Genomic DNA, 72089 nt, shown 5'->3' with positions numbered 1-72089 from the left:
CCTGGAGTGCTGAAGTCCATCAGGTCACAATAAGTCAAGAGTCACACACAAATGAAAACTGAACAACAACAACAAATATACAAGCAAACTATTTTCTTAAGTCACCAGAATCATCCCTTCTACCTTTTGTTTTCTCTTCATTTACTCATCTTCATCTGTATTTATAGATACATGTACAATTCCTATGCTTAATTTAAAACATGATCTGTTGAAAGAGTAGTTGAATTCTTACACATAAACTGCCTTTAGAAAAAACATTGCATGTGAATTATGAGACATGGAAAGCAAGACAAATTGGAGATGGGATTGCAATAGCATTTTCTGTTGTAAGAAAGAAAAAAAATATATAGGCTACCTTTGATTTTCTAGTCTAGCAAGAGTAAATAAACACAAATAGTTGATAATTGGGGAAAACAAGAATTTTTATAATTTATTTATTTTTTAATTGATGGATAATTGCTTTACAGAATTTTTCTGCTGTCTGTCAGACATCAACATGAGTAAGCCATAGGTGTATATATGTCTCCTCCCTCTTAACCTCCCTCCCATCTCCCTCCCCATCCTACTCCTCTAGGTTGATACAGAGCCCCTATTTGAGTTCCCTGAGACATAGAGAAAATTTCCATTGGCTGTCTACTTTACATATGGTAATGTAAGTTTCCATGTTACTCTCTCCATACATCTCATCCTCTCCTCCCATCTCCCTGTGTCCATAAGTCTGTTATCTATATCTGTTTCTCTATTGCTGCCCTGCAAATAAATTCATCAGTACCATCTTTCTAGATTCCATATATATATGCATTAGTATATGATATTTATCTTTCTTTCTCTTACTTACTTCACTCTGCATAATAGGCTCTAGGTTAATTCACCTTATTACACCCAAATGCATGCCTTTCTGTGGCTGAGTAATATTCCATTGTGTATATATACCACTACTTCTTTATCCATTCATCTGTTGATGAACATCTAGATTGTTTCCATGTTCTGCCTAGTGCAGATAGTGTTGCAATGAACATTGGGGTACATGTGTCTTTTTCAATTTTGGTTTCCTCAGGGTATATACCTAGGAATGGGATTGCTGGGTCATATGGTGGTTTTATTCCAAGTTTTTTAAGGAATCTCCATACTGTCTTCCATAGTAGCTGTATCAATTTACTTTCCCAACAACAGTGCAAAAGGGTTCCCTTTTCTCCACAACCACTCCAGCATTTATTGTTTGTAGACTTTTTCAGGGTGGCCACTCTGACCAGTGTGAGGTGATATCTCATTATAGTTTTGATTTGCATTTCTCTAATAATGAGCGATGTTGAGCATCTTTTCATGTATTTGTTAGCCATCTGCATGTCTTCTCTGGAGAAATGTCTGTTTAGGTCTTTTTCCCACTTTTTGATTGGGTTGTTTGTTTTTCTGATATTGAGTTGTTTGGGCTGTTTATATATTTTAGAAATTAATCCTTTGTCAACTGTTTGATTTGCCATTATTTTCTCCCATTCTGAGGATTGTCTTTTCACCTTTTTCATAATTTCTTTTGCAGGGAAAAAGCTTTTAAGTTTAATCAGGTCCCAGTTGTTTACTTTTGCTTTTATTTCCATTACTCTAGGAGGTGGGTCATAGAGGATCTTGCTTTGATTTAATGTCATTGAGTGTTCTGCCTATGTTTTCCTCTAAGAGTTTCATAGTTCTGGTCTTACATTTAGGTCTTTAATCCATTTTGAGTTTATCTTTGTGTATGGTGTTAGAAAGTGTTCTAATTTTATTATTTTACAGGTAGCTGTCCAGTTTTCCCAGCTCCAATTATTGAAGAGACTATCTTTGCCCCATTGTATATTCTTGCTTCCTTTGTCAAAAATAAGGTATTCATAGGTGTGTGAGTTTATTTCTGGGTTTTCTATCTTGTTTGATTGGTCTATATTTCTGTTTTTATGCAAGTGCCATATTGTCTTGATAACTGTAACTTTGTAGTAATCTGAAGTCAGGAAGGTTGATTCCACCAGCTCCATTCTTCTTTCTCAAGACTTCTTTGACAATTCAGGGTCTTTTGTGTTTCCATATGTATTGTGAAATTTTTGTTCTAGTTCTGTGAAAAATGCCATTGATAATTTGTTAGGGATTACATTGAATCTGTAGATTGCATTTGGTAGTATATCATTTTAACAATATTGATTCTTCCCACCCAGGAACATGGAATATCTCTCCATCTGTTTATGTCATCTTTGATTTCTTTCATCAGTGTCTTATAATTTTCTGTTTACAGTTCTTTTGTTTCCTTGGGTAGGTTTATTCCTAGATATTTTATTCTTTTTGTTGCAATTGTGAATGGAATTGATTCCTTAATTTCTCTTTCTGACTTTTCATTGTTGTTAGTATATAGAAATGCAAGTGATTTCTGTGTATTGATTTGTATCTTGCAACTTTGCTAAATTCACTGATTAGCTCTAGTAGTTTTCTGATAGTATCTTTATGGTTTTCACAGGTGAAGCCATCTGGTCCTACTGCTACTGCTAAGTCACTTCAGTCGTGTCCAACTCTGTACGACCCCATAGACGGCAACCCAACAGGCTCCACCATCCCTGGGACTCTCCAGGCAAGAACGCTGCAGTGGGCTGCCATTTCCTTCTCCAACGCATGAAAGTGAAAAGCAAAAGTGAAGTTGCTCAGTCCTGTCCAACTCTTAGCAATCCCAGGGACTGCAGCCTAGCAGGCTCCTCCACCCATGGGATTTTCCTGGTAAGAGTACTAGAGTGGGCTGCCATTGCCTTCTCCATCTGGTCCTAGGCTTTTGTTTTTGGGGAGATTTTTTTTTTTTTTAATCACAATTTCAATTTCAGTGCTTGTAATTGGGTTGTTCATAAGTTCTAATTCTTCCTGGTTCAGTATTGGAAGATTGAACTTTTCTGAAAATCTGTCCATTTATTCTAGATTATCCATTTTATTGCCATATAGTTGCTCATAATAGTCTCTTATAATCCTTTGTATTTCTGCATTGTCTGTTGCAACCTCTCCTTTTTTGATTTCTAATTTTGTTGATTTGATTCTTCTCTTTTTCTTGATGAGTCTGGCTAATGGTTCATCAATTTTGTTTATCTTCTCAAAGAACCAGCTTTTTGTTTTATTAATCTTTACTATTATTTCTTTCATTTACTTTTCATTTATTTCTGCTCTGATCACTATGATTTATTTCTTTCTGTTAATTTCAGGGTTTTTTTGGTTCTTTTTCCAGTTTTGTTTTTTGGGGGGTTTTTGGTGTAAAATTAGATTGCCTATTCAATGTTTCTCTTAGACAAGAATATTTTCAGTCATACAGAGTTCCATTAATTAATATTATCTTAAATTACAATTGTTTTTCTTAATCCATACCAACATCCTTCCAAGTTCTAAAATATAGAAACAAAAATCATTTAGAGTCTTTTTTTTTTATTCATTATGCTAACATTCATCAGAGGGAAATCTATTTTTGATCAAGGATTAGTAAAAAATGAAAAAAAAGTGATATAAAACACATTGGAACATAACAGAGTAAACTTAAAGACTTGAAAAAAAATCAAATCATGAATATATTTCCTAAATTTCAGCAAATGACATCTCTAAAACAAAATATGACAAAAGAAAATAACAAAAACAGCCTCAAACAGATGAAAATTCTAGCAACACTAACCAACATTAATTAAGTGTAATAAAACAAAATGGAAAAATACTTTAAAAGAATTATACAGAAAGTGAATTGTAATGCAGATCCTTTATTTATAGTAGTGGAGTCTCTATAAAACAAATTCAATTATTTAAAACTGCTAAGAAATTTTCCCTGAAATAAAATATCTGCATCTATACATTGAAATAATCTGTCATACTTTCACTCTATTCATAGTCATGACAAAAATACTGATCATTAACAATAAAAAGAAAATCATGGAAATCATATTTCTTGGCAGCAATACAAAATGATGATGAAAAAAATGGAGATTGCGAAGAAATTGAAAGAAGGAAGAGTTCAAGGAGGAATTTCTTATACAGCCATGCTAAATTCTTATACTAGAGATTTGGGAATAGTTGTAAACATGATAAACTAACACACACTGCAGGAATCTGAAAACCAGTAACTTTTTTTGATGAAGCCATTAGTTGAAGAGATCCATTCACCATGATATGTCTGGTAGGTCTTTTGGCCAAAAGACTAGTGGTGGACATAGAATACATATACCTAACCATAGATCCGAGCAGTGTGCAAATGATATGTACCTGAAAAATAAAAAGTAACACATTAAAAATTAAGAAAATGAAGAGAGAAACAGTGAAGAAGGTAAAGTTTACTTATTGCTGCATAAATAACATGATATTCAATAATTATCACTTAAAACTGATCAAACAAATAGTGAGTGCCTAAGAAAAAGAGACTAAGATTTAAAATATATATATATATATATATATACTCCCAAAGCAGAATTTAATTCTATGCATTATATAACACATCTGTAACAAAATGATGCAAAAAGCCAAAAAAGTGAAGAAAAGGGAAATTATACCCAGCACAAGCAAATCAGAAAAAGCAAGGATTATGTTCTTGATGTTTGACAGCTTAAAATTAGGACCAAGAACATTAAGTTAACAACAACAAAAACAATGACAAAAGATATTTCCAAAGCTAAAAGTTGCAATTCACAATGAAATCATGATAGATATGAATTTATGTGCCCCCAAACACAGGTGCAAATTTCATAAGGAAGAAATAAGAGATTTACAAGGAGAAACAGATACACTAATAATGGGTACCTTTAATAAACCATTATGATGAAAACAGATCAACAATACATAACTACTGATTTAGGAAATATAAACAGAAAATGTAGTAAAGTATATCTTATAGTTACATATTGAACTTTGTATTATAATAAAAGAATATGTTCTTTTCAAGGCACACAACATACTTATAAAAATTGGCTATTAAGTCAAAAGAAAAATAATGCCAAACAATGTCATAGTACAAACTTACTTCCTAATACTACATTATAAACTATTAATGGATGACAAAGAGTCAGACACGACTGAGCAACTGAACAACAACAAAAACTGATGATAGCAAAATGCCTCCTCCATCTGACAATTTTATACTACTATTAAATAATTGTTGGATCAAAGGAGCAACGGAAAATAAATAAGTTTTATAAAGTAATATCAATTATATTCTATATATTATAAATTTAAAGCACTAATTAGAGAAAAATCCACACTTATATAAAGTAAATTTTAAAAATAAAAGCTTTAAGAAAACCTCAGAAATATTGTAAAGCAAAATATTTTCAAAATATTGATTTTAAAAACTTTATGCTTATTCATCACTGAGGCCATAGATTCAAGTTAGTGTTTAACATCAGCAGTATTAAAATCCAGACAGAGTAGATTAGAGATGAGAGAGATGAAGACCTTGTGAAGAAAGCACTAGATATGGAGTAAAAATAGCACAAATCCACATTCTTATCTCAGCAGCATTTCTTTAAGTAAATAGTTAAATCTTCTTATATCTTAATTTTCTTTTCTGAACTGGGGATAATATGAGGATTAATTGACAGCAATGGTAACCCCCTCCCATGTACCTCCCTTGTAGTTCTTTGCTTTTTGTCCTTTGGGTTGGAGAAAAGAATGGCCTGTGCTTATCCATCCTGCACCCTAGCTTTGGTGTCAATGAAGAGGAGTATGTTTTGAGAAATGACAGAGCAATGGACTGGTATATTACAGCACTTTCTGTACTTGGACACTTGAAAAACTTTCTCTAGCTATCAGAATAGTGTAAAAACAGCTTTGGCAAGAAGAGGCTTAAGCTGACTGTTTATCAATCAATTCATTCAGAAAAAGACATGAAAGCAATGTTCAGTGTGTTTCTACCATAAATTCTGAACCTGAAGAAATTCTCTAGAGAACAAAGCAGTAACTATGGAAATAAATTGAGAAGATTTAAAACAAAGAAACAACATGAGATCCATCTTTGCATTCAGTGAACAGCAAAAGAAGGACGTGACTGTAGGTAACAAAAAAAGTCAGCTGTGTTTCCTTCTCAAGTATGTTTGGGGCAAATAGAGATGCAGTGGTCAGACACGATGGGAAGTTCTACAGAAACAGAAACTCTGAACTTGAAAGCAGCTGCAAACAGAGAAAGAAATAAAGGTACAGAAACAATGATTGGTGATTAACAAAGCTGAAATTTTTGATAGGCATTGATTTCTCAACGAAAACTTGTGCCAAAGAAAGATCAGTATAAAGGGACTAGTTCAGAGACTCAAGAGAGTTTCAGAAATAAACTCCTCAAAATCATTTGCCAGGATTAGAGTTTTATATTTGATATTGAAAAATCTGATATTGGAAATAAGAATGTAGGTTATATGTAATCTTTTCTTCTCTAGATTACTCCATTCTCTTACACAAAGGCAACCTTGCTTCCAGTATAGCCCTGGACTCCCCCTCCTTTTCTCTAATGTGGAAACCACTAACCACTACTCTACACATCTGAGTCTTAGGATTTTTATCTACTATTCAATTAATTATATGATCCACCTATAATCTCAGTAGACTAGATCAGCAAAGCTATTTTGATCTCTTTTATCCATTGATATTAAGAACAAAAATATGATTTAACATCCCAAAGGTCTTCTCTCTCATTTTTCAAAGCTAAAAAGTTTTACTTTGATCTGCATCTTATACAAACTACACAAAACTCTAGTTTTTTGTGTCATAGCTTTATATGATAGCTATAAAGTTCTAGGCAATTTGAACATAAGACCACCAACTTTTCCTGCCACTCGCTGTACACAAAGATATTTTTCGTTTTAATTTTATGGAAACATAGATTTATTTACAGATGAAAGGAGATTGTTTAAATTTTGAGAGTACAAAGATTCAAGACTTGTTCTAGAAACTCCAAGTAAAACCTGGTAGTTCTTAAAGAAGCACTAAAAATTATTATATCCTTATGTTAATTTTACTGATACCTTTAGAGTTGTACACACTGAACATTGAGGAGACTGTGGAAAAGAGGCAAATAATTATTTTCATGTTTTATTCTAATATTTAGATAATTGTAATTTTACTAACATGATATTTTTTATAAAACTTGCAATTATTGAATTACTGAAGTATTCAGTAAAATACAATAAATATATCTACTAAAAAAATATAACAGCAGTGATGTCATAGCTTGTATAGCATAAAACTAAAACAGAATAAGTCATAAGTAAGCAGCTCTTATAGTATCATAATAATCCTGTTTCAAATGAACCTAGAATTCAGTTTGTGAAGTCCAGACAATGAACTAGCTAGGAGCCAGAATTCTTCTTTCTTCTAGCAAAAATGACTGCATTTATATCCTAATTCTTGCGGAATTAGTCTGCAGTTGCCAGATAAATTACAAGATGCCCCAGTAAATTTTAAATTTGAATAAACATAAATAGTGACTTTAAGAGTTCCCAAAATATCATGTGGGATATACCAAAAAATTTATTTGTTGTTTATTGGGAATTTAAATATAATTGTGAATCCAGACATGAATGGTGTTTTCATGCCTGCTGAATCTTCTAATTCTCAATCAAAACGCTTGGTTTACTGCTGTGCTTAGTTACTCAGTAGTGTCCAACTCTTTCCGATCCCATGGGCTGTAGCCCACCAGGCTCCTTGGTCCATGGGGATTCTCCAGGCAAGAATACTGAAGTGGGTTGCCATGCCCTCCTCCAGGAGATTTTCCCAACGCTGGGATCAAACCCAGGTTTCCCTCATTGCAGGCAGATTCTTTACCATCTGAGCTACCAGGGAAATCCCTCTTCATTTACTACCTAAGCATAAAAGTGCTGAAAATTCAAGTTTCCATGAGCTCATTTTTGGGAAGCTTGCTTTCCTATAATTATTGCTATCCAGTCGCTAAGTTGTGTCCTACTCTTTGTGACCCCATGGAATGTAATCCTCTATCCAGAGATTTCCCAGACAAGAATACCAGACTGAGTTGCCATTTCCTTCTCCAGGGGATCTTTCCAACCCAGGGATCAAACCCATGTCTCCTGCAAGGGCAGGCAAATTCTTTACTGCTGAGCCATCAAGGAAGCCCTTTCTATAATTAGTTCTCATCTAACCTCAGATAGTCAAACATTCAAATAGTCTGTGCATTCTACCACCAGTGAGGATGCTGCTATTCATTTCCATTATGATGTGAGTGCATAAGTCAACTAAGGAATCAATTAAACACTGCAAGACTGTGACTCCAATATTAAATTCTGATATGGTTGTATCCATAATATTGTATTAGATGATTGAGGAGAGTACAAATAAATAATTTATGAGAGCTCAACATTAAATTCTATTTCATTAATATTACTGTCACCTCAAATGAAAATATCCCAGCAAATAAACTGTCTAATTCAGACTCTGGTTATGCAGTATGCTGCTATTGCTGTGCTTAGTCACTCAGTCGTGTCCAACTGTTTGTGACCCCATGGACTGTAGCCCACCAGGCTCTTCTGTCCATGGGGGTTCTCCAGGCAAGAATACTGGAGTGGATTGCCATTTCCTCCTCCAGAGGATCTTCCCAACCCAGGTATCAAACACAGGTCTCCCACATTGCAGGATTCTTTACAGTCTGAGCCCATGCATCATGGAGTACAGGTTTAATTCCCTCATGCTATATGTCAGGCCCAATGACCTAAGTTTGCCAGAGTTTATCTGTTGTGTGTGTGTGTGTGTGTGTGTGTGTGTGTGTGTCTGTGTGACCAAATAGGTTTTAGAAAGAAATGACCCTTCTATACTGTTTTAAGGCCGCCTCATCCTCTCAATCACAAGTTCCTTTTCTAAAACTTATTTTCAGAACTCAAAAAATCCCTAGCCGATTCCTATTAGTTGTCCTCTTGGATGGTCAGCCTCCCCTACTTTTAAATATATATACACGTATATATATTTATACACACACACACACACACAGTCATCTTACTTAGTATTAAAACAGGTGTCTCTAACATCCAGGCTACAAATGCCATATGGGTCCATAGCCTCTTAGGAACCAGGCCACACAGCAGGAGGTGAGTGGCAGGCAAGCAAGCAAAGCTTCATCTATATTTATATATGCTCCCTGAAGCTCTGATCACCACCTGAGCTCGACTCCCTGTCAGATCAGTGGTGATGTTAGATTCTCATAGGAGCTTGAACCCTGCTGTGAAGTGTGCATGTGAGGGATCTAGGCACACGAAAACAAGCTCAGGGTTCCCATTGATTCCACATCATGGTAAGTTGTGTATATATTTCATTATATATTACAAAGTAATAATAATAGAAATATTGTGCACAATAAATGCAATGTGCTTTTGAGTCATCCCAAAACCATCCCCACCTCCCTCCTCCAGGTCTGTAGAAAAATTGTCTTCCACAAAACTGTCTGGTGCATAAAAGTTTGTGGACTGCTGTGCTAAAATGTTAAGAAAGTATTATAGATCAGTTGGGCTTCCCATGTGGCTCAGTGGGTAAAAAATCCACCTGCAATTCAGGAGATGCAGGAGACCTGGGTCAGGAAGAGCCCCTGGAGGAAGGCATGGCAACCCATTCCAGTATTCTTGCCTGGAGAATCCCGAGAGCAGAGAAGCCTGGCAGGCTATAGGTTGCAAAGAGTCGGGCACAACTGACGTGATCGAGCAGCAGCAGCAGCAGCGTTATAAATCAGTTACTAAAAAATATATAAATTAATTAAAAATTGAAGAAAAACAATGTTTTCTCCTTTATGTACACACTCCCCTCATGAACTAGTCTACTCATATGGTCATTTTGTGATTAATATCAGAAAAAAAAATAAGATAAAATGTTAAGCGTATTTGTGAATAGTAATAAAATATTTTGCAAATTCAGTTGGTTCTAACTAAAAATTAGTCTGTAGTCAAGTTTCACACATTGGTATCAAATAAATCTTTATACTCAAAAACCATCTAGGATCAAGTTTACTCAAAAAAGAAAAAAATATATCAACTCCTGATCCATAGCCACTGGTATCCTTTTTAAAAAAAAAAAAAAACATGTCTTCACATGGTTTATTACATACATCACAATATAATGAACACATCTGACACTGAAATAGCACAGTCCTGATTCATATGCACAGCTATGACTCTTAGAAGCATCTTTTACACTTGTGTCTCTACATAGTGTATTATACGCACTCCAGTGGGGTGAACACATGCATTCACAGCAGTAACACTACTCTGAAGCAACAAGCAATACATAATTTTAGAGACGTCTTTTATGCATGTGTCTTTTTAAAAAATTTTGATAAGAAATACGTACCATGAAGTCTAACCTTGTGATAGATATTCAAGTGTATTAAGAGTTAAGTGTACAACAGAACCCTGGAAATTTTTTATCTTGTATAACTGAAACTTTTGCCCATTGAACAGAAACTTTCCACTTCAAGTCAGAAGCTCCAGCCCCTGATTGCTTTCTACTTTCTGTTCCTATGAGTTACATTTCTCCCAGCGGTCATTTCCAACACAATAATTTCAGGCAGATTAAGAGAGGTAGCTATTATGTTTTCAGCTTAAGTTGATAGGAAACATCACATGAACTAAAAATTCATTTGGAAGAACGCTCCATATAATTGAAAGATTAATTCAAACACTAAGAATCCATAGAAATAACTCTTCTTTGTCTAGATACAGACTGATTTTTTTCCCCCAATTATGTGTCGTTTAACATCTCACTTAGATTAAATTGTGCAGCTAGGATGAATCTTCTGTCCTTGTTTTAATTCAGTCCTTTCTCAGTTTACATAGTAATCAGGGAAAATGTCTCTTTATTGACCTCTTAAATTCACTGTCTATATTAGACCCAATTATGCCTCGCTAATATGACAATATTATAGCTCACTCCTACCAAAAACTCCTCTCGGTGTCAAAAATAAAACATCCCTAAAGTACGAAATGAGTGAACTGGGTCGTCAGCTTTGTTTACAGATTGGCAAGGGGAAATTCCCTGGCAATGTTGAAAATTAGAGCTTGTGTTCTTTCAGATCTCTGTTTGACACAGTTTTGTGCTTTCATGTTAGTTGTTGAGGAGTGAAAACATGTTATTTCTTTTTTTTTTATGTTATTTCAACTTTAGGCAAAGTTGCACCTCATTTGTTTCGTTTATTTTTTTTTCTTTTGACCTAATGTCTGCACCTGGCATCACAGAGTTTGAATATGAACCTGCTGATATATATTTTTATGGTTCAATGAGGCTACTGTGTATCAGTGGGAAACTCTCTAGAATTTTTACTGGCTTAAAGTCATTTTAGCAATGACATGAATATATTCAAACATTAAGCCCTCACAATCCTTCTATACATTAGGCATTAAATAGACAACTAATTATAAAGCCTTGAATATATGAAACTGATAAAAAAATCAAATAATAGGAAGGCAAATCCTAGAAGAAAACTTAATGGGAGTTTATATGAATAAGGATATGGATTAAAGTAATGCAGATTCAGCTGAGTATATCTGAGAATGTATACAGATAAGGTAGGAGGACTCAGAAAAAGAGAACCAGGCATGGCTTTCTTGATATTCGAGAAAACATTTTTGACCTAAGCTATTTTATGATCTAAGCCTGGCCACAATTCTTGCCCTTGAACAGGTCTCCATAATAATGATCTTAAGGGAGCTAATGAACAAAGTGCAAATGGGCAAGAGAATAACAATAGCAAGGATAACACATCAGTTGCAAAGATTCCCAGTTTGTTTCTGTTTTGCAGAATTTAAACCCCATTGGACACTCAACCACCAGATCAACTGAAACCTAAGGGATGATAATACTGACCTTTTCTGATTCTTGTGACTTCAATCAACTAAAACTTGAGCTCCATCAACCACCCAAGTCCATTTATGAATGTGCATGTACCCTTAGCTTAAAACTTCCCCAATTTTGCTGTTCAGGGAGATGGATGCTTCTTTGGGAAAGATCCCTGGTGTTCCCCTTACTTCCTGAAAGCAATGAATACTTCCTCTTCCCAATCTTCATTTTGTTTGTGTCTTTTGGCTCAACATCCACCAAGAGTCAAACCCAGTGTTTCAAATGACAAGAAGAAAATTCTAATTATTGTACCATGGAATTTTTAAATCTTTATCATTTGTATCTTTTTCTAAATTTCTTTCTAGAAATCACTTTTTAACTTTTGAGAAGCTGACATTGCTTGAGCAATTATACTATCATTATGATGTATTTATTTTGTTACTATTAGTAAAAGTTTATATTATAGCATTCATTACAGTTATTATACAAAAAATCCTTAGTATTTAATATAATTAGTAGAAATATCAGAATACATGTCTCAGAATATTTAATTTGCATAGTTAATTCTTCTTTCTAAAATATTTGGCTAATTCATTTAGTATGCCACTGTCTAGGAGGCATATTAAGAAGCAGAAACATTACTTTGATCCATCTAGGTAAAGCTATGGTTTTTCCAGTAATCATGTATGGATATGAGAGTTAGACTATAAAGAAAGTTGAGCACTGAAGAATTGATGCTTTTGAACTGTGGTCTTGGAGAAGACTCTCGAGAGTCCCTTGGACAGCAAGGAGATCCAACCAGACCATCCTAAAGGAAATCAGTCCTGAATATTCACTGGAAGGACTGATACTGAAGCTGAAGCTCCAATACTTTGGCCACCTGATGTGAAGAACTGACTCATTGGGAAAGACCTTGCTGGGAAAGATTAAAGGTGGGAGGAGAAGAAGACAGAGGATGAGATGGTTGGATGGCATCACCGATGCGATAGACATGAGTTTGAGTAGGCTTCAGGGGTTGGTGATGGACAGGGAGGCCTGACCTGCTACAGTCCATGGGGTTGTAAAGAGTCAGACACAACTGAGTGACTGAACTGAACTGAGGTTTGCCATAGCTTTTTTCCAAGGAGCAAGCATCTTTTAATTTCATGGTTGCCATCACCATCTGCACTGATTTTGGAGCCCAAGAAAATAGTCTGTCACTGATTCCATTGTCTCCCCATCTATTTGCCATGAAGTGATGAGACCAGATGCCATGATCTTAGTATTTTGAATGTTGACTTTTAAGCCAGGTTTTTCACTCTACCATATAAGTACCATACGAACCAGCAATTCCACTCCTTAGTATATATCCGAAAATAAATAAATAAATAAAATAATTTGAAAAGATGAAAGAAAGTAAAGTCGTTCAGTGGTGTCCGACTCTTTGCAACCTCATGGACTGTAGCCTACCAGGCTCCTCCCTCCATGGGATTCTCCAGGCGAGAGTACTGGAGTGGGTTGCCATTTCCTTCTCCAAGGGATCTTCCCGACCCAGGGATCGAACCCGGTCTCCAGCATTCCAGGCAGATGCTTTAACCTCTGAGCCACCGGGGAAGTCCAACATGTACCCCAATGTTCACAGCAGCATCATTTACAATTGTCAAGGTATGGAAGCAACCTAACTGCCAAACAACAGATGAATGGAGAAAGATGTGGTACATATACAAAATGGAATACTACTCAATCTTAAAAAAGAATGAAATTTTGCCATTTGCAGCAACATGGACTTAGAGGGTATTATGCTAAGTGAAATGTTGGACAGAAAAAGACAAATACTGTGAGGCACCACTTATATGTAGAATCTAAAAAACACAACAAACTAGTGAATATAACAAGAAAGGAGCAGGTTCACAGATATTGAGAACTACCAGCTAGTGGCTAGCGAGAACTACAAGCTGGTGTCTGGCTACCAGTAGGGGGTGGGTGGGGAGGTGGGCAACATAAGGGTGGGGAAGTGGGAAGTGCAAACCACTGAGTGTAAGACAGATTCAAGGATGTGTCATACAACAAGAGGAATATAGCCAATATTTTGTGATAACTGTAAATGGAAAATAATCTTTAAAAATAATATAAAGAAATCAAATTAAGGCATCATCAGCTCTGCAATTCCTCTGGAAAAAGAAAAAAGAAGAACAGAGTAGTAAGTACATCATGCCTCTGTATGGAGCATCCCTGCAAATGGTACCTGAGATTGCACAAATGCTCTTGGAAGCTATGACGCTCCTGCAAGCAACCTTCTGGGTAGCAGACTGTTGACAAGTGGAGGCATAAACTAGAGAGGAAAAAACAAGATGCTACTTGGTAACTGATGCTGAAAGACTGCTCTGTGAGCATAGGTGAGGTGCACTTTTAGTAAGACTAAGTCTGCACCCAGTAAACAGATAAGGATCACTGCAATTTGGGGCTAGATAAAATTATGCCCCATTTTATAGTCATCTAATGGTGAGACCAGGTTTCTCTGGTGGCTCAGTGGTAAAGAATCTGCCTATAATGCAGGAAACATGGGTTCCATCCCTGGGTCGGGAAGAGTCCCTGGGTCAGGAAGAGTCCCTGGAGAAGCAAATGGCAACTCACTCCAGTATTCTTGCCTAGGAAATCCCAAGGACTGAGGAGCCTAGTGGGCTACAGTCCATGGGATCACAAAAGAGTCAGACATGACAGCAACCAAACAGCAACAATGGTGAGACCAGACAGTATTTGTGTTTAAGGACTCGTGTCCTTTTACCTAAAAAGTACTACACATTAATTCAAAGCTTTCCAATGACTTTCAATCACAATGTTGTGACTCATAGGCCACCATTATGATGTGACTTCAATTCAGTGGCCTCATCTTCTACTATGTTCCTCATCACTTACTCCAGTACAGTTGTGCTGGATTTAGAACGTTCCAATGTGTGATGTTGCTCTTATTTGTGCTCCCTTGCCTTGGGATGTTCTTCCCATAAATACTGCATGGCTTGTTTCTTGTTCTTGCTTTAGGTCTCTCCTCAAAAGCCATCTTCTTGAGTGCCACATTCTGTCCATCATCTTAAAATAATAGCCCATTTTCCCTTTTGATCCCCTTCCCTCAATTCATTCCTTAATTAGAGCATATGTCAGTTCAGTTCAGTTCAGTTGCTCAGTTGCATCCGAATCTTTGCGACCCCATGAACCACAGCACATCAGGCCTCCCTGTCCACCACCAACTCCTGCAGTTTACCCAAACTCATGTCCATCGAGTTGGTGATGCCATCCAGCCACCGCATCCTCTGTTGCCCTCGTCTCCTCCTGCCCTCAATCTTTCAAAGCATCAAGGACTTTTCAAATGAGTCAGCTCTTCGCATCAAGGGGCCAAAGTATAGGAGTTTCAGCTTCAACATTAGTCCTTCCAGTGAACTCCCAGGACTGATCTCCTTTAGGATAGACTGGTTGGATCTCCTTGCTGTCCAAGGGACTCTCAAGAGTCTTCTCCAATACCACAGTTCAAAAGCATCAATTCTTTGATGCTCAGCTTTCTTTATAGTCCAATTCTCACATCCATACGTGACTACTGGAAAAACCGTAGCCTTGATGGACCTTTGTTGGCAAAGTAATATCTTTGCTTTTCAATATGCTGTCTAAGTTGGTCATAACTTTCCTTCCAAGGAGTAAGTGTCTTTTAATTTCATGGCTGCAATCACCGTCTGCAGTGATTTTGGAGCCCCCAAAATAAAGTCTGACACTGTTTCCACTGTTTCCCCATCTATTTCCCATGAAGTGATAGGACCAGATGCCATGATCTTAGTTTTCTGAATGTTGAGTTTTAAGCCAACTTTTTCACTCTCCTCTTTCACTTTCATCAAGAGGCTCTTTAGTTCTTCTTCAGTTTTTGCCATACGGGTGGTATCATCTGCATATCTGAGGTTATTGATATTTCTCCTGGCAATCTTGATTCCAGCTTGTGTTTCTTTCAGCCCAACGTTTCTCATGATGTACTCTGCATATAAGTTAAATAAGCAGGGTGACAGTATACAGCCTTGATGTACTCCTTTTCCTATTTGAAACCAGTCTGTTGTTCCATGTCCAGTTCTAACTGTTGCTTCCTGACCTGCATACCGGTTTCTCAAGAGGCAAGTCAGGTGGTCTGGTATTCCCATCTCTTTCAGAATTTTCCACAGTTTATTGTGATCCACACAGTCAAAGGCTTTGGCATAGTCAATAAAGCAGAAATAGATGTTTTTCTGGAACTCTTTTACTTTTTTGATGATCCAGCAGATGTTGGCAATTTGATCTCTGGTTCCTCTGCTTTTCTAAAACCAGCTTGAACATCTGAAAGTCCACAGTTCACATAATGCTAACGCCTGGTGGAGAATTTTGAACATTACTTTACTAGCATGTGAGTTGAGTGCAATTGTGCTGTAGTTTGAGCTTTCTTTGGCATTTCCTTTCTTTGGGATTGGAATGAAAACTGACCTTTTCCAATACTGTAGCCACGGCCAAGTTCCAAATTTGCTGGCATATTGAGTGCAGCACTTTCACAGCATCATCTTTTAGAATTTGAAATAGCTTAACTGGAGCTCCATCACCTCCACTAGCTTTGTTGGTAGTGATGCTTCCTAAGGCCCACTTGACTTCGCATTCCAGGATGTCTGGCTCTAGGTGAGTGATCACACCATAGTGATTATCTGGGTCATGAAGATCTTTCTCGGATAGTTCTTCTGTGAATTCTTGCCACCTCTTCTTAATCTCTTCTGCTTCTGTTAGGTCCACACCATTTCTGTCCTTTATTGTGCCCGTCTTTGCATGAAATGTTCCCTTGGTATCTCAGATTTTCTTGAAGAGATCTCTAGTCTTTCCCATTCTATTATTTTCCTCTATTTCTTTGCATTGATCACTGAGGAATACTTTATCTCTCCTTGCTCTTCTTTGGAACTCTGCATTAAAATGGGTATATCTTTCCTTTTCTCCTTTGCCTTTTGCTTCTCTTCTTTTCATAGCTGTTTGCAAGGCCTCCTCAGACAACCATTTTGCCCTTTTGCATTTCTTTTTCTTGGGGATGGTTTTGATCACTGCCTACTGTATAATGGACCTCAGTCCATAGTTTTTCAGGCACCTTGTCTATCTAATCTAGTACCTTGAATCTATTTGTCACTTTCTGTATAACTGTTAGATATTTGATGGGTCATACCTGAATAGTCTAGTGGTTTTCCCTACCTTCTTCAATTTAAGTCTGAATTTGGCAATAAGGAGTTCACGATCTGAGTCACAGTCAGCTCCTGGTCTTGTTTTTGCTAACTGTATAGAGCTTTTCCATCTTTGGCTGCAAAGAATATAATCAGAAGCATATGTCATGACTTTACATATAATTATTTTATTTATTTGTTGTCTGTCCCTCCTGCCCTCTACCATGTAAGTTCTATGTGTAAGGGTATTTTACTCTTGGATCTCTGCTGTATATAGCTACATATCATAGCATCAATCACATGGTAGATGTCCCATAATTATTTGTTGAGTCTGCAGTGTAGTCTGCAGCATAGATTTTGAAGCAAAACTACCTGTAATACTTATTAGTTATGTGGCCTATGTATCCTATGGGCCTATGTATCCCTATGGGGTTTCCCTTATGGCTCAGCTGGTAAAAAATCAGCCTGCAATGCGGGAGACCTTGGTTTTGATCCCTTGCTTGAGATGATCCCCTGGAGAAGGGAAAGGCTACCCACACCAGTATTCCGGCCTGGAGAATTCCATGGACTGTATAGTCCGTGTGGTCACATAGAGTCGTACATGACCAAGCGACTTTCACTTAGTCATTTATGTATCCTCATCTATAAAATGGCAATAATAGTACCTAGCTCAGGATTATTCTGAAAACTCCATGAGTTAATATGTATAAAGTGTGTAGAAAAGTGTTTAGCCTACTACAGGTTCCACTTAAGTGTATTCTATCATCCAGTCAGCTTTAACCATAAAACGGGTACTTTTCTCATTGACTGTAGTAATTGAGCTAATGCTCAAGTTGTGCTCATCCCATTCTAGATAATGGGATGAATGACTTGTATTACATTTTTGACAGTGGTGTTCACGCCTAGCTCAGGATTATGGAAAAGGGAATAGAACATAGGTGAAATTATAAAGTAGGTTTTGGAGACTGGCTATCCAGAAAGAATGATGAACCAAAGAGAATAAACTTGTGATCTTGAAAAACTAGTAATATGATGAAATTACGGAAGAAAATAAGAAAAGAAAAATGATTGGTGAAGAAAATTTGTAAACTAGTTTAATTCCCTAAGAGTAAATCCTATGTCCCTAAGATCTATAGTAGATACTGTCTGTGGGTTGTGTGAAGAGACTTTTAACAATACCTCTCCCCTTGAGCACAGGCTTCCAAGCAGGTGCTGTGTGAATATCTTTTTTCATCTGCAAGTGAGAAAACTGAAGGCCTGGATCCCTGTTTCAGTTTATGTTTCTCCACTTACTCAAATCTTTCCCATCCTCAGCTTACTTCATTCATCAGGCAGAAGATTTCAGATAAACATTCTCCAAGCCCATGATTTGACAAGGGCATATGGTCTCAGTGTTTTTCTGACTTTGGACCCCAGCATATTCTGATTCATTCAGTCCTACTGCAGCCTGCTTCCAACAATTAATGTTATTCCTAGAGAAATTTACCAACAACCAAGAACAACACCTCCATCTCTTTTTCCAAACCCATCTCCTATTGCTTCTACTGCATTTGTGTACACAACAGAATACAGTAAGGCCCAGGTTTGCACTGTCAGCAAAACAGGTTGCCTTCTTGGTCTTATAGCTTGCAGGAATGGAAAGTATTATGCTTAATTGTGGAAAAACCCACCCCAGTGTCTAGAACATTAAGTCCAATCTTCTAGGGTTCCATCCAGAATGATACGGTAACAGAAAGAACTAGATGACATTTCTGAGTGATTAAGTGACACATTTTGCTTTTAAATACTAGATCCTCACTCAGGAGCTCAGATTAAATTACCCAGCCCAAAAGTTTATACTACAGTGATGACACAGAGTTTTTCTGGCAATCTCATGAACCAATATTTTAAACTTTCCCAAATCCTGTTGAGCTGGTATTTCTGGCAATGTGATCATATGTTCACCTCTCAGGGCTCTTTTTGAACCCATCTATACCAGTCATCTCACATGCTAGTAAAGTAATGCTCAAAATTCTCCAAGCCAGGCTTCAGCAATACGTGAACCGTGAACTTCCTGATGTTCAAGCTGGTTTTAGAAAAGGCAGAGGAACCAGAGATCAAATTGCCAATATCTGCTGGATCATGGAAAAAGCAAGAGAGTTCCAGAAAACCATCTATTTCTGCTTTATTGACTATGCCAAAGCCTTTGACTGTGTGGATCATAAGAAACTGGAAAATTCTGAAAGAGATGGGAATACCAGACCACCTAACCTGCCTCTTGAGAAATCTGTATGCAGGTCAGGAAGCAACAGTTAGAACTGGACATGGAACAACAGACTGGTTCCAAATAGGAAAAAGAGTACGTCAAGGCTGTATATTGTCACCCTGCTTATTTAACTTAAATGCAGAATACATCATGAGGAACGCTGGGCTGGAAGAAGCACAAGCTGGAGTCAAGATTGCCGGGAGAAATCTCAATAACCTCAGATATGCAGATGACACCACCCTTATGGCAGAAAGTGAAGAGGAACTAAACAGCCTCTTGATGAAAGTGAAAGACGAGAGCGGAAAAGTTGGCCTAAAGCTCAACTTTCAGAAAACGAAGATCATGGCATCTGGTCCCATGACTTCATGGGAAATAGATGGAGAAACAGTGGAAATAGATGGGGAAACAGTGGAAACAGTGTCAGACTTTATTTTTTGGGGGGGCTGCAAAATCACTGCAGATGGTGATTGCAGCCATGAAATTAAAAGATGCTTACTCCTTGGAAGAAAAGTTGTGACCAACCTAGATAGCATATTCAAAAGCAGAGACATTACTTTGCTGACTAAGGTCCGTCTAGTCAAGGCTATGGTTTTTCCTGTGCTCGTGTATGGATTTCAGAGTTGGACTGTGAAGAAGGCTGAGTACTGAAGAACTGATGCTTTTGAACTGTGGTGTTGGAGAAGACTCTTGAGAGTCCCTTGGACTGCAAGGAGATCCAACCAGTCCATTCTGAAGGAAATCAGCCCTGGGATTTCTTTGGAAAGAATGATGCTAAAGCTGAAATTCCAGTACTTTGGCCACCTCATGCAAGAGTTGACTCATTGGAAAAGACTCTGATGCTGGGAGGGATTGGGGGCAGGAGGAGAAGGGGATGACAGAGGATGAGATGACTGGATGGCATCACTGACTCGATGGACATGAATCTGAGTGAACTCCGGGAGTTGGTGATGGACAGGGAGGCCTGGTGTGCTGCGATTCATGGGGTTGTAAAGAGTCAGACATGACTGAGCAACTAAACTGAACTGAACTGATATCAGTTTTATTGATAGGTGCATATGTGCAGGCATCCTAGATCCATCTTCTTCTGGAGGTATATCTTGTGCCTCACCCAAATTTATGCCCACTTCTCAACTATAGTACTTTGTTGAAAGTAGAATTAGAATGCATTAAGGTATTGTGTTCAAAAACCCAGAGTTTCCTGAAAGTCACTAAATACAATATTCATCCTTCCTTAAGAGATTCCCTGGGGATCATTAAAATGCAATAGCAGTGAAATCCAGAGTAGCACATTATGGTAAACTGGATTTGTCACTCACAGTATGAAGGACTCTGACAAGATTTTCCCAAGCTTTCCTCCTTCATTCTTAAGGTCTTATCTGTGGCTTGAGATCTTGACACATTGTAAAGACAATAACTTGAAGAAAAGAGAGAGCTGACAATGGCCATTTTACCATCTTTGCACAATATCAATGATTCACAAAAAAAAAAAAATTCACTTACATCTTTCAGTGACACTAGAACTGCACTTCAGAAACATATTAGTACCTGAAAATCTATGGCTAATAAGATAGAGACTGCTGACTTTAAGATCTCTTCTAGCTAGTCAAAGCTTATATCATCTGTTGATTCAATAAAAATATTTTTAATCATTCCCTTTATATCAGGCTATTTGTACCCAATCTAAGCACTAGCATACAAATTTCATTAACACAGATAAAATTTATGATGTCACAGTGCTTAAATTTCAGATGAAAATGATAGTAAATACATAAAAATAAATGAGATAGTTTTTACTAATTCAGTATTGAAGCAGGATATGACTGAGGTGTTATGTTTAGCTAAACTTTTAAGGAAAGATCTCTCTATAACACTTGAGCTTAGAGCTGAAAGATGTCCCAAAATAATCCATGTAAGATCTGAGTGAAGAATGGTCCAGATGGAGGGAGAAATATGAATAATCGTGCCTTAAGTAAAAAGAATTTTGTGTTAATAAAAGACAGAAAAAAGTCTACTGTCAAAGAAGCATAATATCCAGTGGGGAAAGATTAGATGTGGGACAAGAGAAGTTAGCCTGATCCATATAAGAAGTTCAAGAACTATGGTGACCAAAAAATTAGGGTAGTGGGGAAAAATTGTATTCAAACAGGAGATATAAGAACTATACTTAAAGTGCACACCTGAGTTAGATACTGAAAGTTTCCTACTTGCGCATCTTCATTTTGATAGAGAAGGACCTTCTACCATGTGATGGAATTTCATTATTTATTGCTCCAAAAGCCCTTTAAAATTCTGCCTTCCTCTCTGAAATCTGGTGGCTGCCTCTATGTAAGCTATTTTTATACCTTCTGCATTCAGAAGTTGATAAACTCTCAATATGGAAAGGACTGACTTTAATATGTTGTTCATGTGTAAGAGTACAGCTTGGATAAGTGATCATGGGACACTTGGGAATGCCCCATATGGAGTATTAAGTTCCCACTAAAAAAATCTATGCAATCTGCTCAATTACTCCATCCAAGGGAAGATGTCAACTGGACATCAGTATGAACACTACACCTTAATAACTTTCTGACCTCCAACAGACTCATCAAATGAATCTCAATTAAAGAAATTATATAATTTTAATATCCATATTAAAAATTAAGAGGAAAATAAAGTATAGGTAATAATAACAATAAATCAAAATGCTAAAGAAAATAAATGAAACTAGGCTGGCATCTGATCAATGTATCCCCTCCTTGCTTGGCTTTGTCAATAAAAATAATCCTCAGTCTCCATGTTCTGTTCCTAACTTCCCAAAATATGAATGTATCCCCTGAATATGTGTATCCACAAAAACATATATAGTAATACATAATCTCAGAGAAGTAGGAATGTCAGTCCAACCCTACCCTCTCTTTGACAATAGAAAATCTCATGTGTTACTATTTTCTTTAAATATCTCTGAAGATGCATAAACACCATGACAGCGATGAAGTCTGAAACACTTAGCTGCCTCCTTCACCTTTGGTGGGAGACAGACAAAGAGTTTTAATAAGAACATAGTCAAAAAAAAAAAAAAAAAAAAAGAACATAGCCAAATGATGCAGAGATGCCAGAAAGGCAAGGGATTAAGACAATTTATTTGACAATACATTTATTTCAGTCAGTATTTATTGAGAAAGATCTCTCTCAGGACAAACCAGCTACATAATTTGTGAGGCCAGTATAAAATGAAAATGCAGTATCTCCTTCAAAAATGAACAGGATTTTGAGATGGCAACAACTGCACAGGTTACCTGCCCACAATCTGCCATGAACCAGGTGAGGCTTTTGATCATGCACACAAATACAAACACGTAAATCTTGCTTTCAAGCAAATGAGAGAAAAACACAAAAATTTTAAAATTACTGTTTGGAGTAGGAAGAGATGAGTGTATTTAGGAAGAACAGTCCAATTTGGGGTATAAAGAAGAGCTTTCCCCTGGACTATCCAGGGAAGTTGTTAAGAAAGAGGCATCTGAATTAAAATTTAAAGGATCAATAGTGATGAACATGTGGCTGAAGTAGAAAGATATTCTGGAAGATGGGAGGGGAAGAAAAAGATTTTCTAAAGGGTGCGGGTTGGGTCTCTGACAGAACAAATCACTTTAGCAAAATCATACTTTGTTTAGAGCTATGAATCATGTTTAAACAGAAGCAGAAGGGATTTTATGTGGAGGGTAAAACTAATGACACTAGAGTTGATTTAGTCTGTCTTTCCATTTCTTTAAGAGTCTGTTTTTGATCCATGATTCCTGTGCCAAGCAGAGTTGATGTACTGAATTCCTGGGGTCTTGGGTTTTGGCTCCTGTGGGAAAGGCAGGGTGGGAGATAGAGAAGACATCCTGATTTGAGCTGTGGGAGGAAAAGAAGATCTCGGTCAGATAAGGGAAATCAGAGAAAGGAGAAAGGGAGAAAAAAAGAAGAAGCTGATAAGAAGCTAAAGAGACACAACAAGAAAAGACTCACCTCTGCTTTTTAAATGAAGAATCAACTATAACCAACATGACCAAGGTAACTATTACAATTAAGCAGATCAATAACGAGAAGAAGGAGTATCCACCTAGGTGGGGGTAAAACAAGAAAGTCGGTCTATAAAGTGCTCTCTCTTCTACCACAGTTAATGCTTCTCATTTCAGAGTGGTGGCCCCTCCCCAGAGTTCTCATCTGTCTTTTCTAGAGTCCTCATTTCAATTCCTCCTGAGTCTGTGTCTCTGGTCTGTCCATTTTTTCTCTCTTTCATCTCATCACCAGGTCCTTCTTTTTTTCTCTCTCTAGTACCTCTAATGCTCTTGCATTTTCTTAAAATTTAACTACTGTCATGCTCCACCCTTCTTTCCATGGATTTCCACCCCACCACTCCCCTCCCCTCCCCCCCGGCCAGTATCCTCTTGTGCATAGCATTTCTGGCCATTTTTCTAAGTTCCTCACTCATTAGCTGTTTTTACTATGAGAAGACTATCACCTCCCAGCAAACCCCAGTTCTCTCTCACCCCAGTGGATGATGATGTCCTGGCCTCCTAGGCTGGTGTGCTTCACTTGGCAACTCAGGCCAGATGCCTCCCCAGCAGCCACATCCAGGGTTACTCGGAGATACCAGGTCCCATCAGCATTGGGCAGGACGTCACCTCGCCGAGTCCCTGGGTGCTTCTGCTTGCCCCTCATCCACATCACCCATATGGGCTTTGGATGAAAGCCAGAGACATGGCACACCAACAACAGACGGCCAGGCCCGGGACTGGGGCCTTTGGACACCCAAGCCTCTGGCTTCACTAGAGAGGAAAGAGGAGGAGAAATAGGATTTAGGAGGGCACCCTAGGCTACAGCTTAGTGACTTAGGGCTCCTTAAGGAGTTTGAGTAATCACTTCTTTCTCTTTTCTAGGAAACAATTATAGACCCAAACATCTCACCCTCTAGCTTCTTATTATGTGTTTCAAAAGGTTGATAAAGAGTATAAGACTCAAATACAGGTGTTGAAGCACCAGGAATAGGAGGGGAAAAAGAGTTGGGCTCACCTTGTTTTTCCAGTTCTGACTTCCCTGCTTCAAGGATTCCTGCCAGGAACCGAGGGCAGGTGTCACTGAGAAGCTTCTGCACAATTTCTTTAATAATTCGGTAGTGGTTGAGCACCCTACAGACATTCTCAGCTCGACTTCCTGCTCCTGGAAATGGCTTCCAGGAATTTTCTTGGAAACTCAGGAAATCTAATCCTTGATATGCTCCATTTAAGAAGGTTTCCAAAGCCTTCCCAGTGTGAATTAAACATCCAAATGATACCTGGAGCTCAAAGGGGTCTGCGGGTAGATAAGGAAGAGAGAATCAATATGGAAAAAATTACAGGGAAGGAAAGTAAGCAACCTACAGATTTAAAGGAAGGAAAACTTGCTGGGGGATCACATGGAAAGCCAGAGGTGGGACAGGAAAATGGGAGGAAATTTGTGGGAAGAAAATTTTGAGATAATAAAGGTATTTTGAAATAATTAAGGGGAAGGGCTAGACGGAAGGCTGTTGGAGAAATAAAGGACATCAACTGAAAGAGCAGACTGGAAGTGGTTAGGTACAGGCAGAAACCTGTAAACATGGAAGAAAGGAGGGCAGAATCTTGGTTGGGAAAGGCTGACTCTGAGGCCAGGGTGCTGGGCAGAAGATCAAGAACAGACAGTTATTTGAGGTCTAGAACCTGATGGTATTTTTACAGGTGTGAGAGCTATGTGTATTGGGTGGGAGAAGTAGAGTGGGAGTGGTGGTGAACGGTCAGCAGAGGAGGGACAGTGCCCAAAAGGAGACAAGCAACAACATCAACGTCCACATTCTTTCTATCCTTTGAAAGATGATCAGAGCCTTCCAGCGAACATTCTCTTGGATTAAGGAACTCACATTCAAACTGAAACTGACTGGCATAGGCCTGCACTTCCCGTGGGAAACTGTGGAAGTACAGCTGCAAGAGTGCTTGTATGCTCTTCAGCTCCTCCTTGCTGAAGTTACCCTGGGACCAGGGCCTCAGAAAGCGGATGGTGGCCAAGATACTATCCCAGCCATGAGTCTGCAGCTCGCCCAGCCAGCCTGAGCCCTGGGTCTTCGTCCAGCTGTGGTTGGCAAAGGAGGAGATCTGGATCAAGCGGAAGGAGGGGGATTCTTCTGCAGCCAGATGATGGGGTCCTGGAACCTGAGGATCTGAGAGAGGGAGTGAAAGCATGGGAAACGTTGGCCCCATAGAGGAGAGGATGCATGGAGATGGTTACACAGGTTGCACATATTCCCATAGCCTCTGCTTCTGGGCCAGCATCCTCTCCCCAAAATCAGGCAGATTAACTGAGACTATGACAAAGAATACTTTGCTTGGAACTAACATGATATACAGACTCCAAGGGCAACCTGTAGGTGCATTACCCCCTTCCCCTAGGTCCTCCCCAGAACCTCTCCACCCTGCAGTTCCCAGCCAAGGGTATCTCTCCACCTGGGATCATCTTACCCACTGTGCTTGCCCCATGGCAGAGAAGTCCCCTGAAGAGCAGAGGCAGCAGAAGCAGCATTGAAGCTCTCTTAGGTGAAGGATGCCTGCACAGGCAAGCTGCCCTCAGAACTCAGACACGGTTCTGCTCTTTACCCTCTCGCCCTCTCATCTGACTTCCCTTGGTACACCAACACAGAAACCTCTCCCTCTGCCGACTTCCCTGCCAGAGAAACCCTACAGCCTCTGGCAGTCACAGGCTTCCCGCACGGTCTCTCACTTCCCCTCCACTTCTCCCACTATCTGACTTCCTGATTTTCTTCTGCATGTGCCTATGCCCTCCTGATCCCCTCTACTGCAGCCAGTCCTGGCTTCTGAAGAAAGGCTATGGTCTGTGATTTGGCTGGAATACTTAGCATCTTTTAGCCTTGGAGAAATCAAGTCCATACTCGGGTTCTCAATGTCTTTCTCTTTGAAAAGAAGTGATGGAAGGTGATCAGTGATGCCCAGTGGCCTTTCCAGCAGTTTCCTCACCCCTCATCCTTCTGTGGTCTCCTCCTCCTGTATGCCCCTTGGCTACCTTTCCCCTTCTTCTTGGTCTTTCCTGTTTTTCTCTACTAACTGCTTTCCCCCTGGAGTCGACACTCACTCCTCTCACTTGTCCTGCCTGTTCCACCTCATCTCAGTCCCCTTCGTCCCTTCATTCTGCTCTTCTCAAAATCATTGCCAGAAAACACTAGACATTTTGAGTGCAGCTATTAGGCTACAGGCAAACCTCATTCATCATCCACAATGAAAACGAAGCAGTAGTGACAATACTGCTTCTTAGTAGTGACAATTATATCAGATAATCTATAGAAAATGCCCTTTTGCCCAGTTGTCCTGGTCAGACTAGTTGTCACTGTTGAAGGGTCTATGCCTGAATTTAACCTGGAAATCGTGAGCTGGGAGGCAGGTGGATTTCCAGTCATGCTGTGTGAGTGGGTCTGTGGGAAGTATCCAGGGGCCCTGGAACCCATCCTTACCCCAAATGAGTTGAGTGTGTCTACTGATGATGAGCAAGCTTGGCTCTGGGTATGAAGGGTGGGCACGGCCTGGGAGCACTGGTGTCCTCGTTGGCGGTTGTTGACAAGAGAAGAGCTTTGTTGGAGGCAGGGAAGTGACTCTAAGGGATTGTAGTATGCATGGGAGAATTAATTATTGAGTTGAGTCTCTATTTTGCTTCCTTTCATTGACATTTGCTATAGCAGCTTGAAGGCAGTTGAAACATCTTTCCTCTGTTTGGCCATTCATCTGACATTTAATTAGTGCCCACTTGGTGCCAAACAAATTTGCCAGACACTTAGGTTCAGAGAAGAAATTTCTCTGGAAAAAACAAAACAAAACCCAACTAAAATGTCTACTTTTACTATAAACCTTACTGAATAGTGATCATAATTGTGGAAAAAGATCCACACTCAATCTCACCCTGGTATTGTTCCTGAATTCCAAAGAGGACAAAAATAAATAAATAAATAAATTCACAGTTTTAGACACATACTGGCTACTTAAAAAGAAGAGCATGACACAGGCTTCAGACTCTTCATGTGCGATGCTATGGGGAAATATTTCAGAACTCTGAGGTAATGAGATAATTCTAAATTACTTTACTCAGGCAAATTATCATTCCCCCATGAAGGCAAAGTTAAGCCATATTTGAACCCTCAGGAAGTCAAACAATGTACCACACAACTTCCTTTATGAAACTGAGTAAAACCAAAAATTTGCCTCCGAATTGAACCATAAAGAAGTCTGAGCACTGAAGAGCTGATGCTTTCAAACTGTGGTGCTGAAGAAGACTCTAGAGAGTTACTTGGAAAGCAAGAAGTTCAAACCAGTCAATCCTAAAGGAAATCAACCCTGAATATTCATTGGAAGGACTGATGTTGAAGCTGAATCTTCAATACTTTGGCCATCTGATGCAAAAAAGCCAATTCATTGGAAAAGACCCTAATCCTGGGAAAGATCGAGGGCAGGAGGAAAAGAGGGTGACAGAGGATGAGATGGTTGGATGGCATCAGCAACACAATAGGCATGAGTTTGAGTAAATTCCAGGAGATGGTGAAGGACAGGGAAAACTGACCTGCCGCAGTCCATAAGATCACAAAGAGTCAGACACAACTTAGAGACTGGACAACAACGACAACAAAGAACTCAAGAAATGACGCAAGAATATTAATATAAAATGATTTTTAAGAGCTTCCCTGGTGACTCAGTGGTAAAGAATCCACCTGCCAATGCAAGAGACACAGATTCGATTCTTGGTCAGGGAAGATTCCCCGCATGTCATAGAGGAATCAAGCCTGTGTGCCAAAACTATTGAGCATGTGCTCCAGAGCCCAGGAACCACAACTACTGAGCCCATGTGCCACAAATACTGAACACTGAGTGCCCTAGGGTCAGTGCTCTGCAATAGGAGGAACCACTGCAATGGGAAGCCTATGCACCAACTACAGAATAGCCCTTACTTGCTGCAATTAGAGAAAAGCCCACACAGCAATCAAGACCCAGCACAGCCAAAAAATAATGCATAAACAAGATTATTTTAAAGTTACTTTTAAAATATGTAGTTGTCTAAATAAGTGTTTAAAATGAACTTGTAAAATTTAACACATTTGTTTACCATTTCAGAAAAAGCAATAATATTCAAGGAATTAAATTTCATATTAATTCATCAAAACCCCAGAAGGTAAATGAAAAGAAAGGAGAGAAATAAGTATTACTGTACTTCAAATTATATTTTATTTATCATAAGAGCACAATATAAAATAAAGTCAGTTAGAAAAATCGTTTCAATCATGTTTATAGAAAACTGCATTAAATCAAGCTGGCAGAGAGCACATTTAGCTCAGATGTCTAAAGCAATTAAAATATTTAAAAATGTGTGTTAATAAAAGATGAATGAATCCATTATCATGCTGGAAAATAAAGGATCCAACTGCTGAAGAGAAATTTTAAAGTCCTTCTAAAATGAAAGCAAATGAAATGGTTCAAAATCCACAGACCAAAATATTTCCAGAAGCAAAATAATACGAATATAAGAGGATGCCTGCAAAAACTATAAATATAAATGAAAATGTAAAAAATTTTAACTAAGTAGATTATTTACTACCCCTAACTTTACTGACTTTTAGGCCTCAAGACATTTTGTCATATGACAATAATCTAAGAACTCTCTTAGCAGAATGACATGTTTACCCGGGGAGACAATCTAGCCTGAAAACAGGCAACAGGCAGTATATTTACAGGAGTAGCAGATCAGGGATTTAGTGCCTTTCTGCCTTAGACCTAAGGCAAAGATCACCTCTTTTGTTCTTGCTACAAACTGAAGAATCAGTTGCATCACCTGCACAGAAAAGCAGAGGAAGTCAGGGGTATATTTTGAGTGGCAGCCTCCCAGTTCTACAGAGAGCTCAGGTAGATTTGAAACATTTGTTTTCAACTTTATCTGAAAAAAATAAAGAATAGGATCCTAATTCTTTTAGCTAAAGAATAACGAAAGGAGTAATTGCCTGAGCGCAAGTAAAGAACATTAGAAAGTTAATGCTAAAACAGGTGGAAGATGCCTAGGGACTTATAGGAGAAAAGTGGACTTTAGAGCTTAAGGATCAGAGAAAAGAGACAAAATGGGAGATGTTAGTAAACTCTGATTCTCTAAGTCATCCTGAAGAACTGTCTCATTTTTCAAGCAACTGAAGGATTTTAAACATGGGAGTTTTGTGATTAAAATGCCTTTTAGGAAAATTCTCTAAATCCCAAGGAGATTCACTAGAGATTGTACTAAAGAATGATGAGACAGTGATGGCCAATGATTGTAGTGACCTAGACAAAGGCAGGAGCAGTGAGAATGGAGAGAAATGGAAATAGCAAAGATATGTTGGAGGTCATCAGGAGTAGTCAAACAAAGTGCGACCAGGAGGAGAGAAATAGGGCCATTCATGAAGGCAGGCAGCACAAGTCTGGGGAGGATGGCATGGAGATGCACAGTTCAGATTGGTTCATGTTCGAATAAACCTCCAGATGGAGGTACTCAGGTGTTTCATGGTACATGGATTGTTGCAGTGGGGTGCTATGGATGACACAGAACCCGCCAAGAACATGATGTTGAGGGCCAAAATCTATCAAAATTTGATAGGCTTTATTTGCCTACCAAAACAAATGAAAAATATGGAGACAGATTTCCTCTATATTTGGAAAAAATCAAAAGGTGTGTTTTATTCTCAGCCAGTGGAGAGGGGAACACAGTAGATTCATGCCTCAAGAACTGTGCCTTCCCCCATGAGAAGTCCAGGGGTTTATACAAGGCAATGGCTCTCAGTCAGGAGTAGGCGCTGAGTAACAAAGGTGCTAGGATCTTGATTTCTTTCTCTTGCCTTGTTTCAAAGACAGTCATGTACTGGCATCAAAGTGTAAGTGAGGGTGCTCAGTCGTGTCCAGCTCTTTAACCTACCAGGCTCCAGGGTCCATGGGATTTCCCAGGCAAGAATACTGGAGTGGGCTGCCATTTCCTTCTCTAGGTGATCTTCCGAACCCAGGGATTGAACCCTGGTCTCTTTCACTGCAGACAGACGCTTTACCGTCTCAGCCACAGGAACCCAGTAATTGAGCCTGGCTATTCAATGGCTCTGAGGCCTAATTTTTGATATGTAAATACAAAGGGGAAGGGTATTATAAGGGTAAACACCAAAAACAGGATGTATTTAGCATAGAGTCAAAAGAACGAATGTGAGTTGTAGCTTCTTCAGAGTTAGAGGGCAGAAAAGCAAACGAACTTAGTTACAGACTTGCAGTGTCAGGAGCAGTTATTTTATTTATTTTAAAATTAAAAATTGGGAGTGTTCAGGTTTGCTCACTGTTCTCTTTATCTTCTTTGTTCTCAGGAAAGTGAAAGAAAAACTCATTCCTCTTTCTTCTTTCCTTTTCACTGCAACAATCCGTTCTGTTCAGTCTCTCAGTTGTGTCCGACTCTTTGCAATCCCATGGACTGCAGCACGCCAGGCCTCCCTGTCTATCATCAACTCCCGGAGTTCACCCAAACTCGTCCATTGAGTCAGTGATGCCATCCAACCATCTCATCCTCTGTGTTCCCCTTCTCCTCCCACCTTCAATCTTTCCCAGCACCAGAGTCTTTTCAAATGAGTCAGCTCTTTGCATCAGGTGGCCAAAGTATTGGAGTTTCAGCTTCAACATCAGTCCTTCCAATGAATATTCAGGACTGATTTCCTTTAGCATGGACGGGTTGGATCTCCTTGCTGACCAAGGGACTCTCAAGAGTCTTCTCCAACAGCACAGTTCAAAAGCATCGATTCTTCACCGCTCAGCTTTCTTTATAGTCCAACTCTCACATCCATACATGACCACTGGAAAAACCATAGCCTTGACTAGACAGACCTTTGTTGACAAAGTGATGTCTCTGCTTTTTAATATGCTGTCCAGGTTAGTCATAACTTCCCTTCCAAAGAGTAAGCGTCTTTTAATTTCATGGCTACAATCACCATCTGCAGGGATTTTGGAGCCCCAAAAAATAAAGTCTGACACTGTTTCCACGGTTTCCCCATCTATTTCCCATGAAGTGATGGGACCAGATGCCATGATCTTCGTTTTCTGAATGTTGAGTTTTAAGCCAACTTTTTCACTCTCTTCTTTCCCTTTCATCAAGAGGCTCTTTAGTTCTTCTTCACTTTCTGCCATAAGGGTGGTGTCATCTGCATATCTGAGGTTATTGATATTTCTCCTGGCAATGTTGATTCCAGCTTGTGCTTCTTCCAGCCCAGCATTTCTCATGATGTACTCTGCATATAAGTTAAATAAACAGAGTAATAATATACATACTCCTTTTCCTATTTGGAACCAGCCTGTTGTTCCATGTCCAGTTCTAACTGTTGCTTCCTGACCTACAACACTGCAACAATGGTACCATAGAAAGAAGTGTAGATGGCATGTAAATCTGTCCCTCAGTTTCTAATTGTATTTTTAAGTTAAATTAATAAGTGTCTGTCATAGAAAATGTTCAGGTCTCTTGAATATGTTCATTTATTCATTCTTTGCTTGACTCATTATTTATTGAGAACTTAACTATATACCAAGCATTTCACTAAGAGCTGAGAAAGAGAAGGGAAAGGAAGGAGGAATATAATTCTTGTCTTGGTGGAGTTTACTGTGAATATCAATGAATATATAAACACAGTAGTCATAAGCACTGAATTTAGAAGTATGCAATGCAATGATGAGAAATGACAAGAAAAATGGACAAAGAGAGATCAAGGAAAGATTCCCAGAAAGTGAAACACACCTGCATTCTGGGGGAACAGAAGCATTAGCCTGGGAAAGAGACCACAGTCTATGCAAAGACCTGGTATACGTATCAGGGACTATGTCCCATCTGAGAAACTGAAACAGCCACAATTCACATGTATTTCACATATACCATTTCTCAAATATCATTAAAATCCTTTTCTATATTTCAACTATAATTTTTCCTGAAAGAATGTGAAAGTGAGTCGCTCAGTCATGTCCGACTCTTTGTGACCCCATGGACTGTAGACTACCAGGTTCCTCCATCCATGGGATTTCCCAGGCAAGAGTACTGGAGTGAGTTGCCATTTCCTTCGCCTGGAGCTCTTCCTGACCCAGGGATTGAACCTGGGTCTCCCGCATTTTAGGCAGACACTTTACTGTCAATGGACAAAAGACACTTGGACATGATTGTGCATTGAATCCCATAGTGTACACTAGTAAAATTTGCACCAGGTTTACATCTAGGTAACATAGTCAAAGGGTTCTGCATCTGCTAATCACTCATGGTAGCCTACAACACCTGCAAGTCTCAAATAGTAATGAATGTGTCAGAGCACATTGTTCTATTCATTTATGAAGTACCAGGTGTGCTGGACAGCCAACAGTTTCAGAATGATGGGCTTTTATGTTACATCTGGGTAACACAGGGACTTCCTCCCTCACCCTCACCATCTTAAGCAGCTGTGAGCTAGAGCTCACTTATGCTACACCCACCACCATTCAGGAGACCTCCAAAGCTCTTTTTCTTTAATTGAAATGTAGTTGATTTACAATGATTTGCTCATTTCTGCAGTAGAGTTGAAGGTCTTTTAAACATTCAGCCAGGCTTCTGCTGAAGTTTTTTGCCTCTGTTCCTGACACTAAACCATAAATAAATGGGAATATTCAGAAAGCATCCTAATACCATGAAGACTAAGAGGTGCTGCAACAGTCTTGACCTCCTAATTTCTCTAGCATGGGGAACTTCCAGAATGGTGGACTGAGGATCTTGGCTAATTCTCTTCCCCCCAAAAAATGATAAAACTTGTCAATGTTTTACATTGAGTCTCTGGAAATGGATCCAAGTTATACAACAAATTGAAAAGTGTTGAGAAAAACTCTTGAACTTGTAAGCACAGTACCATTCTACTAGGGCAGGGAAATCCATGAAAATGAGAAGCTTCCCTGTTGAAGGTGGCTAACTTCATTCAGAGAGAAGTAGAGAGATCACCCCAAACCAGGGGCATCACTAAACTAGCAAACTTGAAAGAAAAGAGATGTGAAAGTTTAACTTCCCAGTTGGCCTGGAGGTATAACACTGGATGGAGCAACAAGTCTTCAGGCTAGCCGGAAAATTTACAAAGATATCTATGAGTAGGATATGACTAATCTGCCACATATCCCTAGCAGTCTGGAAGGATGCACACGTATGAAACACTGAATGATGGTCAAAAAGACCAGAAACAACCAACTGCAACATTCTGCAGGTCCCTAGATGAAGATGAGGTTTGTATACATGCTGTGAGAAGAAACAAAAAAGACAGGAAGGAAGGAGGAAAGAAAGAAAAAAAGTTAACAAAGACACCTGTAACTGAATACTATGGGAGAGTTAGACTGTATGGATTAGCCCACCCAGGCAAGTCATTAAGCAAACATATGAAGCAACAAAGAATGACAGGAACAAAGAGTAACATGGGGCCATCAGAACCCACACACTGTCTATTAATATAGTATCCATTTTTCAACAACAAAAAAAGGAAGCATGAAAAGAGGGAAGTGTGATTATACACAGGGGAAAGAAAGAAATCAATAGAAATTGTCTTTCATGCTGCTCTAGTGTTAGACATAGCAGAAAAACCTCAAAGCTATAAAACAATGAACATTAGATAAGTTTAAGTTTAAATAAATAAGTTTAAAGACCATGTTTAAGAATTAAGGAGAGTGTGACAAAAATGAAGCAACAAATAGAGAATATCATTAAAGAGAATTTTTTTAAGTAAATCAAAAATTTGAAACTGTATAATAAATTCCTAGTAGGACAAAATATAAATATACCAAAATCAATTGTAGTTCTATATGCTAACAATCAAGAATCCAAAAATGAAGTTAGGAAAGCAATTTCACTTACAAAAGGCTCAACAGAATAAAATAAAGAGGAACAGATTTTAATAAAAGAAATGCAAGACATGTACACTGAAAACTAAAAAGGAGAAATTAATGCTGTAATAGGGAAACTTTTTCATGCAGTCACAGTAGTATCAAAAAATAATAAATAATAAATAAAATGAATGTTTAAATCTCATAAATTTTTATTTCTAAGTATATTTGCTGCATGTTGGTTATAGTGAAACTAAACCATGTATAGGAAGCCCCTTTTTATTCCAAAATTGGTAAGATTTTTTTTCATCAATATGTGTTTAATTTTATTGAGGGTTTCATCAGACATATAGTGAGATGATATAAACAATCACATTAATGGATTTTCTCGTGTTATTCTTACAATCCTAGTAAAAACTCTACATGTAGTATCTAAATTTACTTAAGCTCCTGAGTGAAATTGGATAATAGCTATTGGATATTTCATTTATTGGTTTGCTTTGGTTTTGTGTTTGCTTTGTTTATCTTCAAGTCTTCTTGTCAATTTGCTAGGTTTTTGTGTTGTGATATTCTACCCTCATGAAATGACTTCAATTTTTGTTTTCCATTGCTTTATATATCTTAAAACTGATCATTATTAAGAGCCTGAAGCTTTATGGATTAGTCAGTTTTGCCATCAATTTCAATGCTTATGGTAACTAGTACCTTTAAGGGATCTCTTTCTCTTGGGTCTTATTTGAATCATTTATAATTTTCAACAAAAATTTCCATCTCATTCTGACTTCAAATGACCTGAAATGAAGTTATACATAGTTTTCTCTTACTTTAACTCTTAGTTGTATCCAGTAACACCCACTTATTAAATCACAATGTTCTTCATTTGTGCATTATCTTGCTTGTCATTCCTTCCTGAGTTTATTTTCATATTATTATTAAAAAAAAAAAGATGTCTGAGTCTCATTTGGTAGTTTCTATTATACTTTAATTTCTATTTTAAAGATACAAACTTTATACTGACTTCCTTTCTTCTTCACTTTTCAATTTATTTTATGGTTCTTTTACTTGTTTCTTGAGTGAATGTCTAGGTCATTTATTTTTAATATTTCTTCTCTATAAATACTCTTGAAGCAATATATTGTTCTGTAAATGTACCATTACGGTCTATAGACATACATAGGTACTAAAGAGCATACATACTACCCTAAAAAATCAATATATAGTCAAAAGATTTAAATGGCATGTACCAAACATACTGCAAGTAATTGTACTAATTTGAAGAACTTTAGAATCATTCACAAAATGAAATAAAGCAAAAATGTTGGCGAAGAAAATCATTTTACTATTCCACAAGAAATCATATTGTTACATGGGCGAGATAACCACACACGAGTTTCAATTTTGAGGTTACTAAAGCCACAAGTCCCAACAATGAACTGAGCAAAGCAGCAAGAAATTTCTGACAACAATCCCACAGCGATTAACAAAACCACAAGATTTCTTCTAAAATAAAATCATGCAGAAGATAAATTCTAAAAAGAAAAATATTTAGCCAGCTTCAATTTTTTGGCACATAATATGATATTACTGATACCAGCATTATTCATGCAATGAACATGAACTTGGGCAAACTCTGGGAGATGGTGAGGAACAGGGAGGACTGGCAAGCTGCCATCCATGGGGTAGCAAACAGTTGCACACGTCTGGGCAACTGAACAACAACAAATGGTATGATTATTTCCTCCTTGCTTGCTTACTGTTTGCAGTCAGGCCTCCTTTCAGATGAAATTCCCCCTCCTCTGCTTCACAGACGAGGGGGAATATTCCCCTGGGGCTGTCCCACAATCACAGTCACAGATCCCCTTTTGTTAACCTTCTTGCCAAGCCTAAAAATTCCCTGGAAATAAATGACAAGTTGTCATCTTAGACAAAGAAATCTTTCTGCGTAAGACAATGATGGGGAGAAATCACCTAGAATTAATTTAAAACTGTATTTTTGAACACATTTATATGAATGTAAGGAGGTGTTCGATCTGCTGCTATTGAAAACTCTGTATTATCCAGGTGACCTTCCTATATTTCCTCTGAAGAAGTCTGATTTACAACTTTAATGATACTAGAATAAACATTGCCAATTTAATAAAATGTTAACAGAATGTATAAAGTAACATCAATTCCCATTATAGCCACAAGCATTTAATAGCCAACCAACCACTGTATAATAAAATATCATCTTTCAGTCGGATGGTGTTACTCTTTCTTCAAAGGTACAGGAAACAGAAGAGAAAGTGCTCAGACTGTCCAACATGATCACACAGTTGGACCATTTCTAAACTCCATTCTTCTATTAACCAATTATTTAATCTTCCAAATCTGCCCACATAGTCAGCTCCTTCTTATGGTTGATTTTCAAAATTTTTATATATCCCAGTTCTTTTCCTTTCAAATCTAACTCTAAAGTTCAGTGGTGTTTTCTCTCTGAGGTCTAATTCTTTTTCAAGGCGATTTCCATTTAGATAATGATTCCATTCATGTGAATTTAAGAAGCCAGTGCTATCCTAGATAATTTCAACAGCAGAGTGCAAAATAGTCTCTTGGCCATTCTGATTCACCTTCCTCTTATCATTGCTCTTACCTCTTATTAGATTACCTTCAGATTCCCCACACTCTTAACGAATTTTTTTCTAACAGCACCTGTGTGATTCTTCCATGAAGTTATCAATGAGTTCATCCAGCTTTCACCTTTTGAAAACTTGTGTGCAGTTTCTCAGCTGTCTTCCATGTCCTAGGACACAGAGTAACATTGGCCATTACAGTCATGACTATTGATATGAGCTGGTTCCACTTGCCCCAAAATGTACAGTATGCTCTGAAGCCCTCAAAGTGCTAATTTCAAATGGAAATCCTTGTCTTTCTCCTCACGTTTACTTTCATTTCTCTTATGTATCTTAAGTAGTATTAAATTTTCAGCTATGCTAACCACATCTGTTAAAGTGTGATTAACAGATGTGATTAACAATATACCAGCAAATTTGAAAAATCCAGCATCACAGGACTAAAATCTGGATTATTGGAAATAATAATCTGGATTATTATTTTTATTATAAATAAAAATCTGGATCAGAACATTTAGACCACAGGACTAGAATAGTTCAGTTTTCATTCCACTCCCAAAGAAGGACAATGCCAAAGAATGTTCAAACTATTGTCAGTTGCACTCATCTCACATGTTAGCAAAGCAATACTCAAAATGCTTCAAGCTAGGCTTCAACAGTACATGAAACAAGAACTTTCAGATATACAAACTGGATTTAGAAAAGGCAGAGGAATCAGAAATAAAATTGCCAACATCTGTTGCATCATGGAAAAAGCTTGAAAATTCCAGAAAAGCATCTAACTTCTGCTTCATTGACTACACTAAACCTTTGACAATGTAGATCACAACAATCTGTGGAAAATTCTTAAAGAGATAGGAATACCAGACCACCTTACCTGCCTCCTGAGAAACTTGCATGCAGGTCAGGAAGCAACAGTTAGGACTTTACATGAAACAATGGACTGGTTCCAAATTGGGAAAGAAGTACGTCAAGGCTGTATATTGTCACCCTGCTTATTTAACTTATATGCAGAGTACATCATGTGAAATGCCAGCTGGATAACTCACAAATTGAAATCAAGATTGCCAGGAGAAACATCAATCACCTCAAATATTCAGATGATACCACTGTTATGGCAGAAAGTGAGAGGAACTAAAGAGCCTCTTGATGATGGTGAAAGAGGAGAGTGAAAAAGCTGTTTAAAAACTCAACATTCAAAAAACAAAGATCATGGCATCTTGGTCCAACCACTTCACAGCAAAGAAATGGGGAAACAATGGAAACAGTGACAGAGTTTATGTTCTTGGGCTCCAAAATGACTGTGGATGCTGACTGCAGCCATGAAATTAAAAAACACTTGATCCTTGGAAGAAAAGCAATGACAAACTTAGACAGTGTATTAAAAAAAGAGACATTACTTTGCCTGCAAATGTCCATATAGTCAAAGCTATGGTTTTTTAATAGGCATGTATGGATGTGATTTTGAACAGTTTGCCTTGGAAACAAACATATAACATTCTGTCACTTTTGAGACTGCATCCAAGTACTACATTTCAGACTCTATGTTGACTATGAGGGCTACTCCATTTTCTTCTAGGGATTCTTGCCCACAGTAGTAGATATAATGATCATCTGAATTAAATTTGCCCATTCCAGTCCATTTTAGTTCACTGATTCCTAAAACATCTCCTGTTTGACCACTTCCAATTTATTTTGATTCATGGACCCAACATTCCAGGTTCCTATGCAATATTGCTCTTTACAGCATCAGACTTTACTTCCATCAATCACATCCACAACTGGGTATTGTTTTTGCCTTGGCTCCATTTCTTCATTCTTTCTGGAGTTATTTCTCCACTGATCTCCAGTAACATATTGGGCACCTACCGACCTGGGGAGTTTATCTTTCAGTGTCATATCCTTTTGCTTTTCATAGTGTTCATGGGGTTCTCAAGGCAAGAATACTGAAATGGTTTGCCATTCTCGTCTCCAGTAGACCACATTTTGTCAGAACTGTCCACTATGACCCATCAGTCTTGGGTGGCCTTATATGGCATGGCTCATAGTTTCACTGAGTTAGACAAGTCTGTGGTCCATGTGATCAGTTTGATTAGCTTTCTGTGTTTGTGGTTTCTATTATGTCCACCCTCTAATGGATAAGGATAATAGGCTTATGGAAGCTTCCTGATGGGGTAGACTGACTGTGAGGGAAACTGGGTCTTGTTCTGGTGGGCGGGGCCATGCTCAGTAAACTCTTATTTAAATTTTCTGTTGATGAGCAGGGCTGTGTTCCCTCCCTGTTTTTTGACCTGAGATCAAATTATGGTAGAGGTAATGAAGATAATGGTGACCTCCTTCAAAAGGTCCCATGCACACACTGTTCTGCTCAGTGCCCTTGACCCTGCAGCAGGCCTCCACCAACCCATGTCTCCACTGGAGATTGCTGGACACAACAAGCAAGTCTGGGTCAGTCTCTTCTGGGGTCACTGCTTCTTTCTCCTGGGTTCTGGTGCACAAAAGTTTTTGTTTGTGCACTCCAAGAGTCTGTTTCCCCAGGCATATGTAAGTTCTGTAATCAAATCCCACTGGCCTCCAAAATTAAATTCCCTGGGGGCTCTCAGTCGCTTGACCAGATCCCCAGGTTGGGAAATCTGTTGTGGGCCCTAGAAATTTCTTAACAGTGCAAGAATTTCTTTGGTATAATTGTTCCGCAGTTTGTGGGTCATCTGCTCAATGGCTTTATGGTGGGGTAAATGGTGATTTCCTCCAAGAGGGCTTATGCCGCAAGCTGCATGACCCAGGTAGCTGCACCCAGAGCCCCTGCCCCTGCGGCAGGTAACTGCTGGTCCATACCTCTGCAGGAGACTCAGACATGGGTCTGACTCAGTCTCCGTGGCGTCTTTGGGTCCTGATGCACACAAGGTTTTGTTTGAGCTCTCCAAGCATCTCTGGCAGGTATGAGGTTTGATTCTTAACATGATTGCACCCCTCCTACCATCTTTCTGAGACTCTTCCTTTGCCTTTGGATGTGGGGTATCTTTTTTGGGTGGTATCCAACATTCTCCTGTCGATGGTTGTTCAGCAGCGAGTTGTAATTTTGGAGTTCTCACAGGAGAAGATGAGCACATGTCTTCTACTCTTCCATCTTGCCAAGATGCCTCTTACCACCTTACCTGCCTCCATAGAAATCTTTATGCAGATAAAGAAGCAACAATTAGAACTGGACATGGAACAACAGACTGGTTCCAAATTGGGAAAGTATGTCAAGGCTGTATATTGTCACCCTGCTTATTTAATTTTTATGCAGAGTACATCATCTGAAATGCCAGAGTGGATGAAGCACAAGCTGGAATCAAGATTGCTGGGAGAAATATCAATAATCTCAGATACGCAGATGACACCACTCTTATGACAGAAAGTGAAGAGGAACTGAAGAACCTCTTGATGAAAGTGAAAGAGGAGAATCAAACAAGTTGACTTAAAATTCAACATTCAAAAAACCAAGATCATGGCATCTGGTCCCAATTTTTCATGGCAAATAGATGGGGGAACAATGGAAACAGTGACAGACTTTGTTTTCTTGGGCTCCAAAATCACTTGGAAGAAAAGCTATGACCAACCTAGACAGCATATTAAAAAGAAGAGAGATTACTTTGGCAACAAATGTCCATCTAGTCAAAACTATGGTTTTTCCAGTAGTCATGTATGGATGTGAGAGTTGAACTAATAAGAAAGTTGAGCACTGAAGAAGTGATGCTTTTGAACTGTGGTGTTGGAGAAGACTCTTGAGAGTTCTTTGGACTGCAAGGAGATCAAACCAGTCCATCCTAAAGGAAATCAGTTCTGAGGATTCATTGGAAGGACTGATGCTGAAGCTAAAACTCCAATATTTTGGCCACCTGATATGAAGAACTGACTCATTGGGGAAAAAAAAAAAAACACCCCTGATGCTGGGAGGATTGAAGGCAGGAGGAGAGGGGGACAACAGAGGATGAGATTGTTGGATGCCATCACCAACTCTATGGATATCAGTTTGAACAAGCTCCAGACATTGGTGATGGACTTGGAAGCCTGGCTGCTGCAGCCCATGGAGTCACAGAGTCAGACACAACTGAGTGAATGAACCGAACTGATCTATGGATATGAGAGTTGGACAATAAAAAAGGCTAAATGCCAAAGAATTGATGCCTTATGAACTGTGGTGCTGGAGAAGACTCTTGAGAGTCCTTTGAACTGCAAGGATATCAAACAAGTCAATTCTAAAGGAAATCAGTCCTGAATATGCATTGGAAGGACTGATTCTAAAACTGAAGCTGCAGTACTTTGGCTACCTGATGCCCGCTCTTTGGGAAAGACCCTGAAGCTGGGAAAGACTGAAGGCAGGAGAAGGAGATGACAGAGGGTGAGATGGATGGCATCACTGACTCAATGGACATAAATTTAAGCAAACACACAGAGATAGTGAAGAACAGGGAAGCCTGGCTGCTGCAGCCCATGGGCCCACAAAGAATTGGACACAAGTGAGCGACTGAACAATAACAACCACATCTTAGAGTAGTGCTGTCTAACAAAACTAGCTGTATGGTGGAAATTTTCTATTCTCAATGTCTAGTATAGCAATTTAAGAAACAACCGTCTAAACTGAGCAGTTTAAACTGAAAACAATTACATTTTATTATTTTATTTTTTAATATAAATTTGTTTATGTTAATTGGAGGTTAATTACTTAACAATATTGTATTGGTTTTGCCATACATCAACATGAATCCAGCACAGGTATGCACGTGTTCCCCATCCTGAACCCCCCTCCCTCCTCCCTCCCTGTACCATCCCTCTGGGTCATCTCAGTGCACCAGCCCCACGCATCCCATATCATGCATCGAACCTGGACTGGCTATTCGTTTCATATATGATATTATATATGTTTCAATGCCATTCTCCCAAATCATCCCACCCTGGCCCTCTCCCACAGAGTCCAAAAGACTGTTCTATACGTACATCTATGTCTCTTTTGCTGTTTCGCATACAGGGTTATCGTTACCATCTTTCTAAATTCCATATATATCCGTTCAGTTCAGTTCAGTTCAGTCGCTCAATCATGTCTGACTCTTTGCGACCCCATGAATCGCAGCATGCCAAGCCTCCTTGTCCATCACCAACTCCCGGAGTTCACTCAGACTCGCGTCCACTGAGTCAGTGATGCCATCCAGCCATCTCATCCTCTGTCGTCCCCTTCTCCTGCCCTCAATCCCTCCCAGCATCAAAGTCTTTTCCAATGAGTCAACTCTTCACATGAGGTGGCCAAAGTACTGGAGTTTCAGCTTTAGCATCATTCCTTCCAAAGAAATCCTAGGGCTGATCTCCTTCAGAATGGACTGGTGGGATCTCTTTGCAGTCCAAGGGACTCTTAAGAGTCTTCTCCAACACCACAGTTCAAAAGCTTCAATTCTTCATCTCTCAGCCTTCTTCACAGTCCAGCTCTCACATCCATACATGACCACTGGAAAAACCACAGTCTTGACTAGATGGACCTTAGTTGGCAAAGTAATGTCTCCGCTTTTGAATATACTATCTAGGTTGCTCATAACTTTTCTTCCAAGGAGTAAGTGTCTTTTAATTTCATGGCTGCAATCACCATTTGCAGTGACTTTGGAGCCCCCAAAATAAAGTCTGACACTGTTTCTACTGTTTCCCCATCTATTTCCCATAAAGTGATGGGACCGGATGCCATGATCTTAGTTTTCTGAATGTTGAACTTTAAGCTAACTTTTTCACTCTCCTCTTTTACTTCCATCAAGAGACTTTTTAGTTCCTCTTCACTTTCTGCCATAAGTGTGGTGTCATCTGCATATCTGAGGTGATTGGTATTTCTCCCAGCAATCTTGATTTCAGCTTGTGTTTCTTCCAGTCCAGCATTTCTCATGATGTACTCTGCATAGAAGTTAAATAAGCAGGGTGACAATATACAGCCTTGACGTACTCCTTTTCCTATTTGGAACCAGTCTGTCATTCCATGTCCAGTTCTAACTGTTGCTTCCTGATCTGCATACAGATTTCTCAAGAGGCAGGTCAGGTGGTCTGGTATTCCCATCTCTTTCAGAATTTTCCACAGTTTATTGTGATCCACACAGTCAAAGGCTTTAGTATACTGTATTGGCATTTTTCTTTCTCACTTGCTTCACTCTGTATAGTAGGCTCCAGGTTCATCTATCTCATTAGAACAGATTCAAATGTATTCTTTTTAATGGCTGGGTAATACTCCATTGTGTATATGTACCACAGCTTTCTTATCCATTTGTCTGCTGATGGACATCTAGGTTGCTTCCATGTTCTGGCTGTTATAAACAGTGCTGCAATGAACACTGGGGTATACGTGTCTCTTTCAAGTCTGGTTTCCTCAGTGTGTATGCCCAGCAGTGGGATTGCTGGGTCATAAGGTAGTTCTATTTCCAGTTTTTTAAGGAATCTCCACACTGTTTTCCATAGTGGCTGTACTAGTTTGCATTCCCACCAAAAGTGTAAGAGGGTTCCCTTTTCTCCACACCCTCTCCAGCATTTATTGCTTGTAGACTTTTGGATTGGCATGAAATGGTACCTCATTGTAGTTTTGATTTGCATTTCTCTGATAATGAGTAATGTTGAGCATCTTTTCATGTGTTTGTTAGCCATCTGTATGTTTTCTTTGGAGAAATGTCTATTTAGTTTTTATCTATATCCCTATGGCTTTCTGTGATTCAAATGTGTCTAGCCCACATATCACTCAGACCTTCTCTTCATGTCTGATTCTTGGTTCAGCCCAGGCTGCAACCCCTGACACACTTGACTGCTCACTGCAGTGCTTCATTTAGGGAGTCTGGAGGATCCATCTCCTCAACACAATACCCTACTCCATCCACACCACCCAGTCCATGATAGCTCATATTCTATGGCTAAGAGGACTGTTTCCTAATTCTTTGAACTATTTTGAAATACAGCAGAAGGTGAATTGGCCACTGTGTAGGCTGGTTTCTCCTTAGCCCGAGTACCTTTTCTCTGAGCATCTCCAGCCAGGGTAGTTGATACTTCTTAGGTTCATGAAGGCTTTCAATGAGAAATATTTGAAGAGAAGATTTAATACTAGAATTCATCTTTTATATTTTTTATTCCTGTTAAATCAACATCTTGTCCATGTATTTCTAATTTAAATTTTTATTTCACTGCTCATACTCCAGGAAATTTATTTTTAGTTGTTCTTAGTTTATATCATAGAGTGTAGACCCTCAAAGCAAGTGCTATTTCTTGTGGCAAGTGCTTGTGTAGACCTTCTTACCAGTTAATATACTTTATGAACTTTGGCTACTTATTTTGTTTTTTTGTTGTTTTGTTTTTTTTTTTTTTTTGGACTTTGTATCCAAGATATCACACTGCATTTAATTATCATGTCTCTTTAGTCTTCCCCAATCTGTGACAGCTTCTCCAACTTCCCTTGTTTTCGAGTCCTGAACGATTTTGAAGAGCACTGGACACATATTTTGTAGAATTTTCCCACTTTGGATTGTCTGATATTTTCTCATGATTAGTTTGGGGTTGCAAGTTTGAGGCAAGAATACAACAGATGTGACAATCCCTTCTCATCACACCATATTGGGGCACATGATAGTAGCATGATTTATGACTGGCAGTGATAATCCAGATCACTCAACTAATGCTGTTTCTGCCAGGTTTTGCCACCCAGGTTACTACTTTACCTCTTACACTCTATGAACTGGAAATGAGAAACTAAGTTCAGCCCACATTTAAGGCAGAGAATCAAATTCCACATCCTAGAAGGGGAGTTCCTACACAGATAGTCTGAGATTTTTCTGTAAGGAAGACTTACCTTTTCCCACCTTTTTAATTTATTTATTGCATATCCTATTTGTGTGGGATCATGTTTGTTTAATTTATGCTTTTAATTTTACTAAGATTTTTAGGACCTCCTGTCACCTCTTCTAACCACATCATTTACTACTCACTAACTTTTCCTTGTAAATCGGCTCTCCAAGTTGAGGCCACTTAAAACATTATCAGAAAGGATACATGTCCCCCAGTGTTCATTGCAGCACTGTTTACAATTGCCAAGACATGGAAGCAACCTAACTGTCCATTGACAAAGATATATTATGAAAACATTAGCCAAAAGGAAACTGGCATGTTTATACTAAGATATGACAAAGTAGCCTTAGAGAAAAGGAAGCATTATAAGGTATAAAGTAGGAAATGCATAACAAAATTAGCTATAACATTTCAAACATTTACGCATCTAGGAAATACATCTTCAAAATTATAAAGCAAAACCTGATTTTTAAAAACATTTTTTAAGTATAAGAATGATGGTGAGTTCTTTTAATGTTCTTGTAAGTAAAATAGAAAAAGCAAATCTACAAGTACGTATAAGTTTTGAATAACACAATTAATAAATAAGATAATTGATATATTTATTTTTTTAATTTACCAACAGAAAAATATGTATGCTTTTTATGTACATATGAAACATTTATTCAGATGAATGGGTCAAAAATGAGGTATATCTAAACAGTGAAATATTATTCAGGCTTTATGAAGAAGGAAATTTGCAACAGCATGAATAAACCTAGAAGGCATTATGTTTAGTGAAAGAAACTAGTCACAGAAGGACAATTACTGTATGATTCCACTTATATGAAATATCTAAACTAGCCAAATCCATAGAAGCAGGGAATAAAATGGTAGTTGCCAGGGACAGAAGAGGGAGAAAAGGGAAATTGACTTCTAATGGTATATAAATTTTCTGTTACTCAAGATCGCTAAGTTCTAGGGATCCACTGTATAATAACTATAGCTAACAGTATAGTGTTGTGCATTTTAAAATATGCTAAGAGGATAGATCTCACGTTAAGTGTTCTTACCAAACAAAAACAAACACAAGGGAACACAGGAAACTTTTGAAACTGAAGGATTTATTTAGTAGCCTGGTTGTGATGATGATATCATGGATGCAGGCATGTGTCCAAACTCATTAAGATATCCACTTTAAATTTTTAATATATCAGCTATACCTTAATAAAGCTAAATGTATGACATGTTTTCTTTTTTCCATGAAGCAATGGGAATAAATTTCAAGTGTTTAAAATCATGCAAAATGTTTTCTGACAAGTGGAATTAAACTAAAAAATCAATGATGAAAAATATAACCAAAAATTCTTCCATGTGTGGAAATTCAGAAATACAAATTCTAAATAACTAGTGTGTCCAAGTGGTCATTAGAAAATGTATTGAAATGATAAAGACAATATGGTATATCACACTTTCTAATATTTCTAATAAGTAGCAAAAGCCATGCTTAAAGCAAATTATTAGCCTTAAAAGCATATATAAGAAAATAATGGCTGCAAATTAACATCTACATCAAGAAATTAGTAATAGAATTCAATGTTATGATTAGTAATAAAAAGCATATATGGATGGTATTGGTCCCCATTTCTGGCCAGAGTTCCTAGAAACCTTGGAATTTCCTAAATGTTGAGAATAATCAAGTCATATTTTGTTAGTTAATGAAGTAATTTTGGAAAGCCCCTAGAATGCCTAAAGATGAAGGGAGTTGTCAGTGGAAAAAACCATGCAATTGGAGGGTTGGAACTTTCAGTCTCACACCTTGACATATGGGGAGAGAAGGACTAGTGATTGAATTCATCCTGATAGCAAATGATTTGATTAATTTTGCCTATGTAGCTTCCATAAAAACCCAAAAGAATGATGTTTGGGGTTTCCCTGGTGACTCAGCTAGTAAAGAATTTGCCTGCAAGGCGGGAGACCTGGGTTTCCTCCCTTGGTTGGGAAGATCCCCTGGAGGAAAGCATGGCAACCCACTTCTGCATTCTTGCCTGGAGAATCCCCATGGACAGAGGAGCCTGGCAGGCTATGGTTCAGGGGGTTGCAATAAGGTCGGACATGACTGAGTAACTAAGCACAGCACATGGTGTTTGGAGAGCTGTCAGTTTGGTAAAAATGCTGAAATACAGGAGAATAGCTTGCTTGAAAGGGCATGGAAGCTCCACAACCTAAACCCATATCTTTCCCTATGTATCTTCCATTTTGCTGTTACTGTTCTTTTGTAATATGTAATCTAATAAGTAAATGTTTCTCTGAATTCTGTGAGCCACTCTAGGAAATTAATCAAATTTAAGAAATCTAAGAATGGAAACATATTAATAGACATTAACATGACAAAAAGATATCATGCACAAGCCAATAGTAAATTAGAAATTTGAACAACTTGGAAAATTTTTTTTTGATTTATTTTATTGCAGTATGTTAAAATCTGTGGTATAGCAAAGTGATTCAGTTATATATTTAATTATATATTTATATATACATTCTTTTTTATATTCTTTTCCTTCATGTTTATCACAGGATACTGAATACAGTTCCCTGTGCTATTGGCATTATTGTTTATTCATTCTATATTTTAGTGTGCATACAATAATCCCAAAGTCCCAATCCATTCCTCCCCCATCCCACACCCCCTTGGAAAGTACAAGTTTGTCCTCTATGCCTGTGAATATGTTTCTGTTTCATAGATAGGTTCATTTGTGTCATATTTGAGATTCCATATATAAAAGTGATATCATATATTTGTCTCTCTTTCTGAATTACTTAATTTAGTAGGATAATTCCCTAGGTCCATCCATGTTGCTGCAAATGGCATTATTTCATTGTTTTTTATGACTAAATAGTATTCCATTGTATATATGTACCATATGTGTGCTATGGGGTTGCACAGAGTCGGACACGACTGAAGCGACTTAGCAGCAGCAGCAGCAACCCTTTGTAACCCCATGAACTATAGCCTGCCTGTCTCCTCTGTGCATGGAATTCTCCAGCAAGAATACTGGAATGAGTTGCCATGCTCTCCTCCAAGAGTTATTCCCAGTCCAGGGACTGAATCCACATCTCCTGTGTCTCCTTCACTGTAGGCAGATTCTTTACCTGGGAAGTCCATGGCAACTCTATTTTAGTTGTTTTGAGGAACCTCCATACTGTTTTAAATAGTGACTGTGCCAATTTATATTCCCAGCAAAAATGTATGAGGGTTTGCTTTTCCCTACACTCTCCTTCTCCAGCATTTGTTATTTGTGTTTTTGTTGTTCTTGTTGTTGTTTTTATGAGAGCAATTCCAACTAGTGTGAAGTGGTACCTCATTGCAGTTTTGACTTGCATTTCTCTAATTATTGGCAATTTTCAGCATCTTTCTGTATGCTTCTTGGCCATCTGTATGTACACAGCCTTCTAAAACATAACATACCAAACTTGACACAAAAAAGAAATAGACAACTTGAAAAAATAGTTTTATTTTTTAAAATTATTTGTGAAACTTAAAACTCTTCTTCCAAAATTTTTTTTTAAATATGAAAAATAAAACAAAAAATAAAAACTTTCCTGGAAGATAGAAACATAGGAAAGATGTCTCAATTTATGAGGCAAAAAACTCTCAATGAAATAATTCTTGAGAAAATTATAAGAATTTTTAAAAACTAAACATTGTAAATAAAATATTAGCAAACTGAATCCACATAATATATTACAAACAAAATAAGTTTTAGAAACACAATTTTGTTTTGCCATTTAAGAATCAATAAGTGTGATTCATGGCTTTAAAAGTAAAAGAAAGATATAGACAATTTGTTATCTCAAGAAATGCAGAATAAGGCCCTAGCCATTCATAATATAATAACAAAAAACATTTAGCAACTTTGAAAGAAAGTATTCTTAATCTGATAAAAAGTATACATGAAATATTATAGAAATTATTATAACTAATATTACCTCTTGAGTAATTCTTATCCAAGTAGAAAAGATGAGAATGCCAGCTGTCAGTTCTATTCATCAGTGTATTGACATTCATAATGAATACAATTGGGCAAGAAAATTCAATCAAAGATAGCAGGAGGATTGAAAGAAGCAATAGGAATTTTCTTATTTAAAGTTGTCATAAAAGTATGCACAGAAAATCCAAAAGGATCCACAGATAAAATATTAAACTTAATAAGTCAATTTAACACAGATACTGGCAAGAAAGGCAGGATTTTTTAAATATTTCAGTATATTAAGAAAAAACATCACATGAACACATGCACATGCCTATATACTCTCATACAAAGCCCTCATATTTTAAGACTTAAGACCTATTTCTGAAAGTCACTCATCCAGAGATCATAGTTAAACTCATGAGTAAATTAACATTTTCCAAGGTCACGTTTTTAGAGGAAAGTCATAAGTTCAAGAAGCCACCTCTGAGGAAGGCTAACATGGGGAAAGGAGGAGAATGAGAAGAGGAAAGAAAACAGAGGAAAGGTGTAAAAAGGATATGACAGTTGTTGCAAAACACCAGAAAGCAGAATAACATAAGAACTTTTAAGCAAGTAAAACTCTAACTTAGTTGTTTTACAAAGAAAAATAAAACTCCTTGTGCTCATTAACTAAAATATCCAGAGGTAGCTCAGTCTACTGATCTGCTCCTTGATTCTGTCATTATTCTGTTATATTTGAGAACCTCATTCCTGGGCCAGCTTTACCCATGAAACAAAATTCTATATCAACTTTGAGGAAAAGAGAGTTCCTCCTTTTTCAAACACCAAATATAACTATAGACTTCCATGAGGTCAGATCAGCAATTATTCCAACCAAGTATTGCAGGAGGAGGTGAAATGCTGTTCATTATCTCAGATCTTGGTTCTCATCTGGGGTCAATTTTACCCCCTAGGGACATGTCAAAATATCTGAAAATATATTTGGTTATTATAACTGGGAAGGTGCTATTGGCATCTAGTGAATAGAGGTCAATGATACTGCTAAAAATCCTACAGTCCAATGAACAAGCTTCTATATCAAAGAATTATTCAGCCCAAAGTGTCAGAAGTTTAGGGCTTGTGAAATCTTTAGACAAGAGGTTCTTAAGCTTAAGAGTACATCCAAATAACCTAAAAAACATATTAGGAAACATAATTCTCGTCCCCATCCAGGATTTTCTGTTTCAGTAGGTTTAGAGAATGAGAGCCTGAAAATTTCTTCTTCTAACAAGCTCACAGGCACTACTGCTGCAGCTGATTCATAGTCCACACTCCAAGAAACACACTGATGAGGGCCCTGGCCTTAGCAGAGGGTGCAGTGAAGCATACAACAGCATACCTATCCTGTAAGAGTGGCTGGAGTTGGAGTTTAATGCATCCTGGAGAAACAACCAGCTATGCTAATAGAGAGGAGGAAAAAATATGTTTTTAGTCATTCCCTAACCTGCCCGAATCCTAAAGTCCACATCATCCTAAGATATTCAGGTGGCAGAACTGCTTCCAGCACCCCGGCTTCTCCAAAACTTCTGCTTTCTCTAACCTCTTTTCCCAAGTCCTACAAAAGATATACTCATATTCTATACCATCTGCTTTTTTAATTAAAATGAGTTTGGAGTTTTTAAAATGGAGTATCAGGACTTTCCTGGTAGTCCACCAGTTAAGGCTCCATGCTTCCAGTGCAGGGGGCACATGTTACATCCCTGGTAAAGGAATTATGATCCTCCATGCCAGATGGTATGGCCAAAAAGAAAAAAGAAGGAGTTTCTATAAAACTATGAAATTGGCAAAAAAATGAAAATGTAAAGAAAAGTCAGAGATAAAATTGACATGATAAAACAAAGATTCCAAAGTCCTTGAGAACAAGGAAAGTCCTCTTCACTCATTTGCTTGAATATTTAACAACCCACCTGCATGATTACCCCTTCCACATCCTGCCTGTCATTCATTCTCACTGAATAATGATGCACAAGATATTTCTCTGGTGAATTTTTATAGGCAAACTATAGTTACAGTATGGGCACACATAGTTTTCTTCAGAAGTGTTCAGGGTAGAAATAAGGAGAGTATGATATATTTTCGTAAGAGGAAAATTCAGAATATTAACTAAAGAGGAAAAAAAGGAGAAGATTTTGAAAGAAAAAAAAAAGACTGTTAATGTGGCAAGCAAATCAGATTATTTTACTAAACAAACACATACATAAGAGATCTTGCCTAGGATTCACTTAGAGCAAGCCTTGCAAAGAACTTTCTTTCAAAGAACTCATAAGAAGGAAAAGAAAACATAAAGAACTGCAATGTTCTGGGTAAAGAGGAAAGTAGATCTCTGCATGACATCAGTCAAGGGATGGCTACTTCTACTGTAGGACCAAGGAAGGCTCCCTGGAGGAAGAAGGAGCTCAGCTTCTCCAAGATAAAAAATCATCCAAGCAGATACAACGAAATTAAGTTAAAATGCTGGTCATCTCTGCAAATACAATTATCTTGACATAATTACAGTTAGCTCATTTTGACAAATGATATTTCAGTAGAAGGAGTGAAAAAAAATGTTATAAAATAAGAAGCCAAAGGAATGTCACAATTTAGTCCTGCACATCATTTCATTTAGTCTGAGATACATTCTTTCTCACACTTCATACCTGAAATCTGTGTGGATTCTACTAGTGATATTGTCTTATAATGTACACTTTATCATTTTTCCACCAGTATATAAATTATGATTTATCTAAAGCTTATCAGAACACTAATTTGATCAAATATGATGGTTATTTGATGAAATATAGTGAAATTGACTCCTGGGCTGTCAACCTGAGTTTCTGGGCTCCTGGGTAATTGCTCCAAATGGGAAAGGAGACATGGTCAGGGATCACAAGACAGTCTGATATGACCTGTTAAGAATACAAGCAGTCAGACAGTAAAGGACAAATTATGACATTGCTTACATGTGGAATTTTAAAAATGATACAAATAAACTTACCTACAAAGTAGAAATAGAGTTACAGTTTTATACAACAATCTTATGGTTACTAGGGGAGAGAGAATGAAGGATAAATTGGGAGATTGGAATTGACATATATGCACAAATATATATAAAAGAGATAATTAACAGGGGACCTACTGTGTATCACAGGGAATTCTAGTCAATACTCTGTAATGATCTATGTGGGAATTTCTATTCCCACATATTCTATTCTAAAAAGAGTGGATATATGTATAACTGATTCATTTTGCTGTACACCAGAAAGTAACACAATATTTATAAAACTATATTCTGACCAAAAATAATTTTTAGTTAAATAAAAAAGAACAGAAGCAAACAAAATTACTCTACATAGATACTTGTATAGCTATGTTCATGGCAGCAGTATTCACACAGGCAAAAAGTAGAATCAACTCAAGCTTCCATTGGAGATAAATAGACAAAATTTGTTATACAGTCTTAAAAAGGAAAGAAACTCTAATATGTGTTGCTACATGAATGAATGATGAGGACACTGTGCTGCGTGGAATAAGGCAGTCACAAAAAGAAAAATAGTGATGATTCCACTTATAAGAATTACTTAAAGTAGTCAGATTTCTATAGACAGAAAGTAAAATGAAAGTTGCCAAAGGATGGAAGAGCAGTGAATGAGGAATGGGACTTAATGGGCATAGACATTTAGTTTTTCAAAATAAAAAGAGTTCTAGAGATTGGTTGCATGCAACGTGAATGTACTCAATCCTATTAAACTTTATGTTTAAAATGACTAATGTGGTAAGTTTTATGTCATGTATATTTTACCATAACTTTAAAAAAATAGATTTACATAAAAACGTGAGTTGGGCAGAAAGGGGAAAAGTCCTGATGGAAATGCTGAGACTAGAATGATGTAGTAGACTAAATGGAGGGAAAGAGTGAGAGAATGTACAGGAAGGAAAAGACTAAAACTAAAAACTCACCAGCGCCTCCAAAACCATAATGCAAGACATATCAAGAGGATCAAGGAGGGCACTATTATTGCCACGAATATCAAGCCAATGTACGTGGGGTGTCCTGGCAATATGGAGAGGACACAAGGATGTCACTTCAAACCCATTCACTAGTTTGTCTGACCTCCTTGCCCACCTGAGTGCCAGCACCACCATTACCTGCTTACGGACATTGTTGGTTCCCTTCCTCTTATTCCCAGATGTCATATAGTCACAGCCACCCTTAGTCTCTCCTTCTTGCCGCATCCCACCCAGTCTATAGTCCTTCATTCTTACCTATTCTATACCTTAGATCACAATTTTCATTCCTTCAGCACTGGAGTCCCAGAAATAAACCTCAACTTCTATCTCTCTCTTTGCCTCTCCCTTCCTATCTCTCCCTCTGTCTCTCTTTCTTCCCCTTCTCCCTCCATCTCTCCATATCTCACCCATCAAATCCCTCCCCTTCCCCAGGCCCTCTCTCTGTTCTTGAGGACCATCTTCTCACATCCCCCATTCCTTCTCACCCCAGTACAGGATGATATCCTGGTCTCCTAGACTGCTGTGCTTCACTCGACAACTCAGGCCAGCTGCCTCCCCAGCCTCCACATCCAGGGTTACTCGGAGATACCAAGTCCAATCAGCATTGAGTATGATGTTTCCTCGCTGAGTGCCAGGCTGCTCCTGCTCACCCCTCATCCACATCACCCGTACAGGTTTTGGGTAGAATCCTGAGACATGGCAGACCAGCAATAGGCGGCCAGGCCCAGGAGTGGGGCCACTGGACAGCCAGGCTTCAGGCTTCACTGGGGTAGGAAGGGGTAGAAAGAGTACCAAGTTATGTCTCTAATCTAGAGCATACAGAGTCAGAAACCCACAAGTGCAGACAGTGATCTCTTCCACTTCTTTGGAAACCAAATAATGTATTGATTAAACCCCTCTCTTCATAGGCACCTCCTACTCTTAAATTTAAAGGTGGTGGGAGGTGAAATAGGAAAGTCTTGGGGAGAAAACAGGATTAACCTTGCCTGTGCAGTTCCGCCTTCCCTGCATCGAGGACACCCAGGAGATATCGAGGGCAGGTTTTTGAGAGGAGCCTGTCTATGATAGCCAAGATGCCTTGGTACTGAGCAATGAAAACACAAAACCACTGTGCCTCGCTGCCTCCCTCTGGCTCAGGCACACATGAGTGATTCTCGATGCTCACGAAATCCAGTCCTTCAAAACCTGCTCTCAAGAAGCTTTGTATGGCCTTCCCAGAATGCAGCTCACAACCTGCTATGCCCTGAATCACAAATGGGTCTATAAAGAAAGAAAACAGAGACATGGTGATTTTAAAACACACAAGAAAGAAGGAGATGGAGAAAGGACATGGGACTTTGGATTTGGATGGAGAGAAAAGTCAAAGATATGAAATGATGACCCAAAACCCAGTTGCTGTACTCAGAGACTTTTCAGAAAGATGAGCATTCCAGAGAGGTATGCATGTTGTAAACGGTGGAGACGGGCTCTTGTAAGGAAGTTGGGTGGGCAAGAGGGGAGAAGAGGAGCAATGCGTGATGGAGTCAGGAGTGCAGCACTCCAGGGTGAAGGGGAGAGTTACACTGAGAGAAGAGATCAGGCAACAGTTGCTTGAGCAATGGATTGGAGAAGTCACACTTTAGTTCACTCAGGCACAAGGTAGGAAAAGGAGCTTTTTCCTTAGGATCTAAGAGAAGCAAGCTATGCACAAACCAACCAGGAGGTGGCTACAAAAGAGGAATTTCCTCTATCACAGAAGAGTGCAAGAAACAGGAAGAATCTGGGATACTTGGTGGAGGTACGGAGTCAGAGTGGGAGAATACTCTGGACGGGGTATATGCACGCACTTGGGTAAAAAGGGAAGGAGAGGACATGATCAGAGGAAGTCTGAACCAAGAAAGAGAAAAGTCATTGTGAATCTCCCCAGTTCAGAGGACTGTACTCACATTCAAACTGGAATTCACTTACAATATCCTGCACTCCCCGAGTGAACTCAATGAAGTAAACTCGGAATAGTTCCTCCAGCTCAGCCACCTCCTCATCACTGAAGTTGCCCTTCGACCAGGGCTTCAAAAATATGGCAGTGCCTGAGTCACTGTCCCAGCCATGAATCTGCAAATCGTCCAACCAGCCTGAGCCTTGATTTTGAGTCCAGGTGCTGTTGGCAAAGGTTGAAATCTGGATGAGATGGAAGGAGGTTGGCCCCTGTAATGCTGTGGCAGTGGAATGATAGGAAGAGTGAGGAGGAAGAGAGAATTAGGATGGAAAAGAACCCAGAGTCTGAATAACAACATAGAGGTTTAAACATTCCTGGCTCCAGCCCCAACCTCCAGAATGGGGGAGAGGGCGGGAGACAGGAGAGCCCAGACCCTTATTGCTGATGCAGCATGTTTTTGTCCAGAGCCCCTCACCTGGGCTGGGAATATGAGAGTTACTCTTACCATCCTCATTGTCACCACCTGGGACGATAACTGCTAGCAATAGAAGCGGCAGAAGCAGCATTTCAATGGGAAGTAGAGCTTCTGACTCTCAGAATTGGCATTTGATCTCTAATTCAGCAAACTTTTTTTCTCACTACCCTTATAATAACTTCCTCTCTCTTCCAACTGACAAATCTCTGACCTACATTGCACATCACAGAAAAACTTTCCTCCCACTCATTTTGTCTCCCAGCCTGCCTCTCATTTCCACTCTAGTCCTTCACTTGTAGATTTTATTTTCATATCTCTGACTTTCAGCTGTTCTCCTTGAACTCAGCTTTTTTCATATTTACTACCTTGGAAAAGCTTCCATGTGATGTTGAAAAGTTATTTCACCTCCCCAACCCTTTATTTCCACATCTGTGAAATAAGAGAGTAATATTAAACAATTGCTCAGCTTCCACTCTGTTTTAATCTAGAAGAGTTACATTGGTTTATTCATCCAATTTAACTGCCCTCCCAACAGTCCATCTCCTCTGGCACTTTGTCATTATCTCCTGCAAATGTCTAAATGATCCCTCTTTCTTATCACATCTCTCTTGCCTCATCTAACCTTGCATTCTCCTTTGTGTGTTAGAGTGTGTGTGTGTGTGTCTGTGTCTGTGTGAATGTGTATATGTTTGTGTGTCAACAATTATTTACATGCAGGAAACTCATTTAAAACATTTCTTTTTGCTAGGAATCAAATTCCAGAGTTAAATTTAATACATACTGCAGTTTATAATCTAAGCAAAATTGTCTTATACCATAGTAATTTTTGAGATCAAAATTATATTTACTATTAAACCTAGCAGGACACTGTGATATTCTCTTAGGCACAGAAGCTTTTCTGTCTCTTGTTCCTTGATTATGGGAAATAGGTTTCATGTCACCTCCTTTCTGTTTCCTGACTTTCAACAGGTAGATTCAAACAGTTACTAATGAGGGAAAGTAACAGATGCTTGTTCCTTGAAAGAAAGAGTATAATAAACCTAGACAGCATATTAAAAAGCAAAGACATCACTTTGCCAACAAAGGTCCCTGTAGTCAAAGCTATGATCTTTCCAGTAGTCATGTACAGATATGAGCTGGACCATAAAGAAGGCTGAGTGCTGAAGAATTTCTGGTTTTGAATTGTGGTGCTGGAGGAGACTCTTGAGAATCCCTCAGACCGCAAAGAGATCAAACCAGGTGGTTATAAAGGAAATCAACCTTTAATATACATTGAAAGGACTGATGCTGAAACTAGAGCTTTGGCCATCTGATATGAAGATCCAACACATTGGGAAAGACCCTGATGCTGAGAAATATTGAAAGCAAAAGGAGAAGGGGGCAACAGAGAATGAGATGGTTAGATAGCATCACTGACTCAGTGGTCATGGATTTGCACAAACTCTAAGAGATAGTGGAGGACAGAGGAGCCTGGCATGCTGAAGTCCATGAAGTCACAAAGAGTCAGACAAGACTTAGAAACTGAACAACAACATCAATTAGGGAAGGACGGAATGCAGAAAGAAGAAGCAATCAAGAAACATTAGAGCAGCCTTTGGAAGAGTTCCTCTTCAAAGAGGCTACAAAGCAATCTTGGAGTTCATCTTCAGAAAATAAGGCCATCACCACAGATGGAGGATGGTTACTCGAGTCTGAACACAAGATTCCAGGAACATTGTCCTGTTACCACACCCCCAAACAGGAAAGTCACACACCCTGCCATCCTCCCCCCAGATTTTGCCTATAAAATCTTTTCCCCCAAACCATCAAAGAGTTTGACTTTTTTGAGTACTAGCCACTGATTCTCTTTGCTTGGCCTTGTTTAAACCTTCCTCTGCTTCAAAGTCTTAGATTTGTCCTAATTTGCTTCAGGCACATGAACTTGCGTTTGGTAAAAATTTTGGCAAGCCATCCTGGACTTTGTGCCCATAAATCTCAATGGCCCCTCTTTCTTGTTTCATCCCTCTTGCCTCATCTCTCTAACCTCACATTATCCATTCTTGTGTGAGTGTGTGTGTATTAGTGTGTGTATGTGTGCGTTGATAATCATGTTCATGCAGATATTTAAAGCACTGCTCTATCTGGCCCAAATCTCAGAATTAAATGTGATAAATATCACAGTTTGTAATATGAGCAAGATTGTCATAAACCGTAGGAATTTTTTATTTTGAAAATTACATTTTCTACTGAAACTGAGCAGGACATTGATACCCTCCTGGGCACAAAAGCTTTTCGGTCCCCTGTCCCTTATTTGTAGGAAATAGACTTCATTCAGCCTCTTTTACCTTCCTGAGTTCCAAAAAGCAGACCAAACAGTTGCTAATCAGGGAAAGGATTGAACGTAGAAAAAAAGAAGAGGCAATCAAGAAACAATAGGGCAGCCTTGGGGAAGGGTCCTGGTTCCTCCTCAAAGAATGGACATAACAAAATCTTTGAGTTCTTCCACAGGAAATAAGGCTACCAACTTAAATGGAGGATGGCAACTTCAGACTGAGCCTAAGAGTCTGAAACATCACCTTGTTACCTCATCACTAAGCAGAAAAAAGTCACATCCTCCAGCCCTCTCCCAAAATTTTGCTTATAAAAACTTTTTCCAAAACTATCATGGAGTTTTGGATTTCTGAGCATGAGCCACCTGCTCTCCTTGCTTGGCCTTGCAAAAACCTTGCTCTGCTCCAGAGTCTATTTCAGTTTGTTTGGCCTCACTATGCCTCAGGCACCTGGACTTATGTGCAGTAACATTTTTGGCGAGACAGCCAGGAGTCTGTGCCCATGGCTGGTCAACCAGAAGTAACCCCTTCCCTGAGTCCCTAGCAGATGTTGAGGCTCACTTTGCTCAGAAAACTGGAAGGGACTCTCTATGATAGGTATCAGTCATCCCACAACAAAGGCTGTTTGGATTCAAGAAACATTTGAAACTACAGTCCACTTTCAGTGCCACTTGAGGTTAAGTTGCTCCAGCTAGCACTGGGAAATCCCTCTACTCCATCTGGGCTATTTCCCTAACAGGAACTGAGCCACTCAGGTCTCCCTGAGAGCCACTCTGGGTATTTTCTTTTTCAAGAACTGGGCCAATCTATTTGAGGTCTCCATCTGGGTGTGAAAGTAGACTCCTGAGACTACGTGTCCTCTGATTTTCTGTCTGTATGACAGTAGCTTATTTGTTACCACGTTTGCTGTTTGTGTGTGTGTGTGTGTGTGTATCAGTATTTGCACTGGCCAGTTGAGATGAGTTTGTTTAGTAACAGAGCTCTCTATTGCATTGGGCTTCACGTGTGCCAAAGCATTGGTTGGGATTTTGCCTTTTGGACTAGCCTTGGTCATTCATTCATTCAGCTTTGTCTCTGATGGGGCATTCATTGGGAATATCCCTTTCAAGGACTAGAGAACTGCAACTCTCAGAGACATTTCTGCATTGCTTTGATTTGTTATTTGGCTGTGAATAATTTAGTGTGGGTGATTAGAGCTCTGTTTCATCTTGTAGGATATTCTCGCAAAAATCAAAGAGATCTTCAGCTACACTCCCAGGAAAAGGAGTTGGTATTTCTCTCCCTTTGTGCCTTGATGTAAATGTTCTATCAGAGCTCTCAGGAATACTTATGCACATCATCTCTAATTCCTAAGACTCAAGGGAAAAACTGAAAGAGTGCAGGGAGGTTTTTTATAACTCAGGCAGAAAAGCTATGTGATCTCTGGTTCTGTCTTCATGTGAAAATTAACTCACAATCGAACTCTAGTTAATGAACTTAAAAGTAAGCACTTGCAAATTAAATGCCTCTGAATATTTAGAAAATTGACGAGGATGAATTCAGATCCATGGGATCTGGGAAGTATTCAGTACTAAATCAGTTCTTGTATAGAAACATGCTTAAACTTGTTCAATTAATATAGTCATGTCTTTAGAATTATTGATGTTAAGTACCAGATTAGCCAAAAAGTCCCTTCAGTTTTCAAGTAAAAATAAGAGAAACTTTTTTTTTTCATTTTTACCAAGACCTTTATTAAACAACATATTCCTTTTGTTCCACTACTATCTGCCATTTTTTAGGCAACTTCATAGTTCCATTTTCCTAAAACTTTTATCTTTTTAAACAAAGAACTGTTCTAGGTGCCTTTTATAGTCTTCCACGGAATTGAATTTTTCCATTAGGGGAATTTTGTAAAGATCAGAATAAATGGAAATCTGAAGGTACAGGGTCTGTTGAATACAGAGGATAAATCAGAACTTTCCAGGCAAGCTGTAGCAGGTTTTACCTGGTCATTAAAGAAACAAGCAGTCTTGTGTTATCCTGATGGAAGATTATGTGTTTCCTGTTGACTATTTCTGGATGCTTTTTGTAGAGTGTTGCTTTCAGTTGATATAACTGGGATCAGTACTTGTTGTAATTAATTGTTTGGTTTTCTAGAAGAAGTTTATAGTAGAGGACTCCCTTCCAATCCCACCAGATACACAGCATCACTTAATTTGGATGAACAGCTTTGTTGATTATGGTGGATCGTTACACTGGTCTCATAAACTTTTGCATTCCACATTATTGTGCAGTATGCATTTGCCATCACCCATCACAGTTTATTTTTAAAACAAAATGTTTTCATTGCTGCAACATAGAGAATCACATGCAGAAATACAGTCAAGAATTTTCTTTCACTTAACTGCTGTGGAATCCAAATGTCAAAGCAATTAACATAGCCAAGCTGACCCAAATGATTTTCAGAGCTTCACTTGGATATTTTGAGTATGCTGGCTATCTCCCAGGTTGAATAACATTTATTGTCCTCAATTAATGTCTCAATTTGATCACTATCTATTCCAAATGGTCTGCCAAACTGTGGAGCATTATCCAGTGAAAAATCTCCAGCATGAAACTTTACAAACTGCTTTTGACACATTCAGTCAGTCACAGCACCTTATCCATATACTGCACAAATCTTTCTCTTTTTTTTCAGTTGTATTATATTTCTTGAAGTAATAAAGCATAATATGACAAAAAACATTTTTTCCATCTTTAATATTCAATGACTACACAAAACTTCACCAATTTTGATAAGATTTTGTAATACACACTGATATGTTTGATTGTGATATACTGTCACATTACAATCTAGCAAAATTGTTTCAAATGAAGTTAAAGATAACTAAGTGCTATCTGAGCCATCTTATGGACCAAAAAAAAAAAAAAAAAAGACTATTTAGCCAACCCAATATAATTCTGCTGTTGTACCTAGCTTTATTAGACCTTATATCTGTTGCAAACTTATCAGAAAGAAAAATAACCTGTTATGATGATACTGGCTTCCCTGGTGGCTCAGACAGTAAAGTGTCTGCCTACAATGTGGGAGACCCAGGTTCAATTCCTGGGTAGGGAAGATCCTCTGGAGAAGGAAATGGCCACCCACTCCAGTACTCTTGCCTGGAGAATCTCATGGACAGAGGAGCTTAGTAGGCTATAGTCCACGGGGTTGCAAAGAGTTGGACACGTCTGAGCTACTTCATTTTCTTTCTTTCTTTCTTTCTTTCTTTCTTTCCTTCTTTCTTTCTTTCTTTTTTTCTTTCTTTCTTTCTTTGTTTCTTTCTATGATGATACTGTGAGTGCATGCTAAGTTGCTTCAATCATGTCTGATTCTTTATGACCTCATGGACTGGAACTCACCAGGCTCCACTGTCCATAGGATTCTCCAGACAAGAATACTGGAGTGGGTTTCCATGCCCTCCTCCAGGGGATTTTCCTGACCTAGGGAGCCAACCTGCATCTCTTACATGTAGTACCACTAGCACCACCTGAGAAGCCCTATGATGATACTAAATCAATGCAAATGATGCAAGAACTTCTAGGTAAACTCTATAAGAATAATTATGTTTTGGAATGTCTATCTAAAACAACCTCTTCACATAGATTGAAATTTTGGAGTTGTGTGGTAAGGTAAGTATTTTAAAAATTGAGTCTTAGTCATACATGAGCAATGTATCCACGTACCTATGTCATGTTGCATAGGATAACATGTATCATGGGGATCAGGAAGGACACTCCGTCAAAGTTTACCCATTTTTAGCAAGCCAGTCAAAAGCAAATGTTTCAGAGCCCTGGTCAAGAACTTAGATTTGGACCAGAGAAATGATGGTAAATAGGCATCAGTGCAGTTCAGTCGCTCAGTCATGTCCGACTCTTTGTGACCCCATGAATCACAGCACGTCAGGCCTCCCTGTCCATCACCAACTCCCGGAGTTCACTCAAACTCACGTCGTTCACATTGGTGATGCCATCCAGCCATCTCATCCTCTGTCGTCCCCTTCTCCTCCTGCCCCCAATCCCTCCCAGCATCAGAGTCTTTTCCAATGAGTCAACTCTTCGCATAAGGTGGCCAAAGTACTGAAGTTTCAGCTTTAGCCTCATTCCTTCCAAAGAACACCCAGGACTGAACTCCTTTAGAATGGACTGGTTGGATCTCCTTGCAGTCCAAGGGACTCTCAAGAGTCTTCTCCAACACCACAGTTCAAAAGCATCAATTCTTTGGTGCTCAGCTTTCTTCACAGTCCAACTCTCACATCCATACATGACCACTGAAAAAACCATAGCCTTGAGTAGATGGACCTTTGTTGGCAAAGTAATGTCTCTGCTTTGATAGAGGTGGTCATAACTTTTCTTCCAAGGAGTAAGCATCTTTTAATTTCATGGCCACAATCACCATCTGCAGTGATTTTGGAGCCCCCCAAAATAAAGTCTGACACTCTTTCCACTGTTTCCCCATCTATTTCCCATGAAGTGATGGGACCAGATGCCATGATCTTCGTTTTCTGAATGTTGAGCTTTAAGCCAACTTTTTTACTTTCCTCTTTTACTTTAATCAAGAGACTTTTTAGTTCCTCTTCACTTTCTGCCATAAATGTGGTGTCATCTGCATATGTGAAGTTATTGATATTTCTCCTGGCGATCTTGATTCCAACTTGTGCTTCTTTCAGCCCAGTGTTTCTCATGATGTACTCTGCATATAAGTAAATAGGCATGACTTGTTGTATAAAGATGGTTTGGAGCTCAAAGAAGAAGAAAGGCTCTTATTGTTGCTGTAAAAGACAAGGTAAGTTGTATGAAGACAGCAAGGAATTTTACTGTCTAGGAGTTTATTGAATAGGTAGATCACTCCCAAATAAAATAAGATACTGAAACATTAATTAACAAAAATTGGTTTCTCCTTGCAGAGAAAATAAGGGATTCTTGATGTATATGTTTGTTGTCATCCTGAGATATTCTCTATAAGAAAGTACATGTTTCAGAAATTGCTGTTGGTATTTATGTTTAGCAATCTACAGAATGTTAATGTGAGAGACAGATCATAGTTGCTCACTTCTTAGTACTCATTGCAAAGCTGAGGAATCTAATTTAAACATTTAAATAAAGGTATTAAATAAGGGAAACATTTCAGTATGCAAGGAAAGTTTAATCCATGTAGTCAATAAAAGAAGGTATGAGGAAAGGAATTACATTACATTTGGTTAAAGGGGCAAAAGACAGTTTCGTCCTAGAGCTGGTTGCTCCTGAATGGAAAAAAGTAACAAAGGGGCAAAGTGACATGGGTAGAGAAAGCTGTAGAATGTTCGTGAAATGGAACACTGACGAGGAGTGTATGGTCAAGACTCTCTAGGATTCGATTCAGTTTAGTTGGATAAATGGATTTTGCTGATAATTGTCTGACACAATATTGGATTTGGTTTCTTGTTGAAAGAACAGTTTTCTCAGAAAGCTGCTTTTGAGAAAAGATTGTATGAGTTTCTTTGCCTTTAAGTGATCTGTATTTGCTTTCGAAATCTTTTCACTTTGATTAAGTGAATAAGCATCATTTGCAGATTCTAAAATTGACCTCTGTCTAACTGAGATGCTTCAGCCAGGCTCCTCTGTCCATGGGGATTCTCCAGGCAAGAATACTGGAGTGGGTTGCCATGCCCTCCACCAGGGGATCCTCCCAACCCAGGTACCAAACTCAAGTCTCCAGCATTGCAGGCAGTTTCTTTACCCTCTGAGCCACAAGGAAAGCCCAGGAATACTGATGTGGGCCGCCTATCCCTTCTGCAGTAGATCTTGTTGACCAAGGAATCAAACCAGTGTCTCCTGCATTGCAGGGAGATTCTTTACCAGTTGAGCTACCAGGGAAGCCCATATGACAAGGGAAACATTGTCAAATGAATGATAAGCCTGCTCAGGTTATACTGTATGAGTAAATGCTATTAACACAGATATTCTAAAAATTACATGAAATTCCTAAAAATCTGGTATGTCCTGATGAGATGTTACCAGTCATGATTCTGGATGTTGTAGTCAAGTATCTTTATGGATTGCACTGCAATCAGGTATTTAAGTTTTTAAATCTCTTTGTCATTTAAAGACAATTACTGTACTCTGATGCTTGTTGTCAAAGTGCTTCATGTTCAAGGAGGAAGGAAATTCAACAAGTACATGTTTTGAATAAATTTTAAATTATAATACAAAACTAGGCAAGAAACTAAAGAATCCTAATGGAAAACCTGGTAGCTTTATAAGATGCTAAAGAAAGGATTAGTCTTCTCAGGTGGCACTAGTAGTAAAAGACCTGCCTGCCAATGCAGGAGATATAAGATATGTGGGTTAAATCCCAGAGACAGGAAGATCCCCTGGAGTAGGGCATGGTAACCCACTCCAGCATTCATTCCTGGAGAATCCCATGGATAGAGGTGTCTGGTGGACTGCAGTCCATAGGGTCGCAAAGAGTTGGACACAACTGAAGAGACTTAGCAATGAAAGGATTAGTTATTGGGTAAACTGGTGAATATGGCTATAAGGTTTATGGCTTTTTGTCTGAAGTATTACTCATGTTGATCTAAGTGTTGAAGATATAGGGAAGCCCTTCCCCTCAAGCTATTATGACTTACAACAATTGGGTAAATTACCACTTCTATGGGTAGGATTGAAATGTTATTCTTTTCTCTCTGTCTGGTCCCTCCAGAAACTGGATGATTGGGTTCTGAGCAGCCTTTTCAAATGAATGGGAAGGACTACTGTGGGCATGTGCAGGAATCCTGCTATTTGGAGGAACTCTAGTGGAGAGAAATGCATCAAGGAAGAATCTGATGGCAGGACATGGATTTTCTGACCATGAGAGGTCTTTTGGGGAATTCAGTCTGAGACAACTGAGGAGTTCCACCACAGCCAGTGTGCAAGAGCTCGTGTGGCCAATAGACATAGACCAGACTTATTTGAGAAACAAATTAGTGTTGATTTAGTTGTGTTTGATGGAGATGAAGATAATTAGAAGAAAAATATTATGTTTCAATATACATTAAATCCCAGTTCTGCTGAAGTTCTTGTGGTAGCCACACTTTTGCCCTAATATTCAGAAGAAAAAGAAAATTACCTAGTAGCTTTATCACAGAGTATTGAAACAGAGCAGGGTCCTATGGTCTTTCCCCCTCACCATCACCCATGTCCTCCACATGCTTTTGTCTGTAGAAAAACTTTAGCCAAAAAAGGAGTTTAAACAGAGAAGTGATAAATTGCAGAAGGGAAACAGTTCAAGGAGACTAAATGGTAATACATTGGCCAATAGTCATAGTCAGGGACCTTTAGTTCCTCTTCAAGGGTTATAGATAATATTCTGAGCCATATCCTTTGAGCTGTCTTAAAGATACTGAAGTCCTCACTTGGTGGAAGAGGTTAACTACATGATGATCGACTGTAACTATGACAAAAGCTGCCACAATTTTGAGAACTGGCCTCAAGGAAATGGAACAAACTAACCCTGGAACTGAAAATTAACCGTAGTTAAAACAAGCCAAATGACGCTGGTCAGACCACCATATGACCAATTTCAAGATGACTTTGAAATCAGAGCTGATTGTGCTGTTTCTACATATGGCTCTCACCTTTTGCCTAAAAAGCTCTTTCCCACTGAGTTTTCAGCGAGGAGATTGGCCTTTGGACAGGAGTCTGCTGTCCCCCCAGTTGCTGGCATCTGAAATACAGCAAATTCTTCTTTCCATCAACTGTGCCACTTTCTTGACTTTTGAGTGGTGAGCAAGATGGACTTGACTTTAAGTAACGGTATAAATAACTATGTATGACATTGTTTTTTAATAGTCTATTGCTAAAAACACATGTACAATGCTTGTGTGACAAATGCATATAATAGATAAAATTTATAGTTTCAAAAATGTTTAGCTATGAACATATCTCTGAGTTTCTTCACAATATCTTATCAGTTTCCTCCTAATGTGAATAACTAGGTAAGTATAAAGGAGGCCTAGCACCAAGGAACATGGACTACACCAAAGAAAAAAGGCTGACTCACTCTGGCATTGAAGGATGGATATTTTGATCATTAATGTTTTCAATTGAAAGTCATTCAATTAAAAAAGGACAACATGGGAAAATATGTACATATTGAAGTATGAGGAAATTATTTGGGGTTATTCATGGCTTAATTTAACCTTTACTGACCAAAGTGGCCTGTTTTGTGACCTTTCAGACAGGCATTGTACATCTGCTTTGGTCGCTGAGGAGAGAAATTCATTTGAGGTAAAAATAGAGAAACTATGGTTCAGACATACAAGGTAATACTAGGTGGTCATTTTGGATGTGATTTCGGATGTGTTCCTGTATTGCTGAGTTTTCTGATCTGTATTGGACTAGGGGTTGCCACTAGCCATTCTCAAAGCAGTGTCTGCTGGCAGCTGGTAGCTGCTACCCCATGGGTTGAAGGTTTCTTCTTGTAACAATTATGCTTTTAAATAATAAGAGTCTGTAGCAGATGTAAACAGGAAAAAAAGAAAACGTGTGGTGGCCAATAACTCCTACTATGTGTATGCTAATACCACATTAAAAGTTAAAATCTACTTAGGTATACAGACAAGGCTTTGTCTTCCCAAGGTGCTGGCTTCAGACTAGCCTTTAAATTTATTCTCCTGAATTCTTCTGGGAATGAGATCTGTTTTACCTATTAAAGTTAGTTTGAATGGGGTGTGTTGCACTAAAATACTGGACAAAGGGATAGATGCTTAGCTATACCATACTCAGATTCAGGACCTAGAACTTGGGAATATTTCTAACTCAGTGTACATTCCCCGAACTGAGGCAAGATTATGCCCAATTTTAGCAGGAAATACCCAGAGTGGCTGTATTCCCAGTTCCCTGAAAGATTTAAGGAAATTTGAAAGACAAGAGAGAACTGAAACCAAGTCCTCCTACACCTGAGTTTTCTGTTTCTTTTGTTAGTAACTTCTATACCAATATGTTATTTCCTTTCTTGCCCAACACATGTTCTCCTCAACACTGAGAAGCAGCAAAGAAAAGGGGGTATTGAAACTAAGCAGGACCTATGAGACCATCCTGGGCATGAAAATCTATCTGTCCCAAAGTCTATCTATCTTTCTTGTCATACTAATTACATTTTTTTTTTCAGCTCCTTGACCCTCTCTCAGTTCCAAAAAGCAGATTCAAACAGTTGCTAATTAGGGAAAAGAGAGAATGCAGAAACAGAGGTCAAATTAAGAAACAATAGTACAGACTTAGGGAAAAGTCTTGATTCCTCCTCAAGGAATATACATAGCAAAATCTTTGAATTTTTCTGAAGGAAATAAGGCCCAACCTAGGTCGTCATGGTTGTTGTCGTCATTCAGTCCCTAAGTTGTGTCCTAACTCTTTTCGACCTCATGAACAACAGCACGCCAGGCTTCCCTGTTCTTAATGAAGAAACTCTCCTGGAGTTTGCTCAAATTTATGTTCATTGAGTCAGTGATGCCATCCAACCATCTCGTCATCTGCCACTCTCTTCTCCCTTTGCTTTCTGTCTTTCCTAGCATCAGAGTTTTTCCCAATGAGTCAGTGGCCAAAGTACTGGAGTTTCAGCTTTAACATCAGTCCTTACAATGAGTCTTCAGGGTTGATTCCCTTTAAGTTCACAGGCTTGAAATCCTTGCCGTTTCAGTGACTCTCAAGAGTCTTCTCCAGCACCATAATTTGAAAGCATCAGTTCTTCAGCACTCAACCTTCTTTATGGTCCAACTCTCACATCTGTACATGACTACTGAAAAACTATCTTTGGCTATATGGACCTTTGTCAGCAAAGGTCTCTGCTTTTAAATATACTGTCTAGGATTGTCATAGTTTTTCTTCCAAGGAGCAAGTGTCTTTTAATTTCATGGCTGAAGCCACCATCTACAGTGATTTTGGAGCCCTCAAAAATAAAATCTGCCACTGGAATTTCTTGGTTTACATACTGCTGAAGCCTAGATTGAAGATTTTGAACATTGCCTTGCTAGCATGTGAAATGAGCTCAATTGTTTGATATTTTGAGTATTCTTTGGCATTGTCTTTCTTCTCCATCTAGATGGAGAATGTAACTTCAGGTTGAGCACAAAATTCCTAGAACATCACCCTTGCTGAAATTGTGTATCTCAGATTGGGATTTGAACCCATACTCTGAGACTGGAACCCAGCCAAAACCCATGGTACCTGATTTCATGACCTAATGAAGCTCAGATTCATCACAGAAAGAATTCAGTGAAAGACAAAGTGATAGGTAAGAAGTGGATTTATTCAGATCATGAAAGGAACACACTCCACAGAGTGTAGATAATCACAGAGGGCAAGTATAGCTGCAAAATGTGCAATGGTTAATTTTACAGGCTGGTTAACTTCATATGCTAATGAGTGGGAGGGTTATTCCATCTACTGGGGGGAAGGAGTGGAGATTTCCAGGAATTGGACAATGGCCCACTCCTTGGTCTTTTGACAGTGCCTTGGAACTGTCATGGCCCCTCTGAGTGTCATTTAGCTTGCTGATTGAGGATCAAGGTCTAGTCTTCTCTGTCACCTTGGTCCCATTTGATTCTAATTGGTTTATGTTGTGTCCTTGGGTGACGTCATTCTTTCAAAAGTTGTGTCCTGCCACTTCCTCTCCTATTACAGTACCTTACCACCAACCAATCCGAAGAGAGTCACAGACCACTCTCCCAATTTTTGCCGATAAAAAATTTCCCCCAAAACTGTGAGATAGTTTGGGGGTCTTAAGCATGAACCTCCTGTTCCTGTTGCTTGGCCATGCATAAATCTTTCTCTTCTCCATACTCTGACATCTCCGTTTCTTTGGCCTCTGTGTGCATCAGGCATGGATTTGTGTTTTGTAACAATGCTGGTAAATGACTTCTTTTCAGTAGCTCTTGATCTTTTGATCTACAGACCTTGGCACAGAGTTCCTAAAACCTTGGAATTTCCTAAGTGTTGAAAGCAATCAAGATATCTTTTTCTAGTTATTGAAATTTTAGAAAGCCCTATATAACCTAAAAACAGGCAGTGATTGTCAGTGAACACAATTATGTGATTGACAGGTTGGAACTTTCGGTATTTCCCTTGACATCCAGGGAGAGAATAGAGACTAAAGTTAAATTGAACCTATAGTCAATGATTTGATCAATTTGCCTCTGTAATGAAACCTCCATAGAAACCCAAAAGGATGGTTTATAGACAGCTTTTGATATGGTGAACACATTGAGATACAGGAGCGTAGCATACTTAGATGGAGAAGGCAATGGCACCCCACTCCAGTAGTCTTGCTGGAAAATCCCATGGGCGGAAGAGCCTGGTAGGCTGCAGTCCACGGGTTCACGAAGAGTCGGACATGACTGAGTGACTTCACTTTCACTTTTCACTTTCATGCATTGGAGAAGGAGATGGCAACCCACTCCAGTGTTCTTGCCTGGAGAATCCCAGGGACGGGGGAGCCTGGTGGGCTGCCATCTATGGGGTCAAACAGAGTCAGACACGACTGAAGTGACTTAGCAGCAGCAGCAGCAGCATACTTAGGGTGGCATGGAAGAATCAACACCTTACCACATGTCTTACCTGATCCATCTGGCTGTTACTATCCTTTTATAATAGGAGATCTAATAAGTACCTGTTTCTCTCAGTTTTATGAGCTACTCTAGAAATGTAATCAAATCTAAGAAGAAGGTCAAAGCTTTGGGTTTTCTAGTAGTCATGTATGGATTTGAGAGTTGGACTATAAAGAAAGCTGAGCGTCGAAGAATTGATGCTTTTGAATTGTGGTGCTGGAGAAGACTCTTGAGAGTCCCTTGGACTGCAAGGAGATCCAACCAGTCCATCCTAAAGGAAATCAGTCCTGAATGTTCATTGGAAGGACTGATGTTGAAGCTGAAGCGCCAATATTTTGGCTACCTGATGCGGAGAACTGGCTCATTTGAAAAGAGCCTGATGCTGGGCAAGATTGAAGGTGGGAGGAGAAGGGCTGACAGAGGACTCAATGGACATAAGTTTGAGTAAGGTCCAGGAGTTGGTGATGGACAGGGAGGCCTGGCATACTGCAGTCCATGGGGTTGCAAAGAGTCAGACATGACTGAGAGACTGAACTGAATTGAACTGAAGAAGGTCATAGGAACTTCCAGTCTATTGTGACTGATAAGTTTGATTGCCCCCACCACAAAACTTGTAGGTCTTGAAACTGAGTGGGATTCTACTGGAATCACGGGCATGGAGGCCTTTCTGCTCCCCCATTTTCCTGAAGGCAAGATTCCAGCCATTATGACTTTCCCTGAGATCCAAAGCGTGGATTTGAACAGTTGCTAATCAGGGGAGGGGCAGCCAAGAAATCACTGGCTACAAGATTAAAGAGACCAGAGAAGCTCATCAAGATCCTTGTTCAGTCATGCACTCCTTTCCTACTCTTTGCAACCCCATCTGTTGCAGCCTACAACAACATAGACCAGATATGTCTGCAACATAGACCAGAACCTGCCCCATGACTCGAGGGTGCGGCAAACTGTGCCTTGATTGTCCTAGTAAGCATGCCAAAGGGACATTCTTAGGGCAGGGCATGCTCTCTGCTCCACTTCACTGCCTACCCCTGTGTCCATACCCATGGAAACAAAGCAAGATATTCCTGATCAACAGCAGAGCCTTGGCTAATCAAACTCCCCAGTATAGCTATTCCCTAATGATCTCATGTGACTTTTGCCAATAGGAGCCATTTTGTCTTCCTGCCATGGAGAGCAGGAAGGCCCCCTGACTCCCTGCTTGCCAAATTATATGTGTCTGTCTTTTCATTACATGCTCGCCTTCATTTCAGGTCTTTCTCACCCGCTGTGCTGGACACATCACCCATGGACTACAGCATGTCAGGTTTCCCTGAACTTCACTGTCTCCCAGAGTTTGCTCAAACTCATGTCCATTCAGTCAGTGATGTCATTCAACCATTTCATGCTCTGTCTTTCCCTTCTTCTCAAGTCTTAAACCTTTCCTAGCATCAGCGTTTTTTCTATTGAATCAGCTCTTCGCATTAGATGGCCACAGTATTGGAGCTTCAGGGTCAGCATCCTTTGAATATTCAGGGTTGATTTCCTTTAGGATTGATTGGTTTGATCTCCCTGACGTCCAAGAGACTCTCAGGAGTCTTTGCCAACACCACAGTTCAAAAGCATCAATTCTTCAGCACTCAGCCCTCTTTATGGTCCAGCTCTCATATCCACACATGACTACTGGAAAAACCATAGCCTTGACTATACAGACCTTTGTCAGCAAAGTAATGTCTCTGCTTTTTAATATGCTGTTTAGGTTTTTCATAGCTTTTCTTCAAAGGATCAAGCATCTTTTAATTTCATGGATGCAACAATCCTCCACCAAGAAAATAAAGTCTGTCACTGTTTCCATTGTTTCCCCATCTATTTGCTATGAAGTGATGGGATTGGATGCCATGATCTTTGTTTTTTGAATGTAGAGCTTTAAGCCAGCTTTCTCACTCTCCCCTTTCACTTTCATCAAGTTCCTCTTTGCTTTCTGCCATTAGTGTGGTGTCATCTGCATAACTGAGGTTATTGATATTTCTTCTGGCAATCTTGATTACAGCTTGAACTTCATTCAGCCTGGCATTTCACATGATGTACTCTGCATACAAGTTAAATAAGCAGGGTGACAATATACAGCCTTGATGTACTCCTTCCCTAATTTGGAACCAGTCCATTTTTCATGTCCAGTTCTAACTGTTGTTTCTTGACCTACATACAGGTTTCTCAGGAGGCAGGTACGGTGATCTGGTATCACCATCTCTTGAAAAATTTTCCACAGTTTGTTGTGATCCACACAAAGGCTTTAGCGTAGTCAATGAAGCAGAAGTAGATATTCTTCTGGAATTCCCTTGTTTTTTTTCTATGATTCAACGTGTTCACAATTTGATCTGTGATCCTCTGCCTTTTCTAAATCTAGTTTGTACACCTGAAAATTCTCAGTTCATGTACTTTTGGAGCTTAGCTTGAAGGATTTTTACTATTACCTTGCTAGTATGTGAAATGAGTGCAATTTTGCAGTAGTTTGAACATTCTTTGGCATTGCCTTTCATTGGTATTGGAATGAAAAATGAACTTTTCCAGCCTTGTGGCCACTGCTGAATTTTCCAAATTTGCTGGCATATTGAATGCAGCCCTTTCACAGCATCATCTTTTAGAATTTGAAATCGCTCAGCTGGAATTCCATTACCTCCACTGGTTTTGTTCATAGTGATGCTTCCTAAGGTCCAGTTGATTTCACACTCCAGGATGTCTGGCTCCAGGTGAGTGATCACACCTTCATGATTATCCGGGTCATTAAGCTATTTTTTGTGTAGTTCTTCTGTGTATTCTTGCCACCTCTTCTGAATATCTTCTGCTTCTCCTAGATCCTTACTGCTTCTGCCCTTTATTTTGCCCATCTTTGCATGAAATGGTCCTTTGAAATCTCTAATTTTCTTGAACAGTTCACTAGTCTTTCATATTCTATTGCTTTTCTTTATTTCTTTGCATTGTTCACTTAGGAAAGCTTTCTCATCTCTCCTTGCCATCTTTGGAACTCTGCCTTCAGATGGATATGTCTTTAGAAAGCTGAAAACATGAAACATGAGAAGAAATTAAGGGAGTGTAAATCATGCTCACACCTTAATCTTCCCAAAGACTCCACTTTTGACCCACTATTATAAAATTGTCATCAAAGTCTCTGAGTTGAGACACACAGATTCTGAAGACAGAAGCCCAATGTGTCTCCCTTTGCCTTGCCTATTCACCCAAAGCTCTGTCTTTGAGATTTCTTCACCAGCGTTCTGAGAGGCTGAGCTTTCAGTAACAGTCTGAACACT

General features: G+C 38.9%; 2 protein-coding genes across 2 annotated transcripts; both read right to left on the bottom strand.

Moving 5' to 3' along the window:
- Positions 22314–25930, bottom strand: CD1E (CD1e molecule). The gene is made up of 6 exons (XM_005677278.2): positions 25704–25930; positions 25109–25405; positions 24247–24525; positions 23724–24002; positions 23200–23293; positions 22314–23085 (listed from the first exon to the last, which is right to left on the bottom strand). The coding sequence occupies exons 1-6, from the start codon at positions 25762–25764 to the stop codon at positions 22926–22928; spliced, it is 1170 nt and encodes a 389-aa protein (XP_005677335.1). The 5' UTR covers positions 25765–25930; the 3' UTR covers positions 22314–22925.
- Positions 51360–55027, bottom strand: LOC102182494 (T-cell surface glycoprotein CD1b-3). Its single transcript, XM_018046594.1, has 6 exons — positions 54942–55027; positions 54447–54713; positions 53503–53781; positions 53007–53285; positions 52471–52564; positions 51360–51419 (listed from the first exon to the last, which is right to left on the bottom strand). The coding sequence occupies exons 1-6, from the start codon at positions 55000–55002 to the stop codon at positions 51398–51400; spliced, it is 1002 nt and encodes a 333-aa protein (XP_017902083.1). The 5' UTR covers positions 55003–55027; the 3' UTR covers positions 51360–51397.

Source organism: Capra hircus, chromosome 3 (assembly GCF_001704415.2).
Source record: "Capra hircus breed San Clemente chromosome 3, ASM170441v1, whole genome shotgun sequence".
In the NCBI taxonomy this organism is placed as follows: Eukaryota; Metazoa; Chordata; class Mammalia; order Artiodactyla; family Bovidae; genus Capra; species Capra hircus.
Note: the sequence above shows the minus strand (reverse complement) of the source record. Positions and strands in the feature narration are given on the sequence as shown.

Excerpts from the sequence above, each read along its gene's own strand:
- LOC102182494 (XM_018046594.1), bottom strand. The coding sequence starts at position 55,002 with ATGCTGCTTCTGCCGCTTCTATTGCTAGCAGTTATCGTCCCAGGTGGT. Across the intron at positions 54,714-54,941 it reads AGGTGGTGACAATGAGGATG|CATTACAGGGGCCAACCTCC; the intron begins GTAAGAGTAACT and ends CCACTGCCACAG. Across the intron at positions 51,420-52,470 it reads TTATGGTTTTGGAGGCGCTG|GTCATATCAGACTGTCTTGT; the intron begins GTGAGTTTTTAG and ends TATTCTTAACAG.
- CD1E (XM_005677278.2), bottom strand. The coding sequence starts at position 25,764 with ATGCTGCTTCTGCTGCCTCTGCTCTTCAGGGGACTTCTCTGCCATGGG. Across the intron at positions 24,526-25,108 it reads CAGTCAGTTTCAGTTTGAAT|ACCCCTTTGAGCTCCAGGTA; the intron begins GTGAGTTCCTTA and ends ATCTACCCGCAG. Across the intron at positions 24,003-24,246 it reads GTCAGAACTGGAAAAACAAG|TGAAGCCAGAGGCTTGGGTG; the intron begins GTGAGCCCAACT and ends TTTCCTCTCTAG.